This window comes from Megalobrama amblycephala, linkage group LG2, assembly GCF_018812025.1.
Source record: "Megalobrama amblycephala isolate DHTTF-2021 linkage group LG2, ASM1881202v1, whole genome shotgun sequence".
In the NCBI taxonomy this organism is placed as follows: Eukaryota; Metazoa; Chordata; class Actinopteri; order Cypriniformes; family Xenocyprididae; genus Megalobrama; species Megalobrama amblycephala.
Genome location: NC_063045.1, coordinates 54977561 through 55049405, shown reverse-complemented (window position 1 = coordinate 55049405; position 71845 = coordinate 54977561). Strand labels below are relative to the sequence as shown.

Below are 71845 nucleotides of genomic sequence, written 5' to 3'. Positions count from 1 at the left end.
TCAAATATACAGAGATGATCACAACACAAGGAAATAGGAATAAAAAGGTCAAATCAGTGAATGTCCAAGCAAGACTATTCATGACAATACACTGACCATAACACGTTTTGTGTGAGATATTAAAATATCCGATACTGATTACATACCCAATATTGTAAACAGAACAGCAAAACCAACACAGACAGATGCTCACTGAAGTTTTAGTTGTGGTTATTTTCAGTGGGTACATTAAAGGGTGACACACAGCCACGTAACGATCAACAGCAATTAAAACTAAGTTACTAAGAGATAAAGAAAGAAGCAACCTAACAGTAATTGCAAACAGTCCACAATAAGTGTCTCCAAAGTACCAACACATCTCAATTTGTTTGATGCCCTCTATGGGTATCACAATAAGTCCAACAAGCAGGTCAGCCACAGCCAGAGAGAGAATGAGCAGGTTTGTTGGAGTGTGAAGCTTCTTGAAGTGAGAGATGGAGATGATCACCAGCAGGTTCAGAAACACAGTCCATGCTGACAGCAATGATATGAACAGGTAAATTATATTGTATTCATATCTGGAGCGTTTTCCCTTGAAACATGATGAGTTGATGGCAGGAAAGCAGTATTGAGTCTCATGATCCTCTGTCTCATAGGCCATGAGTGAGTCTCCTCCTGTTAGGAGTTTGTTCTGCTCTCCTTACTGTCCTTTCATTTATACAGTGTCTGACTCAGACAGAAAAACCCTTCTACCACCCACTCTGATGACATAAGGGCATAATTATTTTCTGAAGGGGGTTTGTAGTCCTTATTTGTGTGTATGCTAAGTGTATTTTTTAATTATTTTGTATCCATTAACTAAAGGTGTACTCCAACCAAACATGAACATTTCTTACATCGTTTTACTCACCTTCATGATGCCCCAGATGTATATTCTGGGAACGTACAGTTTTGAAAGTTCAGAAATGCTTAATTGTGCTTATTTTTTTAATATTGTCATGGAAAATGCTTGATATTTGATAGTATGTGCTGTGTGATTAAAGTTCCAAGTTGTGGAACATTTGTGCATCACTTTTTATTAAATAAAAATAGCCAATATAAAATAATAGTTATAGCTTTGTTTTACTGTAGTCAATGCGGTAATGCATAGGGCCCTATCATACACTTTCCGCAATGTAACGCCAGCCGCGAGACATGTGTTTTTTGCTAGTTTCAGCCCGACGCAGTTATCATTTTCATGTCCAGCACCCACGTTGTTTAAATAGCAAGTGCACTCACGCCCATCTGTTCGCCCATAGGAGTGTTGGTCTGAAAACGAGATGTGTTCAGGCGCATTGTTGGCGTGTTGCTATTTTAAGGCAACTGAAAACGACTGTGCCATTGACCAACAAAAACCTGGTCTAAAGTCAATGGTGCAGTTTTTTTGTTGTTATTTAAAGTGCGTGTTAGTAATATGCGCCTATAGGGGGTGCACAATGCGCATACACTTATTCACTTGTGTTATATAGTCTTAAAGAGATGGACTATTTTTCTAAATATGTTTGTGTTCTACAGAAGAAGGAAAGTCATATCCATCTGGAATGGCATAATGGTGAGTAAATGTTGAGAGAATTTTCATCTTTGGGTTGAGTATCCCATAAGTAATTGTTGTCCTTAGATTTCTAGCAATCTCATCTATTCTCTACACAGTAGCCACAAAATATAGCAAATTATGCTTGAGCTTTTATCAGTAATAACTTCTCTTTTCTACAATGAACAGTTCACCCAAAAATGAACATTCTGCATGATTAACATTTATCTTTAAGTTGTTTCAAACCTGTAAGGCAACATGGTCTATGTATGCAAGTATGATGACAATTTTTAGTTCTGGTTGAACTAACCCTTTAGAGCTGCTGATTTTAAGATTTATATCGCTGGTCAGTACGTCAGTGTTTTTAGTTGTGGAAAAAGCAAAGTTTTCAGTCATGTCTTTATTTTTGGCTCTGGTGCGCAGTAATTTGACTAAAATTACCAGAGTGGGCGGTAGATGGGTTGGTCAGTCTGATCCAGACACTATATAAATGAAAGGACAGTAAGGAGAGCAGAACAAACTCCTAACAGGAGGAGACTCACTCATGGCCTATGAGACAGAGGATCATGAGACTCAATACTGCTTTCCTGCCATCAACTCATCATGTATCAAGGGAAAACGTTCCAGATATGAATACAATATCATGTATGTGTTTTTTTCTTTGCTGTCAGCATGGACTGTGTTTCTGAACCTGCTGGTGATCATCTCCATCTCTCACTTCAAGAAGCTTCACACTCCAACAAACCTGATTATTCTCTCTCTGGCTGTGGCCGACATGCTTGTTGGACTTATTGTGATGCCTGTGGATGCCATAAAGCTGATTGAGACATGCTGGTACTTTGGAGACACTTTGTGTGACCTGTTTATGATAATCATGGGGCTGCTTATCTCAACATCTATTTGTAATTTAGTTTTAGTTGCTGTTGATCGTTATGTGGCTGTGTGTCACCCTTTACTGTACCCACAGAAAATAACGGCAACTAAAACTTTAATAAGTATCTGTCTCTGCTGGTTTTTCTCCTCTACCTACAACATTGGCTATTTAATAAGTGGCAGATATTTTGAAAGTTCCCAAAAACCAGACATGTGCTATGGAAAGTGCCATTTAGTAATAAGTTTTTCATGGACATTCACAGACCTGTTCTTTTCATTTGCGTTACCTTGTACCCTGATTATAACTTTATATTTGAGGATATTTTATGTTGCACATCAGCAAGTCAAACTTTTAAACTCCATGATGAAGGGTGGTAAATGTGTAATGGAAGGTTCAGTGAGGAGGAAATCTGAGAGAAAGGCTGCAATGACTTTAGGAATCATTGTGACAGCTTATCTGCTGTGCTATATTCCATACTATATATTGTCTGTAACAGGGACTACAGTAATCTCTTCTGCCACAATGACATTTCTAATATGGACTTTGTATGTTAACTCAAGTCTAAATCCTCTGATCTATGCTTTATTTTATCGCTGGTTTAAAATATCAGTTAAACACATCTTAACTCTTAAAATATTGGAGCCATCCTCCTCTCTCATGGATATTTTTACAGATTATGAATAATTAAATGTTGGGGTTGATTTTATTATTTTTTCCCCCACTGATAAAGCACAAACTTGAAGCATTTTTTGTTTGTTTGTTTGTTTTGTTTTGTTTTGTTTTGTTTTGTTTTTATGATCTCTTTTGCAGTTACGCTAACGCGACTTTGCAGTTCTTCATCATCACAAAAGTTTATTATCTGCCTATAAGATTTATTGCACTTAAACTGTCAAAAACACACAATGTTCACATAAATACTGTTGGTTATGTCTTAAGTGAACATAAACAACTAGGAAATAAACTGCATGTATATTGGATCTGTACATTTGATCTTAAAGCCTAATATACAGTACCTGATGCTGTCTATGTTGTTAATGTGAATCAAACAACAAAAGAAAAAGAGAAAATCACACACTGCTCATGACTGAATAACTTTTGTAGCTTTAATAAGAATCAGAGTATATTTAACTCATACATGGAATATGCAGTTTTATTTTTACATTTGTTTATTCAATTTCTTACTTGAAGACCTACTGTATCTGGAAATTTTTTAAAGCCATTTGTTTAATTTGTATCTTTTTTATGTTGTATTTGTCATATTGTTTTTTTCCCCCCTCTTTATTCATATTTTTAATGTATGAAATAATGAAAAAAAAAAAAAAAAAAAATGAAGTAAAATTTTGGTCATATCGCCCATCCTCACTTTGGACTAAAAGGTTAAATATTAGTTTGGCTGTACTGTTCAGTGAGTTGCAAAATAGTCTAAAAACCCAACTTAAAAATGTGCTAATTGTGATAAGATAGTAGATTGTGATCCTGTGAAAAAAAAAAAAAAAAAAAAGAAGATATGTGTGATATATTTCTTATCTGGATCCATTACAGTTAGAAGGCAGCTGTCTGATGTTACTAAAAATTACAATGTTTGTGTGTAAATGTACCTTAGATATGATTTAAACGTTGAGGACAGGTTGTAGGCCTTACATTCGTCATTGATATTAGTGGCAAGCGTCAAGTCCCCACTGTGTATTTTGTTCATGACCACTGATGCACTTATAGCAGATGTGACAAAATCAGTATTCTTTTACTTTCTACTGACACCTATTGGTGTGGATATAGCATTACATTTGATCAGAAAATGTTCTGCCAAAGTTGAGATGAAAGAAAATAATTAAAAGTAATTAATTGTCATTATGCAGCATCAGAGTGGGCGGTAGATGGGTTGGTCAGTCAGATTCAGACACTGTGTAAATGAAAGGACAGTAAGGAGAGCAGAACAAACTCCTAACAGGAGGAGACTCACTCATGGCCTATGAGACAGAGGATCATGAGACTAAATACTGCTTTCCTGCCATCAACTCATCATGTATCAAGGGAAAACGCTCCATATATGAATACAATATCATGTATGTGTTTTTTTTTTTCATTGCTGTCAGCATGGACTGTGTTTCTGAACCTGCTGGTGATCATCTCCATCTCTCACTTCAAGAAGCTTCACACTCCAACCAACCTGGGGTGCGTTTCCCGAAACCATTGTTAGTCAACTATGGTCGTAAGCAGGGTTGGGGAGTACAGAATACATGTAACTTAGTTATGTATTTAAAAACAAAATTTGAGTAACTGTATTTCATTACAGTTACATTTTAAATTGGTGGTAATCAAATTACAGTTTCATTTGAAAAGTATTTTAGATTACCAAAGTGATTTCTTTGAATTTCATTTAAACATTAATGTAAACTGTGATGGGTAATTAATGTAAAAAGCAATTACATTTACATTTACATTTACATTTACATTTACATTTACATTTAGTCATTTAGCAGACGCTTTTATCCAAAGCGACTTACAAATGAGAATAGTAGAATCAATCAAATCAACATGAGAACAACAGTACATAAGTGTTGAGTGAAGTCACAGTTATGACAGTAAAGTGCTCGTTTTTTTTTTTTTTTTTTTTTTTTTTTAAATCACAATGCACAAATAGATGGATGGAAAATAGAAATCAAGGTAAGTGCTACTATTACTGGGTCAAGTGCTGGCGAAAAAGATACATCTTTAGCATTTTTTTGAAAATGGCTAAAGATTCAGCTGCTCGGATAGAGCGTGGCAGGTCATTCCACCAGCCAGGAACAGACCCGGAGAAGGTCTGTGAGAGCGATTTTGTGCCCCTTTGTGATGGCACCACAAGGCGCCGTTCACTTGCAGAACGCAAGTTTCTGGAGGGCGCATAAGTCTGAAGTAGTGAGTTAAGATATAGCGGTGCAGAGCCAGCGGTCGTTCTGTAGGCAAACATCAGAGCCTTGAATTGGATGCGAGCAGCTACAGGCAGCCAATGCAGACTGATGAAGAGAGGAGTGACGTGCGCTCTCTTCGGTTCGTTAAAGACCAGTCTTGCTGCAGCATTCTGGATCAGTTGTAGAGGCTTGACAGTGCATGCTGGAAGGCCAGCCAAGAGAGCATTACAGTAGTCCAGTCTGGATAGAACAAGAGCTTGGACAAGAATTTGTGTGGAATGCTCCGATAGGAAGGGTCTAATCTTCCTGATGTTGTACAAGGCAAATCTGCAGGACCGGGCCGTTGTCGCAACATGATCTGTGAAGCTTAAAGAATCATCCATCACCACTCCAAGGTTCCTAGATGTCCTGGTGATTCTCTGACTCTGAGAGTCTGCAAAAGCATCAGTTACATTTCTGCTCATATCCCTTTCATTCCTCTTGCAGAATATGCAACATTTTAATCATTTTAACCAAATAAGACGGATCATAAAAATTGCAAGTTAATTTTATTTAGTACTGTCCTCAATAGCTATTTCACATAAAATATGCTTACATATATTCCGCAAGACAAAATGACTGAATTTATAAAAACTGCCCCATTCAGAAATGTATATATACCCTTGAATCTTAACTGTAACGTACTCTGGTTGTCCTGTCATTACCTGATTATCCACGACTGTTTTCATGTTTTGCGATAGTTGTTTGTGAGTCCCTTGTAACTGTAAAAAAAGGTAATTGCAACTTTTTATCTCACAATTCTGACGTTTTTCCTTGCAATTCTGAGAAAAAAAAGTCAAAATTGTGAGAAAAACTAGTAATTAGCTTTTTTTGTGTGTGTGTGTGTGTTACATACTTATTAGTATTCCAAAGTGTTCTAAAGTATTTAGATTAAGTTCCAAAAGTTGGGTAATCTAACGAAATACTGTGGTGACCAGGGCAGGCGAGAGCCGTGAGGGAACGGCGCGAGGCCGGTGGCGCGAGTGTTAATGAGCTTCACTTGGGAGGCGCACCGGCCTTGAGTCTCTCACGGAGGAGCTCCGGGAGCATAAAAGTAGGAGCGACGACCGTGAAGGACAAGAGAGGACTAGGCCTGGACTTTATTTTATGTTTTATTATGTTATGTTTCATTTTGTATTTGTTTATTTTGGTATTAAAGTTTTGTTGAATGTTCGCCGGTTCCCGCCTCCTTCTTCCCGTATATACGAACTGTGTTACATTGGTGCCGAAACCCGGAAGGAAGGAGAGACATGCTGTCGGAGAGCCCTCGCTGCTGAGGGGGATCGCGGTGCTGCGGAGTTCGAGCAGCGCGGGAGTGAAGACTGCGAGAGGCTGCCCGAGGTGGTGGTACTGGAGCCTTGTGAAAGGTGGGACGGAGACCCGGATGGCGTGCTCCTGAGCATCCAGTGCCACCGCATGGCACCGCGAGGAAGAGCCTCTCGGCAGGCTGAGGACCGAGCAGCAGTGTGTCTGGGAGCTGGACCCAGAATTTTTTTTCTCTTTTTCCTCTCTCCCCTCTCTCGTCCCGTCGCTCCCCTTGCTTCTGTCTCTTTTCTCTCGTCTCGTCTGTCCCTACCCCGAGGTGCTGCGGCTGCCGAGACAGGCCCCCGGGGGGGAGTAAGCGCAGTCGCGGGAGTACCCCCCGGCCTGCGAGGGGCGATGGGGGTATGTGGCGACCAGGGCAGGCGAGAGCCGTGAGGGAATGGCGCGAGGCCGGTGGCGCGAGTGTTAATGAGCTTCACCTGGGAGGTGCACCGGCCTTGAGTCTCTCACGGAGGAGCTCCGGGAGCATAAAAGGAGGAGCGACGACCGTGAAGGACGAGAGAGGACCAGGCCTGGACTTTATTTTATGTTTTATTATGTTTGTGTGGCCGGCAGACGTCCGCGAGGGTCTGCCGGCATTACTTTCGTTTTGTATTTGTTTATTTTGGTATTAAAGTTTTGTTCGCCAGTTCCCGCCTCCTTCTTCCCGTATATACGTACTGTGTTACAAATACATTACAAATTAGTTTTTAAAGCATGTATCTGTAGTGAAATACATTTTAAAAGTAACCTACCCAGCTCTGCTTTTACATCTATCACACACATTTCTTGTGCCTTGTTTGTTTGGACTAAGAGCATGCACGTTCTGCTTTTATAAGGCTATTTGCTCGCATTGTGAGTGTTTCCCTTTGGCAACCCCAGTTGCATGTTTCCTATCTGCACCCGCGTTTTATGTGTAAGCTGGTCCTGTCTGTATATGGCAGGACATATGCAGTGGCAGATTATGCTTTGCTCCAACTCTCTCTCCCCAAATCCCCCCTTTCAGGCTACCTCTCCTTTTGTGAGAGCCGTTATAAATTTAGTGACCTCAGCTCGCTGTAGAAAGGAATAAAGGGGATGTTTATTCTTTATATGTTAGATTACAAGAGTATATATATGTACTTCATGTATTTGGGCATTTAAACTGGGGCCTTGGAGCTCACATTATTAGGGAAGGTTATCATGGCACCCTTACTTTGTGCCTCCTCACTTTGTGAGGTCTTAATATAGCGGGTAGCATTAAGAACAAAATATCACATGTAGTGAATGGCATGGCCTCCTCTCGATCTGAGAGTCCGCTCATCTGAGCTTCAGATAGTTGATATGTCAGGTGCTCGGCCCTCCAGGGGCACCCTGATAATACTTCTGGGTTGAATGTGCTGGCTTCTTCTCGTTAAAGAGAGTAATTTTGCTGAAGCCAACCACTCTGCTGAGCTCCAGGTAATATCACAATTTGAGGTGTTTGGCCTTTGTTAGGCCCCCTTGATACTTTCCCTAGGTCAAATGAAGTGGTTTCCTCTCACTGAAAGAGTAGAAGGTGATATGCTGAAGCTTCCACTCCCCCGAGCTCCAGATAGATCATGACTGTAGGTGTTGGCCCTCTCTGGGCCACCTTGATATCACCCTGTGGTGAGTGAGCTGGCTTCCTCTCATTTGAGAGTCTCTATTCGAAGCTGCTGCTCCATTTGAGCTCTAGGTAGTTAATGTTTTTGATGTTGGCCTACTACAAGGGCACCCTGAAAATAACCTGATGATAAGTGTGTTGGCTTCCTCTCATCTAGAGAGTTTGTTTTGAAGCCTCTGCTCCACTGAGCTCCAGGTAGTTGATGTCCTCATGCTTTGGCCTGTTAAGGCCACCTTGATATTCCCTGTGGTGTGTGTGTGTTGGTTTCCACTCACTTAGAGTGTCTTTTTTGCTGAAGCCACTGCTCCTTTGAGCTCCAGGTGGTAAGCTCACCTGGGTGTTATGTGAGCTGGCCTCCTTTCTTTATAGGCTGAGGTCTCCACTCCATTGAGTTCCAGGAAGGTCATGAGTGTGTGTGCCAGCCCTTCTTTTATGATAAAGGTGTTTGAACACCTTATAAAAGTGTGTCCACAGTGTGTATAAACAACCAGTCTATAATGGTAAAAATCACACGGGGCGTCAGCTTTAAACTTCTCATTTACTTTAAATGTGTGACGTCATGCATTGCCGAACTGAATGCACCGTTTAAATGCAGAACTGAACACCTCGTGTGAATTCAGCATTATGAGGGCACTTGCAGCAGGCCTACATTTGAAATAATTAATTTACGCACGCAAAAGAAGCGATATGTGAACAGCCCCTTAATGTGTACGATCACACCTGTGTGATTAGAACGTTCAGTGCGTCACTGCAAAATTCAAACCTGCTTTCGCGCTGCTGCCGCTGAGCCAGAGATGGATGCGCTCAGTGCTTTTCATATTTCTGGTTGAAATATTAGTTTGGATGTACTGTTCAGTAACTTGCAGAAATAGTCTTAAAAACCAACTTTACAATGTGCTAATTGTGATAAGATTGTGGATTGTGATCCTGTGTGGAAGAAAAAAATTGTATATCAGATAATTGTATATCTGCATATCTAGATCCATTATAGTTAGAAGGCAGCTGTCTAACATTAAATAATCAGTATCAAAAGATCACATTGTTTTTGTGTAAATGTATTTCAGATATGATTTAAACATTTAGAATAGGTTGTTGGCCTTACACTTGTCATTGATGTTGGTGAAAAGTCCCCACTGTAGTATGTGTATTTTGTTCATGACCACTGATGCACTTACAGCAGATTTGACAATATTCTTTTACTTTCTACTGATACCTATTGGTGTGGATATAGCATTACGTAAAAACAGTTTCATGTCTCTCATTTGTCTCTTATGATCAGCAATTTTACTGTCAAAGTTGAAATGAAAGAAAATAATTGTCATTACACATCACCAGAGTGGGTGGTAGATGGGCTGGTCAGTCTGCCAGAATCTGTATAAATGAAAGGACAGAAAGAAGAGCAGAACAAACTCCTAACAGGAGGAGACTCACTCATGGCCTATGAGACAGAGAAACATGAGACTCAATACTGCTTTCCTGCCATCAACTCATCATGTATCATGGGAAAACGCTCAAGACATGAATACAATTTAATGTATGTGTTTTTTTCATTGCTGTCAGCATGGACTGTGTTTCTGAACCTGCTGGTGATCATCTCCATCTCTCACTTCAAGAAGCTTCACACTCCAACCAACCTGATTATTCTCTCTCTGGCTGTGGCCGACCTGCTTATTGGACTTATTGTGATGCCTGTGGATGCCATAAAGCTGATTGAGACATGCTGGTACTTTGGAGACACTTTGTGTGACCTTTTTATGATAATTATGGGAGTGCTAAGCTCAATATCTCTTAGTAATTTAGTTTTAATTGCTGTTGATCATTATGAGGCTGTGTGTCACCCTTTACTGTACCCACAGAAAATAACAATGACTAAAACTTTAGTAAGCATCTGTCTATGTTGATTCCCTTTCGTGGGAACTATCGACGCTGCGTGGTAACGCATTGGGAACCTTCTGCGTGATGTCGTCACTGAAGCACTCGTGTATCTAGCCAATCGCGTAGCGAGACGTCAGAGACGGGTGACGTCACGGACCAGGAACTATAAAGCACACTCGGATGCAGAGCACGCCAGCTTCTGTGTCTTCAGCAAGCGCTCTATGTTATCTTGTGTGTCTTATTTGGTGTTGTTTGTCCCGCTCTATTGCACAAAACGTTATCTCTACGTCTAAGGACAAGAGCTCTGCAGTACACCACACATATATATATATATATATATTGTGAAAAAAGACACAAGTTAAAATGGTGGAAGGCAGACAATTTGAGAAGTGTGTTCACCCATGCACACGTTACATTCCGGATGGGGACACCCATGAAATGTGTGTTGTCTGCCTGTGGGTTGAGCATGCACAGGCAGCTCTCGAGGGGGCTGTCTGTGTTCATTGCGAGAAGCTCACCCTCAGAGTTTTAAGATCACGCCGGGCACTCTTTAACAATAAAGAGGGTGCTCTGGTTGGCGTTCCCCGCGGATCGGGTCCCGCTGTTGCCGAGGCGCAGCGGCGGCTTCATTCGTGGGGTTCGCAAATGGAGCTGGCAGAGGGGGTTGAGACGGGCCCAGCCTTATCTCGCCCTTTACCTGCCAGCCCCAGTGCCTCTTCTCAGGCGGCGGAAGCACGCGTAGCGGTTTCTTCCCCCCAGAGAGACACCCGCGCTTCATCTCTCTTCCTCTGAGGAGGTTGATGTGATGAGCGTGGGGGAAGAGGAACCGCCATCCTCTTCCCCAGCACATGAGGAGCTCCTGGAGGTAGTGACCAGGGCTGTGGCCAAACTAAAAATCGACTGGCGAACAGAGCGGGCAGATACAAAACCGAAAAGTAAGCTGGATGAGCGCTTTCTGCCCGCTCGGTTTGCCTTTCTTTCCTGACCTCCACACCGAGGTCTCGAGGTCATGGAAAAAGCCGGCATCATATCGCGTGTTCAGCCCCCAGACCTCAATGTACAGTAACATCGTGGGGCTGAAACAGCAAGGCTATGCGGCGATGCCTCGGGTGGAAGAGACGCTTGCGGGCTATCTCTCCCCTGAGTCTGCATTGTCGCTGAAAACCCCGACGTTGCCCACCAAGCCACTAAAGACCACATCAAGCTTGGTGGGCAAGGCTTACTCGGCAGCAGGTCAGGCGGCGGCATGCTTACACACCATGTCGCTCCTACAAGCATATCAAGCTGACCTGCTGGGGAAGTGGAGAATAGCGGGGAGGCCACATATGAGTGCATCCAGGAAATCAGGATGGCAACTGACCTAGCTCTCCGTGCCACCAAAGAGACGGCAAAAGAAATCGGCCGCTCTATGGCAGCATTGGTGGCTACAGAGAGGCACTTGTGGCTGAACCTCTCGGACATAAGGGAGCGTGACAAAGCCTCCCTTATGGACGCGCCGCTGTCTCCTGCGGGCCTCTTCTGCGACGCTGTTACAACAGTCGTCGAGAGGTTCCAGGAGGCTACGAAACAGTCTGCGGCGTTCCAGAGGTTCATCCCCCGCAAACCGAGAATCCCTCCCCCCGAGGCTGATAAGCGGGAGCAGCCTCGGCCGTCGACAAGCTCCTCAGCGCACCACAGAGCGCAACAAAAGATCAGCGTGGCCGCCCGTGCTCCCCCGCAGAGAGCTTGGGGATCGGGTCAGCCCGCTCAGCCTTCTAGGGGCAGAACGGACCTGCGCGCCGTTATCCTGGCCCGGAAGGCTTCGAAGCGGTCCTGATGTCTGTGGGTCAGGAACCGATGAGGGCGGCCCCCTCCGAAGGGAGCCGGCGAAAAATACATCTAACAGCCGCTCCCCTTCGGCGCCCTCAGGGGATCGTTATGCCAACCCTGCCACCCAGTGTGCGTCAGGGCGCAGCGATCTCCACCGACCCTCCGAGGAGGGCCGGCCACTTGATTCGATTGTTCTCTGCCAGTGTGCCGCTTCAGAGCGTCGAATCAGGTGCTCAAAAAACACCAGAGGCCAGTCTCGAGAGACTGGTTCCCTTAGTAGATTTTCTGGTAGAATGGAAACTTCTCCCGAATATATCAAAATGGGTGCTGCTCACTATAAAAGAGGGTTACAAGATTCAGTTCGGGTCTCGCCCGCCCAGATTCAACGGGGTTCTTCCCACAGTGGTAACCCCCGAGCAGTCTCTGGTTATGGAACAAGAGGTTATGACACTCTTGTGAAAAGGAGCTATAGAAAGGGTTCTTCCTCCCAGCAAGCTGTCAGGCTTCTACAGCCGCTACTTCATTGTTCCAAAGAAGGATGGAGGTCTACGACCTATCATAGATTTACGTGTGCTAAATCGCTCAATACAAAAGCTCAAGTTCAAGATGCTGACACTCAAACAGATCATACCACAGATCAGGTCTGAGGACTGGTTTGTGGCAATAGACCTGAAAGATGCGTACTTTCATGTGTCCATCCATCCTTCTCACAGGAAGTTCCTCAGGTTTGCTTTCGGGGGCGAAGCTTACCAGTACAGGGTTCTTCCGTTTGGCCTATCATTATCACCCCGCACATTCACGAAATGCGTGGACGCAGCTCTGGCTCCGTTGAGGATCCAGGGCATTCGCATACTGAAGTATATTGACGATTGGTTGATTCTAGCTCAGTCAGAGCAATTAGCAGTTCAGCATCAAGATGCTGTTCTGTCCCATATGAAGAGGCTTGGGCTGAGGCTCAATGCCAAGAAGAGTGTGCTAGTTCCAGCTCAATCCACCAACTATCTGGGTTTAGTGTGGGACTCCACCACGATGCAGGCACATTTGTCTCCTGCTCGGGTGAGTGCCATTCTTATGGCTATGAAAGGGGTGAAGTTAGGCCAGTCACTCACTGTAAAACAGTTCCAGAAACTGCTGGGTCTGATGGCAGCTGCGTCCAACGTAATACCTTTTGGCCTTCTGCACATGAGACCCCTACAGTGGTGGCCAGTGTAAAACTGGTAGCTCCATTCTGGCCAACCAGGATATGGTTCTCAGACCTAGTGTCATTACTCAACGGCTCCCCCATGGAGCTTCCTCTCAGACAGGACCTCCTGTCTCAAGCGGGCGGCATGATTATACATCCCCGCCCAGAACGACTGAAACTATGGGCTTGGCCTCTGAGGGGGCCAGACTCGTAGATGCTGGTCTCCCAACCGAGGTTGTGGAGACCATTCTTAATTCCAGAGCTCCCGCCACGAGGAAGTTGTATGCTTACAAATGGAATTTGTTTTCTACCTGGTGTAGACACAATAATACGGACCCTGTCCTTTCTTCCATTAGCTGTGTGCTAAAATTCCTCCAGGAAAAATTCTCGGAGGGTCTATCTCACTCAACCTTAAAGGTTTATGTTGCAGCAATCTCAGCATATCATGCTCCTCTTGAGGGGAATATCTCGGTAGGTCGAGTCCCCCTCGTCACATGCTTCCTCCGTGGCACACTGAGGTCCACAGAGTCTGCCCTGTGGCGTAAGTCAGATCAATTGTTTGTCTGTTATGGGTCCCCTAAAAAAGGGGGCCCAGCATCAAAACAAAGAATGAGCAAGTGGGTGGTCGAGGCCATCTCACTTGCATATGAAGCAGCCAGACAGCCCTCTCCTTTGAATGTTCGTGCCCATTCGACTAGGGGTATGGCGGCATCAAAAGCTTTGATGTCAGGTGTCTCCATGAGTGATATATGTGATGCAGCTGGATGGTCATGCCAGCACACATTTATTAAATATTATAACCTTGATATCGGCTCCACTCCGGGGTCCTCTGTCCTGTCAAGATAACTTTGACAAGTGTTTGAGCTACGGCTCAGTTGGGATTGCGTTCCCAATGCGTTACCACGCAGCGTCGATAGTTCCCACGAAAGGGAACATCTCAGGTTACAGATGTAACCCTGGTTCCCTGAGTAGGGAACGAGACGCTGCGTCTCTTGCCGTACCCCTGCACACTTGCGAGTGCTTGCTTCAGACTTACTTAGAAGCTGGCGTGCTCTGCATCCGAGTGTGCTTTATAGTTCCTGGTCCGTGACGTCACCCGTCTCTGACGTCTCGCTACGCGATTGGCTAGATACATGAGTGCTTCAGTGACGACATCACGCAGAAGGTTCCCAATGCGTTACCACGCAGCGTCTCGTTCCCTACTCAGGGAACCAGGGTTACATCTGTAACCTGAGACGTTTTTCTCCTCAGCCTACAACACTGTCATTGTAATCAACAACAAATATGTTGACCCTTCAAACAGAAAAGATGAGTGTTATGGAGAGTGTACTTTTACAGTTAGTTTTACCTTTACAGTCATTGATGCAATATATTCCTTCCTGTTGCCTTGTAGTGTGATGATTACTGCATATTTAAGAATATTTTATGTTGTTAATCAACAGGTGAAGGTTATAAACTCCATGATAAAGAGTGGTAAATGTGTAAAGGAAGGTTCAGTGAGAAGGAAATCTGAGAGAAAAGCTGCTCTGACATTAGGAATCATTGTGACAGTTTATCTGCTGTGCCTTATTCCATACTATATCTTGTCTTTAACGGGGACCACAGTAATCTCTTTTACCATAATGACATTTTTATTTTGGACTTTTTATATTAACTCAGGTCTGAATCCTCTTATCTATGCTTTATTTTACAGCTGGTTTAAAATATCAGTTAAACACATCTTAACTCTTAAAATATTGAAGCCAGAATCCTCTCTCATGGATATTTTTACAGGCTGATTTAAGTTTATTGATTTTATTTATTATTATTTATCATATTGAACTGATAAAGACAAACTAAAGTATGGTTTAAAGTAAAGTTTAAAGTATTGTCTCAGTTTGTAAACTGGATATAAGCACAATGGTTATCAGATGTCTTTATTATTTAATTGCAATTAGCTAAATTAATGTGAGGTATTTTAAAGATGTTAATAATCAATAATAATAATAATAATTTAATCTGTAATGGCATAAATAAAACCAGTATTAACCATGACTGTTTCTTTAATCACTTCTCTGGATTAGTTTTAAGATAAGCCACATTAAATTGAAGGCAAAAAAGCAGTAAAACATTTTACCTTGTTTTGTTTGTTGACTATATTTTATAAGTGTAGATGTGATTAGATGCCTTCATTGGTGACAGCCAGGTAACAATTGACCCCCAATTCAGATCCCCTTAAATTTTTCACTCTTTGTTATATTGCAGCCATTTGCTAAAATCATTTAAGTTCATTTTTTTTCCCTCATTAATGAACACACAGCACCTCATATTGACAGAAAAACACAGAATTGTTGACATTTTTGCAGATTTACTAAAAAAGAAAAACTGAAATATCACATGGTCCTAAGTATTCAGACCCTTTGCTCAGTATTTAGTAGAAGCACCCTTTTGATCTAATACAGCCATGAGTCTTTTTGGGAAAGATGCAACAAGTTTTTCACACCTGGATTTGGGGATCCTCTGCCATTCCTCCTTGCAGATCCTCTCTAGTTCTGTCAGGTTGGATGGTAAACGTTGGTGGACAGCCATTTTTAGGTCTCTCCAGAGATGCTCAATTGGGTTTAAGTCAGGGCTCTGGCTGGGCCATTCAGAACAGTCACAGAGTTGTTGTGAAGCCACTCCTTCGTTATTTTAGCTGTGTGCTTAGGGTCATTGTCTTGTTGGAAGGTAAACCTTCAGCCCAGTCTGAGGTCCTGAGCACTCTGGAGGTTTTAGTCCAGGATATCCCTGTAGTTGGCTGCATTCATCTTTCCCTCAATTGCAACCAGTCGTCCTGTCCCTGCAGCTGAAAACATCCCCACAGCATGATGCTGCCACCACCATGCTTCACTGTTGGGACTGTATTGGACAGGTGATGAGCAGTGCCTGGTTTTCTCCACACATACCGCTTAGAATTAAGGCCAAAAAGTTCTATCTTGGTCTCATCAGACCAGAGAATCTTATTTCTCACCATCTTGGCAAAACTCCAAGCAGGCTTTCATGTGTCTTGCACTGAGGAGAGGCTTCCGTCGGGCCACTCTGCCATAAAGCCCCGACTGGTGGAGGGCTGCAGTGACGGTTGACTTTCTACAACTTTCTCCCATCTCCCGACTGCATCTCTGGAGCTCAGCCACAGTGATCTTTGGGTTCTTCTTTACCTCTCTCACCAAGGCTCTTCTCCCCCGATAGCTCAGTTTGGCCGGACTGCCAGCTCTAGGAAGGGTTCTGGTTGTCCCAAACATCTTCCATTTAAGGATTATGGAGGCCACTGTGCTCTTAGGAACCTTAAGTGCAGCAGAAATTTTTTTGTAACCGTGGCCAGATCTATGCCTTGCCACAATTCTGTCTCTGAGCTCTTCAGGCAGTTCCTTTGACCTTATGATTCTCATTTGCTCTGACATGCACTGTGAGCTGTAAGGTCTTATATAGACAGCTGTGTGGCTTTCCTAATCAAGTCCAATCAGTATAATCAATCACAACTGGACTCAAATGAAGGTGTAGAACCATCTCAAGGATGATCAGAAGAAATGGACAGCACATATTAAATATATGAGTGTCACAGCAAAGGGTCTGAATACTTAGGACCATGTGATATATCAGTTTTTCTTTTTTAATAAATCTGCAAAAATGTCAACAATTCTGTGTTTTTCTGTCAACATGGGGTGCTATGTGTACATTAATGAGGGGAAAAAAATGAACTTAAATGATTTTAGCAAATGGCTGCAATATAACAAAGAGTGAAACATTTAAGGGGGTCTAAATACTTTCCGTACCCACTGTACATTGTGGCATACTTCTGGGACTTTGCTAGGCCTATTTTAGGGAGGCTTTCAACTTTTAGCAGTTCATCTAAATAGAAATGTGACAAATTAAAGGTGCCCTAGAACCCTTTTTCACAAGATGTAATATAAGTCTAAGGTGTCCCCTGAATGTGTCTGTGAAGTTTCAGCTCAAAATACCCTGTAGATTTTTTATTATTACATTTTCTTAACTGCCTATTTGGGGGCATAATTAAATATGTGCCAATTCAGCGTGCTGCCCTTTAAATGCTTGCTCTCCCCGCCCCCGAGCTCGCAACTCTATAATACATTGCATAAACAAAGTTTACACAGCTAATATAACCCTCAAAATGGATCTTTACAAGGTGTTCGTCATGCAGCATATCCGATTATGTGAGTATAGTATTTATTTGGATGTTTACATTTCATTCTGAATGATGTTTGATAGTAGCCTATGCTCGGGCTAACGGGCTAAAGCTAACATTACACACTGTTGGAGAGATTTATAAAGAATGAAGTTGTGTTTAGGAATTATACAGACTGCGAGTGTTTAATAATGAAAATAACGACATGGCTCTAGTCTCTGTGAATACAGTAAGAAACAATGGTAACTTTAACCACATTTGTGACCCGTCACGGAAACCAGGGCCACAAGTCGGCAGCACAACCATTGAGCACACTGAGAAAGAAGCGTTTTTTTTTTTCAAAATTGGTGATTTGCGTTTTTTTGCAGAATCTGTTAGTTGAGATCGTGAAGAAGCATCTCCGTGTTTTAGATAGCAGTATTGGTTTATTTAAAAGCGTACATTTTGAGGTTGAAACCAGCTTGTTTTTCAGAGATTCTAGCACGCAGTAGGGGCGTGTCATTGTCTGTTTGTATTTCCATACTGAAATCGGATACGCCGGCTTTTGTTTCTTTTGTTATTGCCGCCGCCCTCCAAGGGAAGCGTGGCTACTTAGTATGCAGCGCTCTGGCCGGCTCTAGCTGATATCAAAATTTAATGAAGATGGACGCCGCAACATACGGCTGGATTCTTTAGCTGCGGAAAAAGAGTGGCAGGACATGCGAATTATTGGACATTTAGAGGCAAACAGATGCATAGTGCAAACTTCGGAGATGGTTACATCCACAAAGAAGACCCCGACAAAGAGAAAGTGTGCCCGAACAACTTATTTCATTGGAGGCAACAAGATCTTTTCTGTTTCTTATGGGGTGAGTTTCCATAAACATCAAAGTTTGTCGTTTTGTGTTCATTCTAAGAACACGTAGGCTACACGTTATCTCATGTGTCTATTGTTATTAGCTAGCTCAGGACTGTCGTTTTAATTGTAATCGTTAGCATCGTATCACTTGCCAAAAACCCCCATTACTATAATGCGCTTTTAGATGGTAATGTCAGCATGTTAATTTGAATAACGCTTCAACTGCTTGAATTGACTGGTGTGAATGACTTAGCTCATGTAAACCTTACTATTCTTGAATTGAATGTGACGCTAATAATTTTAGCCAGTTACTACTTCTTAACAAGGATTTACTAATGTAATAGTAAATGTATCAGATTAAATTCCTACATAAGTAAAAGTATAAAGTATCCGTAGCCGTAAAATGTGCGTTATAAGTCAAAAGTAAAAGTATTGAAGAGTTTAATGTACAGGATTTTTTTAATCCTTTGACTCAAACCAGGTCTAACCACTAACTGAGGTCTAAATCAGGACTATACGGTTATCACAGAATCCTGTTCAAAAAGTTCTAATGTCAAAAAAGATAAATTACTGACATTTACAATGCACATTATCCTTTATTATTAATAGTATGCGGTCAGATTTTTCCCGTTGCGTCTGTCGTTGCTATGCCACCATGCAGCTTTACAGGGGGTATGGCTTATCTAAATGAGATGTAAATGAGCCCTATTGTCACTCCCAGCAGGTGAGAACAGGCGAGAACTGCAAAATCTTTAGGTCATTTTCTGCCCTTTGAGCTTTTTTGAGTGCCTACCTTCAAATGGCCACAACTTCTCCAAATATTATCAGATTTCCATGTGTTACACATCGTTGGAAAGCTTGGAGACTACACTTTCAGAATCTGCGAATAACTAAAAATGCCCCAGAACCGACTTGTGTCCCTACTTTCAGTGACTGGTCACATTTAACAGTACATTAGCAACATGCTAACGAAACATTTAGAAAGACAATTTACAAATATCACAAAAAATATCATGATATCATGGATCATGTCAGTTATTATTGCTCCATCTGCCATTTTTCGCTATTGTCCTTGCTTGCTTACCTGCATAAAGTCTGTGTGCTGCTCCTGACGTTAATACTGCCTTGTTTAATGCCTTGAACATGTTTGAGACTCACTGTATGTCATTTCCATGTACAGATCTCCAGTTATTTAACTATGCCGAGGTAAATTCAATTTTCAATTCTAGGGCACCTTTAATGTGTGAATGCATCTCAAATATAATGATTTAAACATTGAAATTAATGTTGTTGTCCTTATACCATATCATTGCTGCTGGTGATAATTGTCATCAGTGTTCAAGGTCCTTCTGCTGTGTATTATGGACCTGCTGTGTAAATACATATGCAAATATACTGTGACAAAATCTGGCCTTGTTCAAGCACACTACACAGGAAATCATTGACTTTTGTTAACAATAATTCTCCAATAAATTGGTTGAAAAATTATGTGAGGTATTTTAAAGAGGACCTTTTATGCTAGATTCACTTTTATAAGATGTGTTTGAACACAGCTGTGTGTCTACAGTGTGTATAAACAACTAGCTTATTGTCACGAGATGAAGGCTGAATCACAATAAACCAAGTTTAATGAAGCAGGCGGAAGTGTAACAGCGTGTAACACACAAATGTAGGCATACACAAACAATAACCGACAGGGAATGAACTGAACAAGGAGAATGTATACACAGGAGTAAATGAGGGAACTAAATAGGAACAGCTGGGCAAGGATTAGCATAATCAGACTCCATGGCAACTGATGAGAACATGACAGACAACAGAACAAACGTGACATTAGCCCCCCCTCCAGAAGGCGCGACCTTGCGCCGTAACAGAAAAAGGTTCACAAGGAAAGAGGGCAGAGGCCTTAGTGGAGGGCGTGGAGCTGGGGACGGACTGAACCCAGGAGACCTTGGCCACAGGCACCATGATGGCACTGAGGGATGGAGGATCTAGGGTGGAGCCTTGACTGACGGGCTTGGCGGCCACCGGGAGCCGATCGACGGCAGCGGAACCATTGTGAGTGGTGGAGGAACCAGCGGAACAGAGTGGCTGATGGACCATGGCTACATCGCAGTCCTGGAAGATGGGAGCTGAGCCGCTGACTCGGGGGGGCTGAGGTGATGAATGGATGATGTGGTGAGAGAGGCCAACGGGGAGATCAGAGGAAGGGAGGAGTCCAGTGATGCCAAAGGGGTGCAGGGTGAGGACGCAGCCCTAATCCCGGAAGTCCATGGCTGCAGCTGGGCATCGACCGGCGAAGGCCGACCTGGAGTGTTGAGCGATCCCAGCGAAGCCTCCGGGCAGACAGACCATGGAGGCGATGAAGGAGTGGTTGGTCGAGGTGAAGGCGACAGCCTGGCAGGTTGAGGTGGAGGTGTGGGCCTGGAGGCCCGAGGAGCGGCCGGAGCCTCTAGCCGAGCTGGTGGTAGAGAAGCCCGAGGCGCGGAGTGAGCGGCGGTCGCAGAGCCGAGGAGCTACACAACCCCAGTGGTGCCAGTGATGGAGACGGGAAAAGGATAACAGGCAGGGATACGGGCTGAAGATGATAATGTGAGGGTGGGAAAAAGATCCGTGGACCACAGGTCTATCAGGTCCAGGTCCGTTCCTGGCTCTGCTGGCTGTGAGGGAGAGGCCGCCATTCTGGAGCATCCAGGCCAGGTACCCCAGATACGGCCTGCTCTCAGGGAGAAGGAGAAGCCACAATACTGGTGAGTCCATACTATTTTCTTATCTCGTTTTGAGAGGTCGGTTATTCTGTCATGAGATGAATGCAGATGAAGGCTGAATCATGATGAACCAAGTTTAATAATATAAGCAGGCGGAAGCACAACAGCGTGTAACACACAAACGTAGGCATACACAAACAATAACCGACAGGGACGGAATAGAACAAGGAGAATATATACACAGGAGTAAATGAGGGAACTAAATGGGAACAGCTGGACAAGAAGTCGCCATTCTGGAGCATCCAGGCCAGGTACCCCAGATACGGCCTGCTCTCAGGGAGAAGGAGAAGCCACAATACTGGTGAGTCCATACTATTTTCTTATCTTGTTTTGAGAGGTTGTTTATTTTGTCATGAGATGAATGCAGATGAAGGCTGAATCGTGATAAACCAAGTATTACAAATATTTGTAGAAGCAGTCTGCATGCCTAGGTGCTTGATTTTATACACCTGTGGCCATGGAAGTGATTGGAACACCTGAATTCAGTGATTTGGAGGGTGTCTTGTCACGGTTCATGGGTTCACTGACTCATTCTCGCTCTGTCTGCATGTGATGTGTTTGGGTGCTGTCAGTGTCAGTTAGTCATTAGCGTCGCTGTGGTGACTAACTGCGCTGATCAGTCACAGGTGCGTCTCGTTATCTGTTCTACTGTATATGTAGTTGTGTGTTTGATGTGTTTCTTTGTCAGATTGTTCTTGTGCTCATGTTTTGGTCTCGTTGTTCCCAGTAGTTCTCTTTTGTCTCCTGTTTCCTGTGAGTTGTGTTTCTGTTCAAGTGGGGATTTTTTACCCAGCCGTGTTTCTCTGGATTACCTTCTGCCTGTTGGATCCCAGCCTGCTGCAGTCTTCTTGCCAGCAAAGCTGGACGTGTTGCATGTTCTGATCATCTTGCCTTGATTGTTTTTCCATTGTGGATTAATAAACCGTTTACACTCACTACTGGATCTTGTGTTATTGTCCGTGACAGTGTCCCAATACTTTTGGCAATATAGTGTATTTCGGGAAAAAATTGATGAATTTACGTGATGTAAACCCGACAGATCTGACTAAAATGATGATTATAAAGGTGCTTAAACAACAAAACACATTCACTTCCACATATTTGTCAATCGGAATATATCATATAATTCATGATATAGTTAACAAGTTTGTGAATATTTTGAATAAAAAAGGAAAAACTAAATAAACGCAATACCTGTCAAAGTGTGGCTGCATGATGCGTCACTAAGGAATTTAAAATAATATTCTAAAACTCATGCTTGGGGCTCAACTATAATATAGAGCCTCTAGAATATAGATATCCTCCCCCCACCCCGGCTGGCCACCTCCAAAATTATGAATGGCCACCCCCTCCCCCTCAGTTCGTGTGTCCTGGCACTGGCTCTGTCGCCCATCCTCACTTTGGCTTAAATGGTTAAAATATTAGTTTGGATGTACTGTTCAGTAACTTGACCAAAAATGGTCTTAAAACCCAACTTTACTGTGTGCTAATTGTGATAGATTGTGGATTGTGATCCTGTCTGGAAAAAACAAAAAAAAACAAAATTGTGATATGTTATTTCATATCTGGATCCATTATAGTTAGAAGGCAGCTGTCTAATGTTACATAATCAGTATCTGAAATTCACAATGTTTGTGTGTAAATGTATTTCATATATGATTTAAACATTTAGAATAGGTTGTTGGCCTTGCATTCGTCATTGCTATCAGTGTCAAGCATCAGAAGTCCCCTTTTGTTCATGACCACTGATGCACTTACAGCAGATTTGACGATATTCTTTTACTTTCTGCTGACACCTATCTGTGTGGAAGTAGCATCACGTACAAACAGTTTCATGTCTCTCATTTGTCTCTCATGATCAGCAATTTTACTGTCAAAGTTGAAATTAAAGAAAATAATTGTCATTACACATCACCAGAGTGGGCGGTAGATGGGTTGTATGTCAGTATGATCCAGAAACTGTATAAATGAAAAGACAGTAAGGAGAGCAGAACAACACTTACAGGAGGAGACTCACTCATGGCCTATGAGACAGAGAAACATGAGACTCAATACTGCTTTCCTGCCATCAACTCATCATGTATCAAGGGAAAACGCTCCAGACATGAATACAATATCATGTATGTGTTTTTTTCATTGCTGTCAGCATGTACTGTGTTTCTGAACCTGCTGGTGATCATCTCCATCTCTCACTTCAAGAAGCTTCACACTCCAACAAACCTGATTATTCTCTCTCTGGCTGTGGCCGACCTGCTTATTGGACTTATTGTGATGCCTGTGGATGCCATAAAGCTGATTGAGACATGCTGGTACTTTGGAGACACTTTCTGTGGACTGTTTATGATAATTATGGGAGTGCTAAGCTCAATATCTCTTAGCAATTTAGTTTTAATTGCTGTTGATCGTTATGTGGCTGTGTGTCACCCTTTACTGTACCCACAGAAAATAACAATGACTAAAACTTTAGTAAGTATCTGTCTGTGTTGGTTTTTCTCCTCAGCCTACAACACTGTCATTGTAATCAGCAACAAATATTTTGACCCTTCAAACAGAACAGATGAGTGTTACGGAGCGTGTACCTTAACAGTTAGTTTTACCTGCAGAGTCATTGATGCAATATATTCCTTCCTGTTGCCTTGTAGTGTGATGATCACTGCATATTTGAGAATATTTTATGTTGTTAATCAACAGGTGAAGGTTATAAACTCCATGATGAAGAGTGGTAAATGTGTAAAGGAAGGTTCAGTGAGAAGGAAATCTGAGAGAAAAGCTGCTCTGACATTAGGAATCATTGTGACAGTTTATCTGCTGTGCCTTATTCCATACTATATCTTGTCTTTAACGGGGACCACAGTAAACTCTTTCACCACAATCACATTTTTATTATGGACTTTGTATATTAACTCAGGTCTGAATCCTCTTATCTATGCTTTATTTTACAGCTGGTTTAAAATATCAGTTAAACACATCTTAACTCTTAAAATATTGAAGCCAGAATCCTCTCTCATGGATATTTTTACAGGCTGATTTAGGTTTATTTATTTTTTTATTTATCGTATTGAACTGAAAAAGAGAAAATAGTATAGTTTAAACTATTGTCTCAGTTTGTAAAGTGGATGTAAACACAGTGGTTATCAGATGTCTTTATTATTTAAATTGCAATTAGCTATATTAATGTGAAGTATTTTAAAGATGTTTATAATCAATCATAATAATTTATTATGTAATGGCATAAATAAAACCAGTATTAAACATGAATACTCCTGTTTCCTTGATGACTTCTCTTTCCTCCTATTTTGTTCTGGATATGCCACACTAAATTGAAGGCTAAAAAAAGCAGTAAAACATTTAACCTTGTTTTGATATTTTATAAGTGTGTGTAGATGTGATTAGATGCATTCATTAGTGACAGCCAGGTAATGATGTTTTTGCCCTAAACTTTGGCAGTGTTTGTCAATATCAAGCAATATCTGCTTTCTTAAATGTCAGCATGATTGAAAAATGTGATATTTATTTTATAAAACAGTTCAATAAACAATACGTGGGTTATATGAATTGAGCATTTTTAGACACAATATTGTCAATCTTGACTGTTTTTGCTCTATTTTGCCAATGAAAAGAGTTACAAACAAAGTAGAAAATTTGTGCCTTGTCTTTACAGTATTTCACACCTTTAATGAACGGTTCAGTGGAGGATCATCTCTGCAGCAATAATACATGCAGAACATAAATTAAGAAAAATTGTAATTTGTCCTCTGACTTTCCACATCATTAATGTTTTTCTGACATCAGTAAGAGTAAACAAATTTAACTAAGAAGTCACTGTATGACAGATCAACCCATGTGACTACCTTGAGAGAGGCCCACACACAGTGTAATTTGCAAAACCCATTGTATTTTACTTCAAAGTATCAAAACTATATGCTTATTCTATTGAATATCTGTTTCCTCTATTAAGGTGGTCTGAGCTTCTGTAACATTATTTGTGCTCACCACTGTAGACCTTTTCTCAGTACAGATGTAGCACATGAATACTGACTGCTGTGTTAGCTGAGGAATGCTTGTCATGTGGTTAATGTCATAGTCTTCACAAAAAATCCACTGAACTGCTTTTACATTGTGGCATACTTTGCTATGACTTTCAACTTTTAGCAGTTCATCTAAATAGTAATGTGACAAATTAATGTGTGAATGCATCTCAAATATAATGATTTAAACATTTAAATTAATGTTGTTGTCCTTATACCATATCATTGCTGCTGGTAATAGTTGTCATCAGTGTTCAAGGTTCTTCTGCTGTGTATTATGGACCTGCTGTGTAAATACATATGCAAATATACTGTGGCAAAATCTGGCCTTGTTCAAGCACACTACACAGGAAATCATTGACCTTTGTTAACAATAATTCTCCAATAAATTGGTTGAAAAATGATGTGAGGTATTTTAAAGAGGACCTTTTATGCTTAATTCACTTTTATAAGATGTGTTTGAACACAGATGTTTGTCCACAGTGTGTATAAACAACTAGCTTATTGTCACAAGATGAATGCAGATGAAGGCTGAATCTCAATAAACCAAGTTTAATGATATAAGCAGGCAGAAGCGTAAGAGCATACACAAACAATAACCGACAGGGACTGAACTGAACAAGGAGAATATATACACAGGAGTAAATAAGGGAACTAAATAGGAACAGCTGGGCAAGGATTAGCATAATCAGACACCATGGCAACTGATGAGAACATGATAGACAACAGAACAAACATGACATTAAGCTCCCCCTCCAGAAGGTGTGACGTAACAGAAAAGGGTTCACAAGAAAAGAGGGCAGAGGCCTTAGTGGATGGCATGGAGCTGGAGACGGACTGAACCCTGGAGATGTTGGCCACAGGCACCATGGTGGCGCTGAGGGAGGGAGGATCCAGGGTGGAGCCTTGACTGACGGGCTTGCCGGCAACTGGGAGCCGATCGACGGCAGCGGAACCATGGTGAGTGGTGGAGGAACCAGCGGAACAGAGTGGCTGATGGACCATGGCTACATCGCAGACCTGGAAGATGGGCGCTGAGCCGCTGACTCGAGGGACTGAGGCGATGACGTGGTGATGGATGACTGGGGTGACAATGTGGTGAGGGAGGCTGACAGGGAGGTCAGAGGAAGGGAGAAGTCCAGTGATGCCAAAGGGGCGCAGGGTGAGGACGCAGCCCGAATCCCAGAAGTCCGTGGCTGCAGGTCGTGGGCATCGACCGCTGAAGGAGCTACACAACCCCGGTAGTGCCGATGGATTCAGGGGGCTGGTCGTGACCAGTGATGGAGACTGCAAAAAGGACAACAGGCAGGGATACGGGCTGAAGATTTCCAGACGGGACCGGCGAAGAAGATGATGATGTGAGGGTGGGGACTTGAGTGGGAGGGTAGGTCCACTCCTGGCTCTGCGGTCGACTGACCTGCTTGCGTCATTTCCAGGGCTTTGATGTTGTCTGGCCCCTGTTTGGGAATGACTATGGTGGGCACCTCATGCTCGCTGGCTGTGAGGGAGAGGTTGCCATTCTGGAGCATCCAGGCCAGGTACCCCAGATACGGCCTGCTCTCAGGGAGAAAGAGAAGCCACAATACTGGTGAGTCCATACTATTTTCTTATCTCGTTTTGAGAGGTTGTTTATTTTGTCATGAGATGAATGCAGATGAAGGCTGAATCATGATAAACCAAGTTTAATAATATAAGCAGGCGGAAGCACAATAGCGTGTAACACACAAACGTAAGCATACACAAACAATAACCAACAGGGACGGAATAGAACAAGGAGAATATATACACAGGAGTAAATGAGGGAACTAAATGGGAACAGCTGGACAAGTATTAGTAAATCAGACACCATGGCAACTAATGAGAACAGGACAGACAACAGAACACATGTGACACTTATAATAATAAAAATCCACCCACTCCTTTTATATAATCCCTATTATTCATGAGCTACGGGTACTCAACAGGCTGTCCGCGGGCCGTATCCGGGTCGTCAGCATTAAATTCGAGCACCTGTATTTGCGCACGCTATCTGTGTTAAAAATGAAGTAACTTTATTTTTGCGTCATTTAATGTGGTTAACAACAATAATAATAAAACCTTTGTAAAGCAACCCTGAGTATAAATAGGCACTATAAAAAGTATTAAAAAGGTGCAACTGAGTATAAAAGGCTGATCGCTTGGTTCTTGTCACATGACCTGTGGTGCACTTGCAGCATTCTGAAAAGTTGAGATGTTTTCATCTCGCCGTGGCATAGGCACACCTGGAAAAAATGAGCGTGCCACACCGCATATTATGCATAATGACCATGTCGCTTCTATTATGAGGGCGCTTGCTGTGTGCCTACATTTGAAATAACGAATTTGTGTGTGCAAAAGACGCAATATGTGAACAGCCCCTTACGGCCCACTTACGTTTATGTACACTATATTGCCAAAAGTTTTGGGAAGCCTGCCTTTATGTGCACATGAACTTTAATGAAATCCCATTCTTAATCCGTAGGGTTTAATGTTACTTAAGCCATATGCACGGGCGGACTGGCCATCTGGCATACCGGGCACTTTCCTGGTGGGCCGATGTGCTTTTTGGGGCCGACGGTCGCCGACCGCAAAAAAAAAAAAAAAAAAAAATATCTCGGCCCATTAAAGTTTTCAATTGACACTGGGCTGCTGGCCCAAAAATATCACATAGGCTAGTTTTTTTTTTTCTTTCTGACAGACGCGGTTCATGAAACATGTAGCTCAGCGGCCCATTGGATGTTTTCTTGATTGACACTGGACTGGCCCAATCATATCTTTGAACTGCACCATCTATAGGATTTCTGTCTGCACGCAGTTTCAGTGTGATCATGGAGAAGAAATGCAAAGGAGGTGCAGAGAAGCTGTGTGAGAGAAAAAAAAACGCTGCCAAATGTGTCAAATTGACAAATGTTTTCGGCAGTAGCAGCAGGGGCGTAAATCGAGGGGGGGGGGGGACCCCCCCCCCCCCCCCCCCCTATCTGAGTGCTGTCCCCCCCAAAAAAATATAATTAATAACCACTAAGTATTGTGCATAAATTATATAAACTTAAAATAATTATGTAAGTAGTAAAGCAATACAAACCCAAACGGGCGTTTTAAGTTTAGAAACAATTTGAGTCACCCCTCCCTTGCCTCACAGTGGTTTGGTCCACCGTGCACATCACACTCGCTTGTGTGTAGATTCTGTAGAAGTCCGGTGGCGCCGGCGGGAGAGAACAGTTCTACAGACAGATGAGTTCCAGTAAGTCGGCTGTCAAGGCTATTTTATTCAAAAACATCGGATGAAGTGATTATTTTCTCTTTAATGCTGACGGTGCTGAGTAATTAGTCATAACAACAACAACAAAAAAGATGATAACTGATGATTATTTTCCCTGTGAGTCCGCTATTTAAGCGATTATAATGTTACCTAGCTTGTTTACCATAGCTTGTTGGATATAAGTCACCCACACCAACAACAATTAACACTGTGAAAAGAATATGTAAACTGATACTAAAACTAACTCAAACTAATAGATTTACTGTTGTGTGTTGGGTTATGCTCCGTGTATATTCATCGTATTTTGGTGACTTGGTTGTAAACAACTTAAAAAAATAAATAAATAAATAAATTATATATATATATATATATATATATATATATATATATATAAGAAATTATATAATTAGTAATATATAACTATATAGTCATGAAATTATATATATATATATCATGAAATTATATAATTAGTAATATATAATTATATAGTCATGAAATTACATTACAAAATAGATGCAAAGTGAAAGCAATTCGTCATTAACGCGTGCGCACAGAGAATAGCGTGTAAACTGACAGGACCTAAACATGTGCAACTTCGGTTTAAACTATGCTATCATGGCGCCATGACTTGTGGATGCGCACATCGCGACAAATATCTAAAGTGATTATATTGTGCTGCATACTACACATCGAACATCAGAGTCACTGTGGCCCGTAGGCTACTCTGCACCCGCCTGGTCATAAGCATTTCACTTATGCTCATTGTGCCCCTTCTTCTGTGCAGGGCACTCCCGAGTACCTCTTATCTCTTTACTAAGGTATTGGAGAACGATGCTCGTAGTGTTATACTTTTGCAAAGGTTTGCTAGCTTCAGCCAGGTTCAGCCAGCTAAGGTTAGCTAGTAGAGCATTATCAAGTAAAGTGCTTCCCTTTTGCAAGGGCATTGTATGACAAGGTTTCTCAATCTTTATCTGCCCCATGCTTTAAGTATTCTTGTACTTATGTCATGCTGATGTGGTTAATTTCTTTGGGGGTTCTGACTGCTTAGTTCTATGTAGCTGTGAGCGGGAGTCACGCCCAAGCAAATTGAACGAGTCTTTCCTTACCTTTTCATTATTTACTTAAAATAACTCAAATTCTCATTCACTCATAGTATTAATCAAGTTACGTTGATTATTGTTTGCTAGCTACTAGCGGTGGTGTCATTGTTTCCTACTTTATCTTCAGCTTCGGTCTTCACAAATACGTACCTTTATATCATTGGCTTATCGTGACCTTTCATCGGTATTCATAATGGGCCTTTCGTGGCCTTTACTTGTAACAGCCTAATCGTGGTTTTCGCGTAACATGGCATATTGTTGCATGTTGCAGGCCCCCTTGACCTTTGCATTACATAGAATATATCACACTATCACACTAAGTTGCCTATCGTTGCCTTTGCTTTAGATAGCTTATCATGACTCTTAGTATTATAGGCATATCGTTGCTATCGGGCTTACTGTTGACATCTCATCAAATCGCCTATCATTGCTTTGCATTAAATGGCCTCTTGTTGCATTCACATTAGATGGCCATCGTAACTTTTAGCTTTACATGGAATATGTTGCCATAACATTAATGGCTTATAGTTGTCATCACATATAAGGGCCATCATGACTCTCAGCTTTACCGGGCATATCTTCGCCATCGGGCATATCGTTGCCATCGGGCATATCGTTGTCATTGGGCATTTTGTTGCCATAAATGGCTTATTACCTCACATTAAATGGTTTTCATTTTTGCATCAAATTGTGGCTCTACACATTGGCCTGTCTCAGCTCTTCATATAATTAAAACCTGTCATGGCCACCAGGTAAGTCTGTTTTATGTAACTCCAAGGTCTTCACAAATTGGCCTATATTGACTTTTCAAGGTACATGACCTTCGTGGTCTTTCCGTGTTAATCAGATTAACGTAGCCTCTCACTCCATATCTTTATCAGTCAATGTTTATTAATTATGTATGCCATTTATTTGTCATAATTTACAAACCCGATTCCAAAAAAGTTGGGACACTGTACAAATTGTGAATAAAAAAGGAATGCAATAATTTACAAATCTCATAAACTTATATTTTATTCACAATAGAATATAGATAACATATCAAATGTTGAAAGTGAGACATTTTGAAATGTCATGCCAAATATTCGCTCATTTTGGATTTCATGAGAGCTACACATTCCAAAAAAGTTGGGACAGGTAGCAATAAGAGGCCGGAAAAGTTAAATGTACATATAAGGAACAGCTGGAGGACCATTTTGCAACTTATTAGGTCAATTGGCAACATGATTCGGTATAAAAAGAGCCTCTCAGAGTGGCAGTGTCTCTCAGAAGTCAAGATGGGCAGAGGATCACCAATTCCCCCAATGCTGTGGCGAAAAATAGTGGAGCAATGTCAGAAAGGAGTTTCTCAGAGAAAAATTGCAAAGAGTTTGAAGTTATCATCATCTACAGTGCATAATATCATCCAAAGAGTCAGAGAATCTGGAACAATCTCTGTGCGTAATAGTGTTAATTTCGTCACCTATTTTTAATTTAGTCTTAGTCTTAGTCTTGTGGCAAATGTCCTTGTTAGTTTTAGTCATATTTAGTCATTCACATATCTTTTTTTGTTAGTCAAGTTTTAGTCGACTAAACGTCTCGTCATTTTAGTCTAGTTTTAGTCAAAAGAAAACTCAAGGTATCTTAATCAAGTTTTAGTCGACTAAAAGTCTTTTAATTTTAGTCTAGTTTTAGTCAAAAATTTTTAGTCTTTTTTTAAAATAACACATTATTACTGAGATTATTACTGATAAACATTTCAGTAAAAAAAGTGTTTCACATATCTCAAACATTGGTTAAATGTCATAATTACCTGACAAAATACACTTGTTGAAAGATTTTTGTTGAATGCAAATGTTAAATGTGTCTGGTTTTCAATTTCTGATTTAGGAGACACATTCACAAATGATTAACCTGTGCTGAAGAGTATTTTATTTTAACCAACACAATTCAAAAGCTGGGGCCCAACAGACTCCGACTGACAACTTAAGTTACAAAGGTTTTTAGTCGGACATAGATGGCCTCTCCTCTTTCCTGGCTGGTTGCTTGACCACATCTAGAAGCTATTGTAAGAATAAATACAACAAGGCCTCATTAAATGCAATAATATCAGGAACACACGTGTTATAGTGAAAATAAATATGACTTAATGAAACTTAATGAAAAGCCTAAGATCAAAACTATATATATATATATATATATATATATATATATATATATATATATATATATAAGTATAAAGTAAATTACCAACTTAATGCAAGTTATACATGGTATTGCACACACCATTATTGATATTTGGAGCAATATTACATGTAATTGTTAAACTTGATTCCCTTACATATACATTTGCTTTTAAGCCTAATTATTAATTTTGATTATGATGTGATTGTGACAGGGGCGTGGGAAGAGGTTTCAGGTTGGGGGTGCTTAGTTTTTTCTGTCACCACTTTTGAATAAGAAACAATATCAAGGCTATAAAACTTGTCAAAACTCCGCGAATCACAAAAGTATCAGTGAGAAGTTGAGAACACTCGTTTAAACAGTGCATACACTCGAACTTGACTGCACATCACATTTTTTTTACTTTATTGATACTGCTTTTAATCGTAATGCAAAGACCGGTCATCGGGACATAAGCTTTCATGTACAATAAAAGAGCCTGCGCAGCGACAGGAAATATAATTTAACACAAAAAGCCTGCCTAGACGGTGGACTTGCGCTTTTTTTTTTTTTTTTTTTTTGAGCGGTGTGTGGACGAATTCTTTCTACGCACACACTATTTTATTTCTTGATAACAGACCGCTGCTAACTATAACACACCGTTGCCATGAAAAACAGAGCGTTGCCATGGACACAGGATTCTAACCGTAGAGCCGGAGCGCACTATTTTGTTTAGCGGAAGCAATACAATCGTTTTTAAATCAATAAACTACTTTTTAAATCATCATTTTGTGTCAAATTATTGATTTATTTGGTAGGTAGTCAGCCTAATCAGCCTGTTGGGGTTGTATTAGCTACAACAACCGCCTCGCTCTGCATTATCCCTTACATAATTTAACATAAACATAAAACTTTTTAAATAGCCAACTCAGAGTGTTTATTACAAATAAATGTTAATGAACAAACATGCATTTACAGCACCCCCACTTTCCGCGCCCGTGATGTGAAGACCCACACATGCATGTGGCAAAATAAGTAAGTTAACATAAAATATATATAACCTGCTTAATGTGAATTCTTTGTCCGCAGTGTTTCCCGTCAGTTATGATGACACACTCGGACTTTTTGTCAGTATCAAAGCCGCGAACTCGTTCTGAACAGCTGATGAAAAAGCAGAGACGATTGTAGACGAAAATGAAGAGAGATTTTATCTTACTTTTTATTTTATACAAAACATTTTCGTCTCGTCTTTTTTCGTCAACAATAATGCATGTTAATTTAGTCTTAGTCAGCGTTTTTGGACAGTGGTGCAGTCTTGTCATCGTCTCGTCTTAGTCATGAAAAAAAAAGGTCGTTGACGAACATATTTCGTCTCGTCTCGTCTGACGAAATTAACACTAGTGCGTAAGGGTCAAGGCCGGAAAACCATACTGGATGCCTGTGATCTTCGGGCCCTTAGACGGCACTGCATCACATACAGGAATGCTACTGTAATGGAAATCACAACATGGGCTCAGGAATACTTTGTCGGTGAACACAATCCACCGTGCCATTTGCCGTTGCCGGCTAAAACTCTATAGGTCAAAAAAGAAGCCATATCTAAACATGATCCAGAAGCGCAGGCATTTTCTCTGGGCCAAGGCTCATTTAAAAATGGACTGTGGCAAAGTGGAAAACTGTTCTGTGGTCAGGCGAATCAAAATTTGAAGTTCTTTTTGGAAAACTGGGACACCATGTCATCCGGACTAAAGAGGACAAGGACAACCCAAGTTGTTATCAGCGCTCAGTTCAGAAGCCTGCATCTCTGATGGTATGGGGTTGCATGAGTGCGTGTGGCATGGGCAGCTTACACATCTGGAAAGGCACCATCAATGCTGAAAGGTATATCTAAGTTCTAGAACAACATATGCTCCCATCCAGATGTCGTCTCTTTTCCAACATGACAATGCCAGACCATATACTGCATCAATTATAACATCATAGCTGCGTAGAAGAAGGATCCGGGTACTGAAATGGCCAGCCTGCAGTGCAGATTTTTCACCCATAGAAAACATTTGGCGTATCATAAAAAGGAAGATGCGACAAAGAAGACCTAAGACAGTTGAGCAACTAGAAGCCTGTATTAGACAAGAATGGGACAACATTCCTATTCCTAAACTTGAGCAACTCCTTGTCTCCTCAGTCCCCAGATGTTTACAGACTGTTATAAAAAGAAGAGGGGATGCCACACAGTGGTAAACATGGCCTTGTCCCAACTTTTTTGAGATGTGTTGATGCCATGAAATTTAAAATCAACTTATTTTTTCCTTAAAATGATACATTTTCTCAGTTTAAACATTTGATATGTCATCTATGTTGTATTCTGAATAAAATATTGAAATTTGAAACTTCCACATCATTGCATTCTGTTTTTATTTACAATTTGTACAGTGTCCCAACTTTTTTGGAGTCGGGTTTGTAATATTAGTACGTTACTAACGCAAACTACTGGTGGTGGTGTTTTCGTGCGATTCAATATCACTCGTTTTGATTTCCCTACTCACTCGGGGTCAAGCGAACACTAACTCTATGGATCATGGTCCTCATATGCAGTCTTCTAGTATCACAGACTAACGTGTCTTTCTGACCATTAGCATCAAATCACGATTCACATCACTGGTATTCTTTTGTGTTTTTATCTAGGATTACCAAGGCTATGTTTATAACAAGCATTAGGTAAGGTTACAGCATATCATAAAATCCTATATTTAAATCTTCTGTGGTAAGTATATTATTGAGACAAACTACCTGTAACGGTGTCAGTTTCTATTCCTACTATTTACATCTATATGGCTTGCTTTATTCGGCTTATCTGGGTATCTCCTTCATCCACTCTGTCTTCTCCTCACTATGGCATATCGTGGCATCATACATGATCTACATGGCATGTTTATTCGCTGGCCTATCAGCCTACTTGGCTTTCATGATCCACCTAATGTGGCAATGTTAAGGCCTATGCAGCATTCTTCACATCCTTAAAGCTATGGCAAAACAAAAAGCTATTGCATAATGATTCTTCCTGTTAATGGTTTAACATGTCTGTGCATTCATTATCTCTTTCTCTTTGGTAATATTTAGGAACGCATTCAAAGAATCCTCCAACTGGTGCGTATTTTCTTTACATTCACAGTCTTTTGGGTTAGGCTCAGCGCCTGCCTTCATCTTAAGGCAGGATCTGCAAACGTCTACTACCCTCCGGATTCTACTATGGACAGGGCCTACGCCAAAGAACTTTATCATTTATCTTTGATATTTACATACAAACTGTTGAATAAATCGTATTCAAATGTTTCTTTGCTTCCCGCTTCTTTCTGGTAGAACTAAGGGGCTAAGCCCAACCCCTGAAAAACAACCCCACACCATAATCCCCCTCCACCAAACTTTACTCTTGGCACAATGCAGTCAGGCAAGTACCGTTCTCCTGGCAACTGCCAAACCCAGACTTGTCCATCAGATTGCCAGACAGAGAAGCGTGATTCGTCACTCCAGAGAACACGTCTCCACTGCTCTAGAGTCCAGTGGTGGTGTGCTTTACATCACTGCATCCGACGCATTGAAATGCACTTGGTGATGTAAGGCTTGGATGCAGCTGCTCGGCCATGGAAACCCATTCCACGAAGCTCTCTACGCACTGTTCTTGAGCTAAGCTGAAGGCCACACAAAGTTTGGAGGTCTGTAGCTATACTGCAGAAAGTTGTCAACTTCTGCGCACTGTGCACCTCAGCATGCACTGACCCCACTCTGTGATTTTACGTGGTCTATCACTTTGTGGCTGAGTTGCTGTTGTTCCCAATTGCTTCCACTTTGTTATGATGCCACTAACAGTTGACCGTGGAATATTTAGTAGTGAGGAAATTTCAGGAATGAACTTATTGCACAGATGGCAACCTATCACGGTACCATGCTTGAATTCACTGAGCTCCTGAGAGCAACCCATTATTTCACAAATGTTTGTAGAAGCAGTCTGCATTCTTAGGTGCTTGACTTTATACACCTATGGCCATGGAAGTGATATGAACACCTGAATTCAATGATTTGGAGGGGTGTCCAAATACTTTTGCCAATATATTGTATTTCGGGAAAAAATGGATGAATTTACATGATGTAAATCTGACAGATTTATCGACTAATATGATCATTATAAAGGTGCTTAAACAACAAAACACATTCACTTCCACATATTTGACAATCGGAATATATCATATAATTCATGATATAGTTACAAAATGTGAATATTTTGAATAAAAAAGGGAAAATTAAATAAACCTGATACCTTTCAAAGTGTGGCTGCATGATGCATCACTAAGGAATTTAAAATAATGTTCTAAAACTCACGCTTTGGGTTCACCTATAATATAGAGCCCCTAGAATATAGATATCCTCCCCCCCACCCCCCTGGTTGGCCACCTCCAGAATGGCAACCCCCTAGTTCATGTGTCCTGGCACTGGCTCTGTCGCCCATCCTCATTTTGGCCTAAATGGTTAAAATATTAGTTTGGCTGTACTGTTCAGTAACTTTCAAAAATAGTCTTAAAAAACAACTTTACAATGTGCTAACTGTGATAAGATTGTGGTTTGTGAACCTGTCTGGAAAAAAAATTGTGATATGATATTTCATATCTGGATCTATTATAGTTAGAAGGCAGCTGGTTGTTGGCCTTGCATTCATCATTGATATTAGTAACAGGCATCAGAAGTCCCCACTGTAATATGTGTATTTTGTTCATGACCACTGATGCACTTACAGCAGATTTGACAATATTCTTTTACTTTCTACTGATACCTTTCAGTTTCATGTCTCTCATTTGTCTCTTATGATCAACAATTTTACTGCCAAAGTTGAAATGAAAGAAAATAATTGTCATTACACATCACCAGAGTGGGCGGTAGATGGGTTGGCCAGTCTGATCCATACACTGTATAAATGAAAGGACAGTAAGGAGAGCAGAACAAACTCCTAACAGGAGGAGACTCACTCATGGCCTATGAGACAGAGGATCATGAGATTCAATACTGCTTTCCTGCCATCAACTCATCATGTTTCAAGGGAAAACGCTCCAGACATGTATACAAAATCATGTATGTGTTTTTTTCATTGCTGTCAACATGGACTGTGTTTCTGAACCTGCTGGTGATCATTTCCATCTCTCACTTCAAGAAGCTTCACACTCCAACAAACCTGATCATTCTCTCTCTGGCTGTGGCTGACCTGCTTATGGGACTTATTGTGATGCCTGTGGATGCCATAAAGCTGATTGAGACATGCTGGTACTTTGGAGACACTTTCTGTGGACTGTTTACGATAATCATGGGGCTGCTCGGCTCAACATCCCTTAGTAATTTAGTTTTAATTGCTGTTGATCGTTATGTGGCTGTGTGTCACCCTTTACTGTACCCACAGAAAATAACAATGACTTAAACTTTAGTAAGCATCTGTCTCTGTTGGTTTTTCTCTTCAACCTACAACACTGTCATTGTAATCAGCAACAAATATTTTGACCATTCAAACAGAACAGAGTGTTACGGAGCGTGTACCTTAACAGTTAGTTTTACCTGCAGAGTCATTGATGTGATATATTCCTTCCTGTTGCCTTGTAGTGTGATGATCACTGCATATTTGAGAATATTTTATGTTGTTAATCAACAGGTGAAAATTATAAACTCTCTGATGAAAGGTGGTAAATGTGTAAAGGAAGGTTCATTGAGGAGGAAATCTGAGAGTAAAGCTGCTCTGACATTAGGAATCATTGTGACAGCTTATCTGCTGTGCCTTATTCCATACTATATCTTGTCTTTAACAGAGACCACTGTAATCTCTTCTACCACAATTACATTTTTATTATGGACTTTGTATATTAACTCAAGTCTGAATCCTCTTATCTATGCTTTATTTTACAGTTGGTTTAAAATATCAGTTAAACACATCTTAACTCTTAAAATATTGAAACCAGAATCCTCTCTCATGGACATTCTTACAGGCTGATTTAAGTTTGATTTTTTTTTTATTTATAGTATTGAACTGAAACTAAAGTAGATGTAAACACAACGGTTAACATTTAACCGTGTTTTGATATTTTATAAGTGTGTGTAGATGTGATTAGATGCATTCATTAGTGACAGGTAACAACATGTTTGCCCTAACCTTTGGCGCTGTTAGTCACCGATGTGAAATGAAACCATGATTAAAACATGTGAATACAGGCATAAAATAGCATTGTGCAAGGTTGGAAATACCACCAAAATGAAAGAAGAAAAAAAATCAAGATATGAATTGCCCTTGTATTTTGTTTTTATAACATAATATAATTAAGCAATATCTACTTTCTTGAATGTCAGCATAATTGCAAAATGTGATATTCATTTTATATAACAGTTCAATATACAATACGTGGGTTATATTAATTGACCTATTTTAGACACACAACATTGTCAATCTTGACTGTTTTTTCTCTATTTTGATAATAAAAACAGTTACAAACAAAGCAGAAAATTTGTGTCTTGTCTTTACAGTATTTCACACCTTTAATGAACAGTTCAGTGGAGGATCATCTCTGCAGCAATAATACATGCAGAACATATATCAAAAAAATGTAATTGGTCCTCTGAGTTTTCACATCATTAATGTTTTCTGTCATCAGTAAGAGTAAACAAACTTAACATAGACAAGTCACTGTGTATGACAGATCTACCCATGTGACTTCCTTGAGAAAGGCACCCACAGTGTCATTTGCAAAAGCCATTGTATTTTACTTCAAAGTATCAAAATTATATGCTTATTCTATTTAATATTAATTTACTCTATTAAGGTGTTCTGACCTTCTGTAACATTATTTGTGCTGGACTCACCACTGTAGAACCTTCACTCAGTACAGTTGTAGCACATGAATACTGACTGCTCTCTTAGCTGAGGAATGCTGGTCATGTGGTTAATGTCATAGTCTTCATTAAATCAACTGAACTGCTTTTACATTGTGGCATTCTTCTGGTCAGGCCTATTTTAGGGAGGCTTTAGCCCCTCAGTGTACAACTATGTGAAGTACACGTTTAGTCAACGTTGACTAAAAATACCCTTATTTAGATTTAAAGTACATGATATGCACAAGTGATTGTTGACATCTCATTAGAGCCTTGTTGAAATATTAGGGGTTTATTAGAAGAACAAAAGTCTTGTGGTCAGGAAAACCTGTATATTTTAATATTTTAGGTGTCATGACTGGTCACTATCACCTTTCAGCTTTTAGCAGTTCATCTAAATAGTAATGTGACAAATGAATGTCTGAATGTATCTCAAATATAATAATTTAAACATTGAAATGAACATTGTTGTTCTTGCACCATATCATTACTGCTGGTAAAGTGTCACAGTGTAGTATCAGTGTTCAAGGTCCTTCTGCTGTGAATTATAGAACTGCTGTGTAAATACATATGCAAATATATTGTGGCAAAATATGGCTTCATTCAAGCACACTACACAGGAAATCATTGACTTTTGTTAGTAATAATCCTCCAATAAATTGATTGAAAAAATTATATGAGGTATTTTAAAGAGGACCTATATGCAAAATTCACTTTTATAAGGTGTTTGAACACAGATGTGTGAGCCGCAGTGGTCTGCCATTTCTGTTACCTCACAGGAAATATACAATGTCTGCAAAAAAAAAAATAAAAAAATACAAATGTTCTGTAATTGGATGTACTGACGAACATAAACGTCTCCATAGACTCCCAGCATCTGAGCCACTGAGGACACAGTGGTTGAATTTCATTTATGAAGAAAATGTGCATTCTGCATACGGTCGTCCGCCGAAAGCTAGTTATTTGAATTTAAATAACAAAAACAAAAACATATCGCTTCACTTCAGAAGGCCTTTATTAACACACTGGAGTTGTATGGGTTACTGTTTTTTATGGATGGATGCATTATTTTTGAGTTCAAAACATGGCCCACACATGCAACCATTATAAACCTTGGAGGACTAAGGATATTTTTAAATATATCTCTGATTGTGTTCATTTGAAAGAAGATAGTCATGTACACCTAGGATGGCTTGAGGGTGAGTAAATCATGGGATAATTTTCATTTTTGGGTGAACTATCCCTTTAAGTTCCCTGTATCCAATACAAGGTACATTCAATACAAGATGGACGCTGTCCTAGTCACTCTACTTAGACTGTGCTTCTATAAAGCTCGCTCGCTACTGGCTTTTGGTAAATCAGATCACATAGTACTACTATAAAGACTTTCTCTAATCAGATACCGTGGACGGACAAAACTATTTGAGCAGCAGTGAATGCGCGGACAGCTGCATATAATGTGGCTCTCTTGTCTGGGAACATGAGAGATTACAAGGTATCGTGCTGTGTTCTCTGACGTACAGTAAAAGCCGCTAAACTTAGATACAGAGAACTAACCGCGTGAGCGCTATTCTGCCAATCAGTGCGTCAGAACGAAGCAGGCATGTCAGTGATGACTGTGTGATCACTGTCACTGAGGATGAGGTTCAGAAGACTCTAAGGGCCGTTTCATAGTCAACGCATCTGTACGCATACGCGTCCCCGAGGCTACGCATCGTTACGCTTCGGCCGCCATTATGCGTCGGTGCGTAGCCAAATGTGTTGTCCTAGTTTTTGATACGTGACGCGCCGATGCACGCAATACTATGCGTTGTCGGTGGGGGCGACATTGCAAGTATTGTACATTAATTCAAGTATATTGTGTTTACAGAAGAAGAAGGTTTGAATACAATGGCGGGCGAAGAGGAAAAATTATGCGAACTTATACGTATTCATCCACATTTATACGATAGTTCATCGTCTCTCTCCTCTCTGGTCTCTCCTCGTCCAGGCTTCGCATGGGAAGCACCAGAGACACAAACTCCCCATCCTGATCTCTTTTTTGATTTAAAGGGCGAACATACCACAATCTATCTCTGCGTTGCCTTTGTTGCCGCCGATGTAAAATCAGCAACAGAATACACTCCTCTTCATTTGCCATTTTGATCTGAATATCACGTGAGCCGACTCTACTAATATCACCCGACTCTAGGCCTACTACCCCCAAAGTATATGTTCTACTTGGTTTGCTTTAATTAATCAACTTTATTTAACATAACAGATATGCACAAATGAGATCTGAGACATAAATTCCTGATATAGTTAATTTATGCAGCTTGTTTCTAAACAATTGAGACGAACTCATTGAGTCACGTAGTGTAATTCGTCATGTCCTGCCCCAATAAAGACGTAACTTTACATTAATTAAATAAAACAGACATGAATGAGTGCATGTTGAAAATAAAAGCGCTGAATTTAATTCTCTATCTGTTGTATTTGCTCACCATTAGTCTAGAAGAAAAAGTTCGTTCATATTGCTTAGCAACTGACGGATGATCAGGCGGCTTAAAGGGATAGTTCACCCAAAAATGAAAATTTGATGTTTATCTGCTTACCTCCAGCGCATCCAAGATGTAGGTGACTTTGTTTCTTCAGTAGAACACAAATGATGATTTTTAACTTGAACCGCTGCCGTCTGTCAGTTAAATAATTGCAGTAGATGGGAACTTCATCTATAAGAGTAAATAAAGCTTGCTTAGACAAATCCAAATTAAACCCTGCGGCTCGTGACGACACATTGATGTCCTAAGCAGTGGCGTAGCGTCTGGGCATGCAAGGTATGCACGTGCATATGGGCCCGGGCGGATTGGGGGCCCGATACGGCCTACCCCAATGTAGACTATACTTAAGGCGTCCGCGCACCGTCCGCATCGTGATATTTTCGTCATTAGAAGTGTTCGCGGACGACCGCACTACCCATCCACGTTCAGCCCAATTTTTGTGATGGCACGGACAATGTGTGTGTACTGTACAACAGCCCATGCTGTATAACAGAGTGAATTGAGTGCTTGAAAACAAGTCCACTAGATAATGCGCAGCGCACACGCCGAACGCATCTTTCTGCAGCTAAATGCTTTCAAAGGCTCGCACGCGCGTCTGTGCGCGCGACAGAACCCGTGTATACATGTTCAGAAAAATGAAGTATATTAGAAATAATGTTGTCAATAACTTTCTATAGTCTATGTTAAATATACTGAAAATCATTAAGAATCTTAATAAATGGACCATAAAATGGTCAATGCCATGTCTTAGCGATGATCTACTGTATTCGACCAGTTTGCTTTCTGAAAACTTATGCATGCAGTAATGTAGGCTATGTAGTACAAAAATTTAAATTAGTCATAGTTTTCTGAAAAAACATCTACGTCTGCACATTTTAAGATACTGCACAAGATGTGAATAAATGTAACTCGTACACTCGTTGGGATGGATACTCTTTATTCAACGAAATAAAATGCACATAAAACGTGATGGAAAAATATTTAGAGAAGAAACTTATAGTAAATTTATTAGGAATAAAACGTGCATTAAAAAAAGACAGAATAATTAATTCATAACTGGAATAATCTTCGGGGAAAAAAAAAAAAAAAAAAAAAAACGAAGGGGGGCCCGTTAAAAATTTGCATATGGGCCCAGGGCTGACTTGCTACGCCACTGGTCCTAAGACACGAAACGATCGGTTTGTGTGAGAAACCGAACAGTATTTATATCATTTTTTACCTCTAATACACCACTATGTCCAACTCCGTTCATGACTCTTTTAGTGATGTCTGATCGCGCTCTGACAGCGGCAGTGATGTCTGACACTCATTGAAGTATATGCGCGAGACATCACTTCCGTTGTCAGAGCGCGATCAGACATCACTAAAGGAGTCATGAACGGAGTTGGACATAGTGATGTTTTAGAGGTAAAAAATGATATAAATACTGTTCGGTTTCTCACACAAACCGATCGTTTCGTGTCTTAGGACATTAATGTGTCGTCACGAGCCGCAGGGTTTAATTTGGATTTGTCTAAACAAGCTTTATTTACTCTTATAGATGAAGTTCCCATCTACTGCAATTATTTGACTGACAGACGGCAACGGTTCAAGTTAAAAATCATCATTTGTGTTCTACTGAAGAAACAAAGACACCTACATCTTGGATGCGCTGGGGGTAAGCAGATAAACATCAAATTTTCATTTTTGGGTGAACTATCCCTTTAAGCACGGCCACTGAATGAAACTTTTGACAAGATTATCTTGTTTAAACACCCTAGATTATATTATCATTTACTACATAACAATTATTTCGCTAATACACAGATAAATATAGCCTACCGCTTTGTGGAAATTAATTATTTATTATCTCCATGCGTGATCGCGGTTGATTAAGTTATAGTCAGACAGCACTTTGTCAGTTGGCATTTCATGATTTAACGTTAGATTAAATTTAGATCATAAAATGCCAACTGACAAGTAAGGAGGGAGTGATTGTTATAAATAAAATGGTTTGTTCAGCTCATTTGTGTTGTAATAATTGTCAAAAACAGAAGTATAACAGTAAATAAATATCGGTTCTGCATATCGGTTATCAGGTACATAAACATGCAAATAATCGGTATCGGTTATAAAAAAATCAATATCGGTCGATCACTAGTCTCAATAGAGCTACTGAGGATGCTATCTGTCATGTTCTACATTCTTCTCTTACCCACATCAACAGTAGCCATGGAAACTGTTTTGTTGGCAATAGGCGCCTAAATGCATATAATGTAGGCTAAACAATACAAACTAATGAATTCATAAATTCATTATTCATCATTCACTATATGCTATATTCATTATAGAGATTCAAAAGTTATCCATGGATAATGCAACGGTTTATTGTGTGTGTTTAAATAAATTTGTTTTGCTGATAGCTTTGATAGCTTGCAGACAATCGCTATGCAAAAGCTGTGCATGCTCTTCATTCTTTAGCTCTGCTCACACGACATGCCTCCAGGTGCTCGGCTGTTTTCGGAAAGACTTGGTACAGCGTATGTATCTTTAATAAATATGATAACCCCCTATTTTTTTTTTTTTAAATAGGAGATAAAACATAAAAGCAATAGAGCTAAGCGCAGAGCAGTAAGCAAGAGCATCCAAATAGTAGCTAAGCAGGAAGTAGGAAGGATCCACTGAGACATTTTTATTTTATTTTCAAATAAAATTAAACTTTTATTCACCTATGGCACACATGGCAATATATCACTGGCACGTGACAATAGTTAAAGAGGTATATGTATTTAAATAAAGTCCTGCAAACTTGAGTATGAGTATACATTTTGAGGTAATCATTCCTCAAAGCCACACAGCCTGTTTTATTAAGATAGAGCTATAAATACTGTTAAACTGTAAGATTATTATAACCTACACTAGTGTGTTCTATAGAATGCATTAAATTGATCAGAAAGAATGCTTATGCAGCATAAGACTGTTGATTGTGCTTGTTCCACAGAGAATTTTACTGCCAAGGATGGAACTATTAAAAGAAAAATATTGTCATTATGCAGCATCAGAGTGGGCGGTAGATGGGGTGGTCACTCTGATCCAGAAACTATATAAATGAAAGGACAGTAAGGAGAGCAGAACAAACTCCTTACAGGAGCTTCACTCATGGCCTACGAGACAGAGGATCATGAGACTCAATACTGCTTTCCTGCCATCAACTCATCATGTATCAAGGGAAAACGCTCCAGACATGAATACAATATCATGTATGTGTTTTTTTCATTGCTGTCAGCATGGACTGTGTTTCTGAACCTGCTGGTGATCATCTCCATCTCTCACTTCAAGAAGCTTCACACTCCAACAAACCTGATTATTCTCTCTCTGGCTGTGGCTGACCTGCTTACTGGATTTATTGTGATGCCTGTGGATGCCATAAAGTTGATTGAGACATGCTGGTACTTTGGAGACGCTTTATGCGCAATGTTGATGGCAGTTATGGCGGTGCTTCTCTCAGCATCTCTCAGTAATTTAGTTTTAATTGCGATTGATCGTTATGTGGCTGTGTGTCACCCTTTACTGTACCCACAGAAAATAACCACAACTAAAGCCTTAATGACCATCTGTCTTTGTTGGTTTTGCTCTTCAGCTTATATCACTGCCCTGTCAAGCAGCAACGGACGTTTTGACACATCACACAAAACAGATGCATGTTATGGAGAGTGTTATTTCATGATGAGTTTTACATGGATAGTCACTGATCTGTTCATGTCCTTGATGTTTCCCTGCACCCTGATCATAACTTTATATTTGAAGATATTTTATGTTGTACATCAGCAAGTGAAAGTTATAAACGCTCTGATGAAGGGTGGTAAATGTGTAATGGAAGGTTCAGTGAGGAGGAAATCTGAGAGCAAAGCTGCTCTGACATTAGGAATCATTGTGGCAATTCATATTCTCTGTTGGTTACCTCTCTATATTTTTTCTCTAACAGGGAATACAGTAATGTCCTCTGTAATTATGAATTTTCTAACATGGATCTACTATATTAACTCAGGCCTGAATCCTCTTATCTATGCTTTATTTTACCCTTGGTTTAGAAGGTCATTTAAACACATCCTATCACTTAAGATATTTCAGTCAGCGTCCTCTTTGGTGGACATTTTTATAAATGATCATTCATAACTGCTGAATTTCACAATGTATTTGTTTTTCAGCTTTCAAAATGGTAAAGCTCACTTTCAAGCTGCACCCTCTGATATAATGCATCATAACCAATATTACATGTTACATTTTATGTAGGTAAGAACTGTAAATTTAATCATTTTTAACAATGTGTACGGACAATTTTTGGTCTCTCTTTCAACAGCTGTGCTGATGTAGGTGTGCATGGCACAGATTAAAAAAAAAAAAAAAAACATGAAGTGAAAGAATGGTAACAACTGAGCTGCATTTTTTTCCCCTAAGGTATACTCAAAATGTGCAATTTTATATTTCAGCCTGAAGACAATAACATTTCAAAATAATCAAAACAGCACTCCAATGCAACTTCTGATGAAAGGCCAGATTAATTGTTTGTTATATATATACCTAAACCAGACCCTCCAAACAAATCATATTGAATAATAAGAATAACACATACTTTTTTATTCAATAAAATAAACAATCACAGTTATTTGAATCAGAGATTCATTAGTGAATAATTCTCATGAGTCAGATCAGTGAATGAGTTAATTCAACAACAAAGCTTGACACCAGTGCTAAAACTAGAAACTTTTGTGACTGGAAGATTACTACAAAAATTTTCACTCAAAATTACTAGTAAATTGAACAGAACATGTTTTCAAGTAAAGGGTAAACAATTCTTGTTGGCTTGAATTAGAAATGTATGTGTAATTTTAATACCAATAATGAGTTTAATAAAACTGTCTAAATGTTACATTAGCATACAACATTTTAAATCAGCTAGTTAAAGGTCCCGTTCTTCGTGATCCCATGTTTCAAACTTTAGTTAGTGTGTAATGTTGTTGTTAGAGTATAAATAAAATCTGTAAAATTTTAAAGCTCAAAGTTCAATGCCAAGCGAGATATTTTATTTAACAGAAGTCGCCTACATCGAACGGCCAGTTTGGACTACATCCCTCTACTTCCTTCTTTAATGACGTCACTAAAACAGTTTTTTGACTAACCTCCGCCCACAGGAATACACAAGAGTTGCGTTTGTAGAGTGTGTTTGTCGCCATGTCGTCGAAACGCTGTTATTTTCATCCCGCAGTCCAATCACCGGGTCTGATTCCGGCTCAGATTGATAGGGTAAAATTAAAGACATGTTTACAATAACACTGAGCACGTGCATCTCCACGTTATGGTAAGAGGCGTGACCTTTCCGGGCATGGTGCGCCCAGAGCTGTCGAATCACAACACAGGAACCGCTGGCACAATCAGAACTCGTTACGTATTTCTGAAGGAGGGACTTCATAGAACAAGGAAGTCATCAGCCCGTTTTTATGACAGTGGAAACAGCGGTATACAGATAAGTAAATTATGTGAAAAATACTGTGTTTTTTTACACGCAAAACATGAACACATGTTATATTGCACACTATAAACACAATCAAAGCTTCAAAAAAACACGAAAAACGGGAACTTTAATAAAGAAGAATGAAAATATCTAAATGTAGCCACTTTATTCACAGAAAAACACTGGCAAGAATAGAATCAGCTACAGCTAAACATGACGACAGCGGACAAAGAACTGAAATGAACACAGAGCTTAAATACACTGAAACAAACCAATGAACTAAATAAGCATTACTAGCAAACTCATGAGTCACCATAGAAACTAATGAACACAGACAAAGGAAACTGATCTAGAAACTCAAGCAACCCCAAACAAAAAAACAACCCTGACACTCCCATTCTCTTTTACTCTGCAAAAAAAGAAAAGAAAAAAAGAGCAACGTTAGTTAAGGTAACATTTCCATCACACATACTGGAAAGTTAAATAGTAAAGGTTGTATAGGTAACAGCACCCTCATGGGTACATTTACTCAATAACAAACTATAACAATCATTGGTCTTCAGAGTTTACTGTAAATAATTTCTTAGAAGATTTAATATTTGAAATAAATAAGACACTTGTCACAGTTTGTATGAAAAAAAATAAAAATAAACAATGTGACTTTTGTGAGTGTAACCGAACGGGACTCAGGCAGAGATCCATTTGCAAGCTTTATTAAAGCAGAGGTGGTCGAACAGGCAGGGTCAAAGCAGGGGCAAACAGGAACATCAAGGGACAGGCAGAATCGTGGTCAGGAGGATACAGACAAAGGTCAGGACAGGCAGATATCATTCACAGGTCAGGAAACAATACACAGTCCAATGGCAGGCAGCAGAGGGTCATAAACTAAAGGCAAACAGGATCAGAAACAGGCAGGGAATCAACACAGGGAAACGCTCAGAATTGTACACAAGGTGAAACAAGACTTCGCCATGAGGTGGTCTGTGAGTGAGTCTTAAATAGTCCAGATAATGAGTTTCAGCTGTATGTGGCAATTGGTGATTGGTGTGGAGTGTGTGCATGTGACTGGCAGGGATGATTATGGGAACTGGAGTCCAGGATCTGACGGTGATCGTGACAGTGAGAAGCCCTCACCATAATTTATAAAGTACACTAAACCAAGTCAAAATTAAAAGTATGCGACCAAAATAGTCACTCAGGACAAACAGCTTAACAGCTGCTGCTACATTATCAAAGTAACAATCTGATTCAAAATAAAAAATTATGGAAGTTATTGATTTTTGTTTTGTGACAGATTTCTGCTTGAAACAGCTTTTTGAATGTAAAAAAAAAAAAAAAAAAGTTTTGGTTACGTATGTAACTCTCGTTCCCTGAAGGAGGGAACGGAGACGTACGTCAGTAGTGACCAACGAATTGGGATATTGCCAGAGAGTCCTATTAGCTTTGAGTGAAACTAAAACAAGCCAATGGAATTGGCGTGCGATATTTGCATAATGCACAATATCGCACCTGCTCATGCACCCTCCAGGTGGGTATAAATAGGGAAGCGGATTCAATCGCACTCTGTTTTTCGCTGAGGAGACAACCTTGAGTCTGCACTACAGCAAGGGCACAGGAACTGTGATGACGGGACGTACGTCTCCATTCCCTCCTTCAGGGAACGAGGGTTACATACGTAACCGAAACATTCCCTTTCAGTAGGTCACATTCGATGTACATCAGTAGTGACTGACGAATTGGGATCCCAAATAAAACTCCACAGTTACTGACCCCTTCCAGCGTCCAGCGTGAGCTCCAGCCACCTGGCGCACCTGGGGGGCGGAGGAAGAGGCAAGCTTATACTGAGAGAGTCTACTGATCCGCAAGACCCACTACAGTAAGACTTAGACAACAGTGGGGAAGCAAACCCATAGGGGACGCGGCGGAGGCCACAACCTACCCTGCAGGGGAGGAATTACATGGGAATACACATGGGCTGGCCATGGGCAGTACGCATATGGAGACCTTGAGATGGCTCCAGCCTAGAGATAGGGGGAGACTCATCTGACAGGTGACAGCAGAGCTGACTCTGCTTAGGGAAATACACAGGCTCACCGTAGGGAGTTTAACCGTGGACAATACACATATGGGGCCACTCACATGGAGGGGTTACAACATATGGCACCCAGCCAAACATTAACGTCAGTGACGGACGTTTGGCCTAGCATCAGACACTCCGCAATGTCTGAGTTCAAGGGGTGGCGGAGGAACTTGACAGGGTTCGCCAAGCGGGGAGCTCGACTGGAGCAAATGGATGTATATATATCCGGCCCAGGGGGTGGGAGCGGCATAGCAAGCCGACACTAGAACGGGTTCTTCACGTTACTGGCTACTGGAAGTGAGTACACGGGAAGATACCGGTTCCACAGCCTTTCCCTTCTGCTGGCCTCCGTAACAGACAAAGCTGATCTGAGGTCCTAAAGCTTCACGTTCTAGCCACGTACAGGCGCATAGCGCGGAGGGGACAGAGCAAAGCCAGGGCTGGGTCTGCCTCCTTGAGAAAGGCCCACCATAGTGTAATTTGCAAAGCCCATTGAATTTTAGTTCAAAGTATCAAAATTATATGCTTATTCTATTTAATATTAATTTCCTCTATTAAGGTGGTCTGACCTACTGTAACATTATTTGTGCTCACCACTGTAGACTTTCACTCAGTACAGTTGTAGCACATGAATACTGACTGCTGTCTTAGCTGAGGAATGCTGGTCATGTGGTTAATGTCATAGTCTTCACCAAATCAACTGAACTGCTTTTACATTGTGGCATACTTTGCTAGGCCTATGTTAGGGAGGCTTTAGAGATTGTTCTCCAATAATCTTTATTTGCTGAGTGCAACAGTTCATGACATGCACATTTCTCCGTCTTGTGGACAGTCACTTTTGTGGCATCCACCATTCGCTGATAGATGCCACTTTGCACTTTTTTTTTTATTACTGTGTGTGTTTGTTGCCACAGCAATTTCACTGCCAATGTTGGAACTATCAAAAGAAAAATATTATGTCATTATGCAGCATCAGAGTGGGCGGTAGATGGGTTGGTCAGTCTGATCCAGACAGCAAAGACAGTAAGGAGAGCAGAACAAACACCTAACAGGAGGAGACTCACTCATGGCCTATGAGACAGAGGATCATGAGACTCAATCCTGCTTTCCTGCCATCAACTCATCATGTATCAGGGAAAACGCTCCAGACATGAATATAATGTCATGTATGTGTTTTTTTTTCATTGCTGTCAGCATGGACTGTGTTTCTGAACCTGCTGGTGATCATCTCCATCTCTCACTTCAAGAAGCTTCACACTCCAACCAACCTGATCATTCTCTCTCTGGCTGTGGCCGACCTGCTTGTTGGACTTATTGTGATACCCATAGAGGGCATCAAACTAACTGAGACATGCTGGTACTTTGGAACTGCTTTCTGCGGTCTGTTTATAATTATCCTTGGACTGCTTCTCTCAGCATCTCTAAGTAATTTAATGTTTATTGCTGTTGACCGTTATGTGGCTGTGACTCACCCTCTAATGTATCCACAGAAAGTGACAATGACTAAAAGTTCAGTAAGCATTTTTCTCAGCTGGTTTTGCTCCTTCTTCTATAACACTATCATTGTAATTGGTAATGGATATTTTCACACTTCAAACAGAACAGATGTGTGTTATGGAGAGTGCAGCTTCACAATAGATTTTGCCTGGAGAGTTGCTGACCTCTTTTTTAATTTCCTGTTTCCTTGTATCTGGATCATAACTGTATATTTGAGGATATTCTGTGTTGCACAACGACAAGTGAAAGCTATAAATTCTCAGATGAAGGGTGGAAAGCCTGTATTGGAAGGCTCAGTGAGGAGGAAATCTGAGAACAAAGCTGCTGTAACATTGGGAATCATTGTGGCAGTACATCTTCTCTGCTATTTACCAATCTATATTTTTTCTCTAACAGGGAATTCAGTAATCCCTTCCACCACAAATTTTCTAACATGGACAATGTACATTAACTCAGGTCTAAATCCTCTTATTTATGCTTTATTTTACCCCTGGTTTAGAAAGTCACTTAAACATATACTAACTCTAAGAATATTTCAGGCAGTGTCCTCTCTGGTGGACATTTTTACAGATCATCATTCATAATTGGTAGAGTCTACCACTGTTTGATTCAGTAATATCAATTAGTGTGTTTTGCTTTTAGTTTTACAGTGATATGGTTAATGCCACACAAGTGACACACACTGATTCTTTTAGTGCTTTTTCTGCTTCTTACAAATACACCTATTAAGCATCAGCGTTAGTTCAGGCAGGCCTCGTAGTCAAGCTCTGCTATCAGCTGATTCTCAAATTCCAACCCCACCCATATCAGCTGATCCAATTTCTATGGACTCCATTGGCAACTCTAAAATAAGGCGCATTACTTAAACGCAGCTTCCGCCTCTCTGCCTGCTTGGCTGCTTCCACTGCAGGCTGCTTGTAACCCACCTCCTCCCCAGCTCCTCCTTAAACTTGTGTATAACTTAATCAGTGTCATTCTGTTGTCATTGATGCATGCTCTGTTCTCAATAGGGGGATTTTCTGCTGCTCTCCCAGTTGAAAAATGGGAGGTTGTCCCCAGAAGCTGCTGCTGTTCCCGGTCTTGGCTTTCATGGAGCTCATGAAAGGACATGGAATTTAGAGCAGAGCCATACCGCCAAATTGTAACTTTAGCAAAATATAACATAAAAACTTATAATAAACTATAAAACAATGAATAAACTACTTTTTATATCAATAAATACCTGCTCATTAGAAAAACGTACCTGTGTCAACGTTTTTGCAAAATACGTTGCATCGTACAGGACCGTTTCAGTGAAATGTCCTGTGAGTAGCACTAAAAGCGTGTTTTTATTTTTTCTGGAACAGATTAACGTGATTATGGCAGCGTTTTATTACATTGTGCCAAGGACTGAACTATTAAAAGAAAAATATGTCATTATGCAGCATCAGAGTGGGCGGTAGATGGGTTGGTCAGTCTGATCCAGACACTGTATAAATGAAAGGACAGTAAGGAGAGCAGAACAAACTCCTAACAGGAGGAGACTCACTCATGGCCTATGAGACAGAGGATCATGAGACTCAATACTGCTTTCCTGCCATCAACTCATCATGTATCAAGGGAAAACGCTCCAGTCATGAATACAATATCATGTATGTGTTTTTTTCATTGCTGTCAGCATGGACTGTGTTTCTGAACCTGCTGGTGATCATCTCCATCTCTCACTTCAAGAAGCTTCACACTCCAACCAACCTGATTATTCTCTCTCTGGCTGTGGCCGACCTGCTTGTTGGACTTATTGTGATGCCCATAGAAGCCATTATGCTGATTGAGAAGTGCTGGTACTTTGGCAAAACTGCCTGTGGACTGTTCACTATGACCCTTGGTGTCATTATCTCAGCATCTCTCAGTAATTCAGTATTAATTGCGGTTGATCGTTATGTGGCTGTGTGTCACCCTTTACAGTACCCACAGAAAATAACAACAACTAAAACCATAATGACCATCTGTCTTTGTTGGTTTTGCTCTTCAGGTTATAGCACTGCCCTGTCAAGCAGCAATGGACGTTTTGACACATCACACGAAACAGATGCATGTTATGGTGTGTGTTCTGTCATGATAAGTTTTACGTGGATAGTCATTGATCTGTTCATATCCTTGCTGTTTCCTTGTACCCTGATCATAACTTTATATTTGAGGATATTTTATGTTGTACATCAGCAAGTGAAAGTTATAAACGCTCTGATGAAGGGTGGTAAATGTGTAATGGAAGGCTCAGTGAGGAGGAAATCTGAGAGCAAAGCTGCTCTGACATTAGGAATCATTGTGGCAATTCATATTCTCTGCTGGTTACCTCTCTATATTTTTTCTCTTGCAGGGAATACAGTAATGTCCTCTGTAATAGTGAATGTTCTAACATGGGTCTTCTATATTAACTCAGGCCTGAATCCTCTTATCTATGCTTTATTTTACCCTTGGTTACTTTACTTGGTTAAAGCTCACTTTCAAGCTGCACCCTCTGATATAAGGCACCATAAACAATATTACACATTACATTTTATGTTGTGGTAAGAACTGTAAATTGTATAATTGTGGTTCATTTCTAACAATGTATATGGACACTTTGCAGTGTCTCTTTATAGAATGAGTTTTATAACATGAGAAACAACAGCTCTGCTGATGTGGATGTGCTTGGCACAAAGAAAAAAAAAACATCAAACAAAAGACAAATTATGTCAAGATGAGCAAAACAGCCCTCCTATGCAACTTCTGATGAAAGGACAGATTAATAGTTTGTTAATAAACCTTAACCCAGGCCCTCTAAACAAGGCATATTCAATAATAATAATAATAATACACCCAATAAAATGAACTATCACACAGTTATTTGAATAGAAGTTTCATTAGTAAATCATTATTTTGAGTTAGATCAGTGCATCAGTTGATGTAGAATCCTCTTTAATTGATATTTTTACAGATTATTCATGATTTTTGTCCAGGGTTGATTTTTTTTTTTTTTTTTTTTTTTCAGCTGATAAAGCACAAACTAAAGTGTATTTCTGTCATCTGAGTTTGTAAAGTGGATGTGAACACACTGAGTTTCAGATGTCTTTCTTTATTTTCCATAAACACATCAACAGAAAAAAAAGATATATTCAAAAAATGTTGTACATTTAAATTAGACTAAATAATTACATTTATTATGTTATGTACTATATTCATTATTTACTTGGTTGAGGTTATTTTTTATATCCACCAGGGGGTGCTCACCCTGTGGTCTTTGTGGGTCATAGTGCCCTTGTGTAGTGATGGGGATACTATTCTGTAACAACCTTCGGATGAGACGTTAAACCGAAGCCCTGACTCTCTGGTCATTAAAAGTCCTATGGCACTTCTCGTAAAAGAGTAAGGGTGTGACTCCAGTGTTATGGCCAAATTCCCTCCACTTGCCCTTATCAATCGTGGCCTCCTAATTATCCCCATCCACTGAATTGGCTCTATAACTCTCTCCATTGCATTGTGCATTGTGGTCTATATTTTTATCAGTTTTATTTTTTTAAACATGACACAATATGACATTAAAGGGATAGTTTGCCCAAAAATGAAAATTTGATGTTTATCTGCTTAACCCCAGGGCATCCAAGATGTAGGTGACTTTGTTTTTTTAGTAGAACACAAATAATGATTTTTAACTCCAACTGCTGCAGTCTGTCAGTCAATGGGAACTCCATCTATAACAGTCAAAAAAACATGCACAGACAAAGCCAAATTAAACCCTGCGGCTCATGACAACACATTGATGTCCCGAGACATGAAACGATCGGTTTGTGCGAGAAACCGAACAGTATTTATATCATTTTTTACCTCTAATACACCACTATGTCCAACTGCCTTGAGTGTACGCACAACATCTGGTGCGTGAGGTGTGTACGCGACTGGTGTAAGTTTCACAAGCACCGCACGTGTACGTCATTCATTGTTTACACAGAGCACAAACATTGTAGGTACAACGGCTAATCAAAATGGTACTTACTTGTGCTTATCTGGATTGTTCAAACCTACTTAAACTAAAAGATTACGCTCTCTCGTGGAACTCATTCGGGAGTGGAGAATTTCCACGTATTCCCAACTTCTGAGCCTACTCGCCTGCAGTTATGGTTGATTGCTCTTCGGCTGGATATCAACACACCCATTAACGTACTAAAGTTGTTGAGGGTCTGCAGCGATCATTTTGATGATTTTACATACCCAAGAGAGGATCACGTACGACTTAAACCTTCAGCTGTGCCTATGGTTTTTCCACATCCAACTGAGGTATGTGAACAAAGTCTTTGTATGTGTCTTTTTTATTTGTAAAGCTGCCCTTATGAAAACTAACAAAATAAAATGAAGCTTTGATGCAATAAAACCATGTTTTTTAGTGGTTTACTTCCATTTGTATAACAACTGTTGTACTACAGGCTCCATGTTTAAACTACGCCAGTCGCGTACACACCTCACGCTCCGGATGCTGTACACGCGCTCAAGGCAGTTGGACATAGTGGTGTATTAGAGGTAAAAAATGAAATAAATACTGTTTGGTTTCTCACACAAACCGATCGTTTTGTGTCTTAGGACATCATTGTGTTGTCACAAGCCGCAGGGTTTAATTTGGATTTGTCTGTGCATGTTTTTTTTGACTGTTATAGATGGAGTTCCCATTGTCATGCTTTTCCACTGTCAGGCCAAATGATTCCAGTTGTGTTTCCATTTGAGCCTGGTGCGGTACAGCACAATTACAAACCGTTCTTGGCCTGGAATTAGACAACCGCACTGAATCGTGCTGGTAGTGATGTCGCCACTCAGGATTTGTCACTTGTCTATTGCCTGGCTACCAGTTTCTCTGTAGCTAGCTAAGCGCTTTATTTGAGTGACGTAAACACAAATTAATAATAAAATTAAAAATAGATATATATATCTGATCATCCTCCATAACCCTGTTGTTATTTACATTTCATATCATCAGTAAACTGTTGTGTTACCAAGGCAATGACTAGTGCTTTTGTATTACATTCCAAAGAGTGGCCGTTATCATCCCCACAGTGGAAAATGAAACCATAACCATACCAGCTGGCCCGGATCGGCACAGAATGGAATGGTTACACAATGACAACCGTTCGCCCTGAAAGTGGAAAAGCGGCCATTGTCATCAACAAATCTGGCCAGTCATGAAACAGCTGCATGAGGTGTCATCGGAACTTGTGCAGCTGCTCTGGAGAAACTGTGCAGATAAGCCAGCCAGCTGTTCTCGCTGTACTTTGATGGCGTGACAGCAATTTTTTTACTGACAGCTTTTTGCACCAATTTACAGTCTGGACATACTAACATTAGTTGCCGAAAATCAGAGCCAGTCTGCAGATTTGAGTTGATCTGTTCAGATTTTAAAGGTCATGTAGTGTATTCTAGCCTTTATAAATGAGGAATACAACATCTTAAGTACAAGCTAGAATAATAAATAGTAGAATGAATAGTAAATGCGTAGAAGAATATTTTTCCCCAGCCGTTTTCAGCTGTTTCTTGAATATTGTCAGGGTTTCGGCTGTCCGGATTGTTTATTAATTAATTGTTTATTAATTCTAAGAAATGTTCATTTCTGGGTTATGGGAAATAGCATTCTTACTGAACAGTACTACTCAGAGTATGTAGTCAAAATCTGCATGATTAGGAACTCCATTATATGAGCATGAAACACGGAAAAAGTTACGTGTGACATGAACAAGACTTTATTAAAGGTGCCCTAGAATTAAAAATTGAATTTATCTTGGCATAGTTAAATAACCAGAGTTCAGTACATGGAAATGACATACAGTGAGTCTCAAACTCCATTGTTTCCTCCTTGTGTAAATCTCATTTGTTTAAAAAACCTCAGAAGAACAGGCGAATCTCAACATAACACCGACTGTTACGTAACAGTTAGGGTGTACGCCCCCAATATTTGCATATGCCAGCCCATGTTCCAGGCATTAGACAAGGGCAGCCAGTATTAACGTCTGGATCTGCACAGCTGAATCATCAGACTAGGTAAGCAAGCAAGGAAAACAGCAAAAAATGGCAGATGGAGCAATAATAACTGACATGATCCATGATAACATGATATTTTTAGTGATATTTGTAAATTGTCTTTCTAAATGTTTCGTTAGCATGTTGCTAATGTATTGTTAAATGTGGTTAAAGTTACAATCGTTTCTTACTGTATTCACGGAGACAAGAACCGTCGCTATTTTCATTTTTAAACACTTGCAGTCTGTATAATTCATAAACACAACTTCATTCTTTATAAATCTCTCCAACAGTGTGTAATGTTAGCTTTAGCCACGGAGCACTATCAAACTCGTTCAGAATCAAATGTAAACATTCAAATACTGTACTGTGTACTGTACTGTACTTACGTGATTAGACATGTTGCATGACGAACACTTTGTAAAGATCCATTTTGAGGGTTATATTAGCTGTGTGAACTTTATGCTGTTTAAGGCAAGCGTGAGCTCCGTGGGTAGGGAGCGCAAGATTTAAAGGGGCTGCAGCATGAATCGGTACATAGTTAATGATGCCCCAAAATAGGCAGTTAAAAAAAATAATTAAAAAAAATCTATGGGGTATTTTGAGCTGAAACTTCACAGACACATTCAGTGGACACCTTAGATTTATATTACATCTTGTAAAAAAACGTTCGATGGCACCTTTAACTAGACTAAAACTACTCAAATACACTCTACTCATACACACATACAGTTTACCAAGGGAAAAAGATCTGAAGCAGAATACAGAAAAGCAAGAAGTTACAGCATTGTTTGAAATTCAGCAGATAGCCTTGAGCAAACCATCAGTTTAGTTCTAACATGCCCTTCTTTATAAGGGGTAAGGATACTTGATGTATCAAATAATGAGACTAAGTGTGATACTTGTATATCTTGCCTATTTGAATTAAATTGAATTAAACTGTCCTGATGCAATTTGTTGGCTCCAGTTGATCTTTGCTGATGTTGGAGTTTGCAGGACCAGTTGGAGTCAGAGGACCTTTGGTAAATGGAAAGACAAGGCTGCAGTCTGGCACAAGCTTGGGGGTCTTCAGAAGTCTTTTACCTCAGTATCATCTTCACATCAGAGTTTTCTTAGTAAAGGAACTGCTGTGATCTTGTGATCAGTGATTTTTAAAGTGTGAAGATGTCACACCCTCTAGAGGTAACTGAGCCAGTAAGGAGTTGTTCCTTCGGAGGGAACTTTTACAAGTCTTTGTTCTCTAGCAGGATATTAGCATAAGACATGGATTGGATGTTTGAGAGAAGAACCTTCTAGATTCGTATAATACAACTGTGTCACAGAGTTAGCAAAATATAATGTAAATTAACAAACCGAGAACAAAGATTGGAGTCCATAGAGACCAAACATGCTACCCATGTGATTTTAGTTAGCCATAGTATGCAATTCTGAAACATGAATACAAAAGAGTTCAAAATAGAGAATTAATACATAGACCAAACCCCATAAAAGATAAATCATGAGAGGGGAAAATTGGATACATGTTTATACATTTCTCAAGTGGTTATATATAGAATATATAGGATTAAAAGGGTTTATTTGTCCTTCTCAACAAGAATTAAGTGAGAGCCACAACTTAACTGATAAATTCCTTATGGTCATAAAACTTATAAATTCTCATGTGTCCTGTAACCAGAGACCTAGTGTTAGCTGCATTTGGGAGTTATTTGCAGTTTTGGGGGATGGTTCTCAGAGAGGGATGGTTCTCCCAAGTGAGTGGGAGAGTGAGTTTCTGGATTATTCATTAAATATAATGAATAATTTGGGTGTCGATTGGTCCAGATGCTACACTAGTGATGGACATTCCTTTAGAACTAATCTTATAAATTGAAGTGAATTTAGACATATACTGTATACCCTTCTAAGTGTGTAGGGTACTTGCAATTCTTTTTTTTTTTAATTCATCCCAGAATCAGAAGATGATGGAGATACCGGGGGAAAGACCTCTCCCCAAAAATCAATAAGGTCTTCTTGAAGAAGCTAAAGAGTGACGAGCTGTCACAAGCACGCGCAGCTTTTGCATAGTGATCGTCTGCAAGCTATATCAATGGTAAGCAAAACTGAATTTAAACACACAATACACCATTGCATTATCCATGGATAACTTTTGAATCACTATAATGAATATAGCATATAGTGAATAATGAATAATGAATTTATGAATTCACTACGTTCGTGTTTTTTACATTATACGCACTTAGGCGCCTATTGCCAACAAAACAGACATTTGAAGCAGTTTTACTCTCCACCTGTGGTTCAGACTCAACTGGGATCATTCTTGCTGTGACCGCTCCATCTTGCAGTTTCAAACAATCTGTAAATCCAGCGTAGAACTGGGCCTTGTTTGTGAAACTATAAGCACTGATCCTAGGGCCTCGAGCAGCCACGGGAAAACACAAGATATTCTCCATTAATTTTAACCAATAAAAAAGTGATTGCAACTATCAGTTTCTATGGTTATTTTAGTAACAAATATCGAGAGGACATCAATGCGTGAGCACAAATCTCTCAGCTCCACTAAACACTGGGTTGTTTAAGTAGCAAAGTTATCTTTCCCTCACAAACAAAAACACACTTCTTTGGTGACATTGTTGATTTTGTGATCTAAAAACAAAGTGATAAATCTTTCTCGAGCAAGTCCTGTACAGGGCTGCCAACAACTTCCGTAAAGCCAAACTTCTCTCGCTCTGGTCGACGTGTGTGTGCGCTCTTCCGGGAGAAGTGCCTGTACAAGGAATTCCGACCTTTCTGATGTCACACAGGCACATACTCGAAAAAAAAAGACGTCAAAATTTAAGGGGATTTGAAAGAGGATTATAGCATTATACCACCCCCTCCCCCAATGCATACATTGACGAGATTGGACAAAGACTGAGGGAGAACACAAAGTATAAATACACAGGGGCTAACTAGATAACAGATGAGATGACAGGTGAACTACATGACTAATCAGACAGATGGGAGCAAACTAGGTGATGGGAGCAAACTAGGTAATGGGAATAAACCAAAAACACAATGAAGGAGGGAGACACCGACTAGACAGCATGTAACAGCATGTTTGGAGGGGTTGCCAGGAGAAAACCTTTTCTCCCTGAAAAGAATATGGCAGCACAGCTTAGGTCTGCATCTGAACAAACCACAAGGCTACTGGAATAATATCCTTTGGTAAGACGAGTCCAAAATGAAGATGTTTGGCCATAATGCACAGCGCCATGTTAGGCGAAAACAAAATGTCTCAGGTTACAGATGTAACCCTGGTTCCCTGAGTAGGGAACGAGACGCTGCGTGATAACGCATTGGGAACCTTCTGCGTGATGTCGTCACTGAAGCACTCATGTATCTAGCCAAACGCGTAGCGAGACGTCAGAGATGGGTGACGTCACGGACCAGGAAATTATAAAGCACACACGGATGCAGAGCACGCTAGCTTCTAAGTAAGTCTGAAGCAAGCACTCGCAAGTGTGCAGGGGTACGGCAAGAGACGCAGCGTCTCGTTCCCTACTCAGGGAACCAGGGTTACATCTGTAACCTGAGACGTTCCCTTTCGTGGGAACTATCGACGCTGCGTGATAATGCATTGGGAACACAATCCCAACTGAGCTGTAGCTCAAACACTTGTCAAAGTTATCTTGACAAAACAGAGGACCCCGGAGTGGAGCCGATATCAAGGTTATAATACTTAATAAATGTTTGCTGGCATGACCATCCAGCTGCATTACATATATCACCCATGGAAACTCCTGACATCAAAGCTTTTGATGCCGCCATACCCCTAGTCGAATGGGCGCGAACATTCAAAGGAGAAGGCTGTCCGGCCGCTTCATAGGCAAGTGAGATGGCCTCGACCACCCACTTGCTCATTCTCTGTTTTGATGGGGACCCATAACAGACAAACAATTGATCTGACTTACGCCACAGGGCAGCTCTGTGGACATAAGCATTATGTCTACAACAGGTAGAAAACAAATTCCATGTGTAGGCATACAACTTCCTCATATCGGGAGCTCTGGAATTAAGAATGGTCTCCACAACTTCGGCTGGGAGACCAGCATCTACGAACCTGGCCCCCTCAGAGGCCAAGCCCATAGTTTCAGTCGTTCTGGGCGGGGATGTATAATCATGCCGCCCGCTTGAGACAGGAGGTCCTGTCTGAGAGGAAGCTCCATTGGGGAGCCTTTGAGTAATGACACTAGGTCTGAAAACCATATCCTGGTTGGCCAGAATGGAGCTACCAGTATTAGATTGGCCCCTTCTCGGCGTACTTTTTCCAGAACTCCCGGGAGCAGGGCGATCGGGGGAAATGCGTACAGGCGCAGCCTTGGCCACGTCTGTACCATAGCATCCAGACCCAGAGGTGCTGGATGTGTTAGGGAGTACCAGAGCGGACACTGGGTTGACTCTCCCGAAGCAAACAGGTCGACTTCCGCTCGACCAAAATTTTTCCATAGCAGATCCACCACTTCTGGGTGGAGTCTCCACTCCCCGGGCCTTGGCCCCTGCCTCGACAGGGCATCTGCTCCCACATTTTGATGTCTCAGCGAGAGCAGCTTCCCTTGAGACCACAGGAGGATCTGACGGGCCAAGTAATATAGTCGGCGAGACCGCAGACCCCCTGATGATTTATATATGCAACCAATGCAGTTTTGTCCATACGAACCAACACATGGTAACCTCTCAGGTCTAGGAGAAAGTGTTTTAGAGCTAGGAACACTGCCATCATCTCTAGCCGATTTATGTGACAATAGAGCTGATGGTCTTCCCATAGACCCTGAGCTGAGCGACCACTCATGATCGCTCCCCAGCCCGTGAGGGAGGCGTCTGTCGTAAGCATTACGTGACGAACAGTGGCCCCCAACACGGGTCCCTGGGACAGGAACCGGGGGTCTTTCCACATGGTCAGAGAACGAAGACATCGTTTTGAGACTTTGATCATGCGGAAGGGATTTCCCCTCGGGGAGAACCCCCTGGTCCTGAGCCACCACTGTAGGGGTCTCATGTGCAGAAGGCCAAAAGGTATTACATTGGACGCAGCTGCCTTCAGACCCAGCAGTTTCTGGAACTGTTTTACAGTGAGTGACTGGCCTAACTTCACCCCTTTCATAGCCATAAGAATGGCACTCACCCGAGCGGGAGACAAATGTGCCCGCATCATGGTGTAGTCCCACACTACACCCAGATAATTGGTGGATTGAGCTGGAACTAGCACACTCTTTTTGGCATTGAGCCTCAGCCCAAGCTTCTTCATATGGGACAGAATAACATCTCGATGTTGAACTGCTAGTTGCTCTGACTGAGCTAGAATCAACCAATCGTCGATATAATTCAGTATGCGAATGCCCTGGATCCTCAATGGAGCCAGAGCTGCGTCCACACATTTCGGGAATGTGCGGGGTGATAAAGATAGGCCAAACGGAAGAACCCTGTACTGGTAAGCTTCACCCCCGAAAGCAAACCTGAGGAACTTCCTGTGAGAAGGATGGATGGACACATGAAAGTACGCATCTTTCAGGTCTATTGCCACAAACCAGTCCTCGGATCTGATCTGTGGTATAATCTGTTTGAGTGTCAGCATCTTGAACTTGAGCTTTTGTATTGAGCGATTTAGCACACGTAAATCTATGATAGGTCGTAGACCTCCATCCTTCTTTGGAACAATGAAATAACGGCTGTAAAATCCTGACTGATTGCTGGGAGGAGGGACCCTTTCTATAGCTCCTTTTTGCAAAAGTGTCGTAACTTCTTGTTCCATAACCAGAGACTGCTCAGGGGTTACCACTGTGGGAAGAACCCCATTGAATCTGGGCGGGTGAGACCCGAATTGAATCTTGTAACCCTCTTTTATAGTGAGCAGCACCCATTTCGATATATTCAGGAGAAGTTTCCATTCTGCCAGAAAATCTACTAAGGGAACCAGTCTCTCGAGACTGGCCTCTGGTGTTTCTTGAGCACTCGATTCGACGCTCTGAAGCGGCGCACCGGCAGAGGACAATCCTCGGAGGGTCAGTGGAGACCGCTGCGCCCTGACGCACACTGGGTGGCAGGGTTGGCATAACGATCCCCTGAGGGCGCCGAAGGGGAGCGGCTGTTAAATATATTTTCCGCCGGCTCCCTTCGGAGGGGGCCGCCCTCATCGGTTCCTGACCCACAGACTTCAGGACCGCTTCGAAGCCTTCCGGGCCAGGATAACGGCGCGCAGGTCCGTTCTGCCCCCAAAAGGCTTCGGTTGAGCGGGCCGACCCGATCCCCAAGCTCTCTGTGGGGGAGCACGGGCGGCCACGCTGATCTTTTGTTGCGCTCTGTGGTGCGCTGAGGAGCTCGTCGACGGCTGAGGCTGCTCCCACTCAACAGCCTCGGGGGGAGGGTTTCTAGGTTTGCGGGGGATGAACCTCTGGAACTCCTGGAAAAGCCTCCTGGAACCTCTCGACAACTGTTGTAACAGCGTCGCCAAAGAGGCCCGCAGGAGACAGCGGCGCGTCCATAAGGGAGGCTTTGTCATGCTCCCTTATGTCCGAGTGGTTCAGCCACAAGTGCCTCTCCGTAGCCACCAATGCTGCCATAGAGCGGCCGATATCTTTTGCCGTCTCTTTGGTGGCATGGAGAGCCAGGTCAGTTGCCATCCTGATTTCCTGGATGCACTCATACGTGGCCTCCCTGCTATTTTCCACTTCCCCCAGCAGGTCAGCTTGCAGGAGCGACATGGTGTGTAAACATGCCGCCGCCTGACCTGCTGCCGCGTAAGCCTTGCCCACCAAGCTTGATGTGGTCTTTAGTGGCTTGGTGGGCAACGTCGGGGTTTTCAGCGACGATGCGGGGAGAGATAGCCCGCAAGCGTCTCTTCCACCCGAGGCATCGCCGCATAGCCTTGTTGTTTCAGCCCCACAATGTTACTGTACAGTGAGGTCTGGGGGCTGAACACACGATACGATGCAGGCTTTTTCCATGACCTCGACACCTCAGTGTGGAGGTCAGGAAAGAAAGGCAAACCCTGACGCTGGGGTAGTGACCGAGCGGGCAGAAAGCGCTCATCCAGCTTGCTTTTAGGTTTTGTATCTGCCCGCTCTGCTGGCCAGTCGATTTTTAGTTTGGCCACAGCCCTGGTCACTGCCTCCAGGAGCTCCTCATGTGCTGGGGAAGAGGATGGCGGTTCCTCTTCCCCCACGCTCATCACATCAACCTCCTCGGAGGAAGAGAGGTGAAGCGCAGGTGCCTCTCTCTGGGGGGAAGAAACCGCTACGCGTGCTTCCGCCTCCTGAGAAGAGGCACTGGGGCTGGCAGGTAAAGGGTGAGATAAGGCTGGGCCTGTCTCAACCCCCTCTGCCAGCTCCATTTGCGAACCCCACGAATGAAGCCGCCCCTGCGCCTCGGCAACAGCGGGACCCGATCCACGGGGAATGCCAACCGGAGCACCCTCTTTATTGTTAAAGAGTGCCCGGCGTGATCTTAAAACTCTGAGGGTGAGCTTTTCGCAATGGACACAGACAGCCCCCTCGAGAGCTGCCTGTGCATGCTCAACCCCCAGGCAGACAACACACATCTCATGGGTGTCCCCATCTGGAATGTAGCATGTGCATGGATGAACACACTGCTTGAAATGTCTGCCTTCCACAATTTTAATTTGTGTCTTTTTGTTCACAATATATATATATATATATATATGTGTGGTGTAACTGCAATACTCTTGTCCTCAGACGAAGAGATAATGTTTGTGGCAATGATAGCGAGACAAACAACACCAAATAAGACACACAAGATAACATAGAGTGCTTGCTGAAGACACAGAAGCTAGCGTGCTCTGCATCCGCGTGTGCTTTATAATTTCCTGGTCCGTGACGTCACCCGTCTCTGACGTCTCGCTACGCGATTGGCTAGATACATGAGTGCTTCAGTGACGACATCACGCAGAAGGTTCCCAATGCGTTATCACGCAGCGTCAATAGTTCCCACGAAAGGGAACCCAGCATATCAGCACAAACACCCCATACTAACTGTCCATCATGCTGGTGGAGGGGTGAAGATTTGCGCTTGTTTTGTAGCCACAGGACCTGGCCACCTTATAGTCATTAAGTCGACCATGAACTCCTCTGCATACCAGAGTATTTTAAAGTAAAATGTGAGACCATCTGTCTGACAACTCAAGCTTGGCTGAAATGAGGTCATGCAACAGGACAATGATCCCAAGAACACCAAAATTCTTCCAGAAAGATGTGAGAGACTGATAGAGCTATAAAGAAAAGATAATTTTCATCTAAGTAATTACAAACTTCGTGAGGCAGACAAGGACATTCGGTGATCAAATACAATTAACTTGTTAACACGCTCCACAGCGCCACCCAGTGCATTTAATTACAACTGTTTAACATTTAGTTTTAGTTGCATGCTTGGGATTTATCATGGATTCACTTCACTGCGTTTACGGCCAGCAAGTAACATTATTTTTTGTATAATAAATATCAATTATCGAATATTCGACTGTTTGTGCACACCCCTAATATCGAGTTTGGTCTTTTAATATTACTGTCTTAGTGCTTTAGTACTTAGTGCAAAGTCTTAAATGATTGGTAATTTGCCCCAGTAATCATAATTTTTGTGAGCAGGGATAAAAGTTGTGATTTTACTACCACTAGTGGTCATTTCAACTGGAACTGCAATGAATTGAATGCATAGGTGTGTTTTTGGGCTTTGCAGAGGTTCATTTGCAAGGTTGCAAAGATAACAACAAAAGTTTCAGATGTTTAATGAGATGAAGCATGGAGCTATTGGGAAAAAGAGGGGAAAAAAACGTAATTGCAGCATCAGAGTGGGTGGTAGATGGGTTGGTCAGTCTGATCCAGACGCTGTATAAATGAAAGACCAATAGGGAGAGCAGAACAAACTCCTAACAGGAGGAGACTCACTCATGGCCTATGAGACAGAGGATCATGAGACTCAATACTGCTTTCCTGCCATCAACTCATCATGTTTCAAAGGAAAACGCTCCAGACATGAATACAATATCATGTATGTGTTTGTATCATTGCTGTCAGCATGGACTGTGTTTCTGAACCTGCTGGTGATCATCTCCATCTCTCACTTTAAGAAGCTTCACACTCCAACCAACCTGATTATTCTCTCTCTGGCTGTGGCCGACCTGTTTACTGGACTTATTGTGATGCCTGTGGATGCCATAAATTTGATTGAGACGTGTTGGTACTTTGGAGACACTTTATGTGCACTGTTTATGGAAATTATGGGAGTGATTATCTCAGCATCTCTCAGTAATTTAGTTTTAATTGCGATTGATCGTTATGTGGCTGTGTGTCACCCTTTACTGTACCCACAGAAAATAACCACAACTAAAGCCTTAATGACCATCTGTCTTTTTTGGTTTTGCTCTTCAGCTTATATTACTGGTCTGTTAAGCAGCAATGGACGTTTTGACACATCACACAAAACAGATGCATGTTATGGAGAGTGTTATTTCATGTTAAGTTTTACATGGAAAGTCACTGATCTGTTCATGTCCTTGCTGTTTCCTTGTACCCTGATCATAACTTTATATTTGAGGATATTTTATGTTGTACATCAGCAAGTGAAAGTAATAAACTCTCTGATGAAGGGTGGTAAATGTGTAATGGAAGGTTCAGTGAGGAGGAAATCTGAGAGCAAAGCTGCTCTGACATTAGGAATCATTGTGGCAATTCATATTCTCTGTTGGTTACCTCTCTATATTTTTTCTCTTGCAGGGAATACAGTAATGTCCACTGTAGTTATGAATTTTTTAACATGGGTCTTCTATATTAACTCAGGCCTGAATCCTCTTATCTATGCTTTATTTTACCCTTGGTTTAGAAGGTCATTTAAACACATCCTATCACTTAAGATATTTCAGTCAACATCATCTTTGGTGGATATTCTTATAATTGATCATTCATTAGTACTGTATTTCACAATGAAGTTGTGTTTCAGCTTTCAAAATGGCAAAGCCCACTTTCAAGCCGCACCCTCTGATATAATGCAGCATAAACAATATTACACATTACATTTTATGTTGTTGTAAAAAATGTAAATTTACAGACACAAATAAGTCACTTGTCACAGCTTGTATGAAAAAAAAAAACAACCTATGTGACCTTAATGAGAAGCCCACACAAAAATTTGCAAAGTTACCTAAACCAAGTCCAATTTAAAAATCTGCAACCAAAAAAGTCACGCAGGACAGCTTAACAGCTGCTACATTATCAAAGTAACAATTTGAAGTTATGGCCGACTTGATTTCTGTATTGTGACATATTTCTGCTTGAAACAGCTTTTTGAATAAAAAAAAAAATCTATAGGGTGGGACTTGACTTATCTATTGATGTAAATTTATGAATTCAAGGCAGGGGTGGTAATTGGGGTAGCTTGGGACCCAAAGAGAAGAAAATGCAGTGGTAAGGGGACACGGGAGTGGACAGACCTAGTCTGTACAATGGCATGCATTGTATATAAAGGCCATACATGTAATTTCCATAACTCAGAGCCAACTCAAAACCATTTCATTTTTGAATACATTATGATGATGTACATAATCATTTATTGTATGGATCTATATTTTCAAGCTGATGACTATTTTGGTAGGGCTTTGCCCTGCCTGCCTACATACAGAAGCCACACCTGCATAAACTGTATATTTCACCAGAGTAAAAAGCTGTAGTAATAATTAGTGTAATAAACACTAGGGGCCAGATGTACTAAACTGGGCAAATTAGCATAAGAGCACAATTCCACAAATGCTCCAATGGGAGTGCCAAGTTTTGTGCGTGATCTACTGCTGACGTGCAATTAAAGAACACAGACACAGTCAAATCATTTACATAATGACCAACGCAATCTACCAAGAACTACCAAGTGCAAATAGGGTATATGTCGAACGAATGTCACATGACCAAACTGGAAAACTGGTTTCATCACATCCGCTGGTCAGAGAAAGTGTCAATAGCAGTATGAACTGATGGCATATCTATACATTTTTAAGGTAATCAGCGAAACTACCTAGTTCACATAGGTGTTTTATTCTATTAAATATCTAAACGTTAGTGTGAAGGAGAACAATTTAAAAAGCTTTTAAATATCAATCTGCATATGCAGGGGAAATCAGTTATGCTCATCTTTGCTCAGTCCTTTTAAGTTATCTTGAATAAAACAGCTAATTTTTTTCATGAAGCACATACAAAAGACCTAAACCGTAAGCAATCTGATCTGTTTTACAGAATACGGATTGTGCATAACCCCTATTAGCGTTGGGTCACAAGCTGATGCTCATCAGTTGCGGGTTTACACAGGCGCAACTTGTTACATGTAATCTGACAGACACTTACACGTATATAGGCCAACATGGCTTGTCAAACGATATGTTCGGACACCGTCTTCCTCTTGCATTCCAAACAAATTAATACAAGTGGAAAATATTTTATCCCTTCTACCACGTGCTCTCTGTTCTCTGCGGTGTCTCCTCCTATAGCAGCGACAATTTAGTCATGTAGCAAAATGGGCATTTTTGGGGACATCAGTTCAGCCACAAAAATCAACTTTTCAGAGATAATTTTGCATTACGTGTATTTAGTAAATGCTGACAGTAGTTTCTTAATGCCAAAAGAGGGTTTCCCAAGGGATTTTTTTTGGTTGCTGTTGTTTTTGACATTTGACCCATGTAAACTACTGATTAAAAAAAAATGTTAGAAACATCCTTTTCCTTTGAAATAGAAGCTGCGACTCAGTCAAGAGCTGTGAATTATTCTCTTTTTTCTTTTGTTGTTTGATTACCATTAATCAGGTTTATTAGGCTGTTGTTCTACTTATCTAATGCACTTAAATGCACTGTTGTTCTACTTATCTAGTTCACTTAAAACATAACTGACTTTGTTTACATGAATACTCATTGAGAGGGGCATTTTTTGACAAATTCGTGTCTATTTAAATTGTGCGTTTGCACTCACTTATAGGCGATTTCTGTGAACGTGTGTGCACAGAAACTCTTAGACAGCTTGCAAGTATCAAATTGATTGTATAAACAGGCAAGACTTAAAAACACATGTGACTGATTGACTTTTGTGACAAGCAGTACTGACCTGATCTTGCCAGTGACAATTCCATCAACTGTATTTCACCAAATCCCTGGACATAGGAACATTTGTTGGAGTACCTCAACTCTAGTCATAACACAACCATTCAGACTTCCTCTTGAAATAGTAGTACAGAACACAATTCACTTATGAGCACATCAATATCTTAACAAATATTAAACATATTAAGTAAAATGTCACTGGTTCATTCAGCCCGCTGTAATTTAAGAACACCAATTAGAGAGTATTTGTCTCGAATACATCAGGCCATTTTAAATATTTAATTCGATATTTCATTCTTCTCTGTGGTGTGAATGATCATTGTGCTGAAATATGAAGAGACATCTGCATATTTCTAATTAAGCAGATTACCATACTTAAAAATATATACCAAACTTTGACAAACAATAGTTAGATTATGTCTAAAATATGCAAAGGTTTATTGCATAACATCTACAAATCTTGTAATGCTGGTGGATGCATGGAACACTTCAGCCATCTACTGGCAATTATTGTCATAACATGATTTTGATCTGACATGAAGTCATGCTGTTTTTATTTATTTATTATTATTTTATTATTATTATTATTATTATTTTATTTTTTTATTTATTTATTTATTTTTTTTACCAGATGGCAGCAATCTTTAGCAAAATTTTGAAGTTCTTGCCCAGTGGGCATGCGTGTCAAACAAATGGTGTGCATAAGAGAAATGAAGTGCAATAATTCTGGCTAAAATATAATTTTGCTAATTGTTTTGCCATTTAAAGTTACATTTAGATCTAAAATTCTATTTGTAACACAAGTAATAGTATTTTTATGAAAACGGTAACTGTAATTAGATGAACATGTAATTCAGAATGGTGAAAGCATGTGTTACTGCAGTTCATTCTACCTCTTTCCAGTTAGCACATAGTTTGTGCTTTTGTTTTTATTATAATTATTAATTTAGTGATTTAGTGGGCGGTAGATGGGTTGGTCAATCTTATTCAGAAACTGTATAAATGAAAGGACAGTAAGGAGAGCAGAACAAACTCCTAACAGGAGGAGACTCACTCATGGCCTATGAGACAGAGGATCATGAGACTCAATACTGCTTTCCTGCCATCAACTCATCATGCATCAAGGGAAAACGCTCCAGTCATGAATACAATATAATGTATGTGTTTTTTTCATTGCTGTCAGCATGGACTGTGTTTGTGAACCTGCTGGTGATCATCTCCATCTCTCACTTCAAGAAGCTTCACACTCCAACCAACCTGATTATTCTCTCTCTGGCTTTGGTTGACCTGCTTACTGGACTTATTGTGATGCCTGTGGATGCCATAAAGCTGATTGAGACATGCTGGTACTTTGGAGACACTTTCTGTGGACTGTTTATGGCAATTTTGGGGGTGCTTCTCTCAGCATCTCTCAGTAATTTAGTTTTAGTTGCGATTGATCGTTATGTGGCTGTGTGTCACCCTTTACAGTACCCACAGAAAATAACCATAACTAGAACCATAAGGACCATCTGTCTTTGTTGGATTTGCTCTTCAGCTTATATCACTGCCCTGTCAAGCAGCAATGGTCATTTTAACACATCAAACAAAACAGATGCATGTTATGGAGAGTGTTATTTCATGTTAAGTTTTACATGGACAGTCATTGATCTGTTCATGTCCTTGCTGTTTCCTTGTATTCTGATCATAACTTTATATTTGAGGATATTTTATGTTGTACATCAGCAAGTGAAAGTTATAAACGCTCTGATGAAGGGTGGTAAATGTGTAATGGAAGGTTCAGTGAGGAGGAAATCTGAGAGCAAAGCTGCTCTGACATTAGGAATCATTGTGGCAATTCATATTCTCTGTTGGTTACCTATCTATATTTTTTTTCTCACACGGAATACAGTAATGTCCTCTGTAATTATGAATTGGTGGGTCTACTATATTAACTCAGGCCTGAATCCTCTTATCTATGCTTTATTTTACCCTTGGTTTAGAAGGTCATTTAAACACATCCTATCACTTAAGATATTTCAATCAGCATCCTCTTTGGTGGATATTTTTACAAATTATCATTCATGAGTGCTGTATTACACAATGTATTTGTGTTTCAGCTTTCAAAATGGTAAAGCTCACTTTCAAGCTGCATATAATGCATCATAAGCAATATTACACACATTACATTTTATGTTGTGGTAAAAACTGTAAATAAATTGTGGTTAATTTTTAACAATGTGTACGGACACTTTGTTGTCTCTCTTTAAACAGCTGTGCTGATGTGCTTGGCACAGAGAAAAAAAAGAATGGTAACAACTGAGCTGCATTTTTTCCTAAGGTGTACTCAAAATATGCAGTTTTATATTTCAGCCTCGAGAAAAAAAGAATTCAAAATGATCAAAGCAGCAAACCTATGCAACTGATGAAAGGACAGCATAATAAACCTAAACCAAGGCCCTCCAGACAAGTCATATTCAATAAAATAATAAGAATAATACAAACTTTTATCCAATAAAATAAACCATCACACAGTTATTTGAATCAGAGATTCATTTGTGAATCATTCTTATGAGTCAGATCAGTAAATCAGTTGATTTAACGACAAACCTTGGTACTGACCATAAATTAGAAACATTTGTGACTGGAGGATTACTACAAAAAAGGGGGATTTTTTTCAAAATGTTTTGAAAATTTGTATAATTATTTAAAATGTATTTTAAAATCACACAAAAATTGGAGTAAGATTTACTTGAAAATGCTAGGATACAATTTTCACTCAAAAATTGCTAGTAAATTGAACAGATCATGTTTTTGAGTAAAGGGTAAACACAATTCTTGTTGGCTTGAATTAGAGATTTATATGTGTATTTTTAATAACAATTATGAGTTTAATAAAATTGTCTGAATATTACATTATTCATGAGTTGTCATAGAAACTAATGAACACAGACAAAGGAAACTGATCTACAAAACAGTGAAAACCAAAGTCAAACTCAAGCAACCCCAAACACACAAAAAAAGACACAATCCTGACAATCCCGTTCTCTTTTACACTGCAAAAAAAGAATAGAAAAAAAGAGCAACGTTAGATAGGGTAACATTGCCATTGTCACACAGCCTGTTTTATTAAGATAGGAGCTATAAAACCTATTAAACTGTTATAACCTGCACTAGTGTGCTCATCCGACAAACCATATGATTATCCCTCTGTGTGCCATAGGTTACCAACCCCTGACCTATAGGATGCATTAACCCTCAGGGGTCTGAGGATTTTTGGGGCCCTGGAGAAGTTTTGACATGCCCTGACATTTGTGTTTTTTTCAGTTGTTCATTAACATATTAATGGAAAAAGTGTCATTACACTGTATTCAGTACAAACTAGGCTACAATAATATGTGAGGAACATGTATGTACATGTTTGTGTTTTTGAAGGAATAACATTATGCTTAATAAAAATAAAAAATTATGCTGCCTGCTTGTTCATATAAAACAATAGAGAGATTTAAATTTTCTAAAACATCTTTGGTCAAGAAACACAGGATGCGTGGAGGCATGAATAATCATGAATAATGGGTGATTCTCACCTGAGAAGACAAAAGAATTGCATAAAGAGCTCTAATGACCTGCATAAATAATGAGCTCTTTCAGTCAGGTAAGCTGTGACAAAAACCCCTCTGTTGATCATGTCTCAAATCTCATCATGGTGTAAATCAAACATACAGAAAAAACAGCAATACTGTGAAATATTATTACAATTTAAA

General features: G+C 40.7%; 9 protein-coding genes and 1 pseudogene across 9 annotated transcripts in view; 9 read left to right on the top strand and 1 right to left on the bottom strand.

Annotated features, from left to right (window-relative positions):
* The window catches only part of LOC125262959 (trace amine-associated receptor 13c-like), a 1672-nt gene extending 823 nt beyond the window's left edge, over nt 1-849 (bottom strand). The window contains exon 1 of the mRNA XM_048181800.1: nt 1-849. This exon is cut by the window's left edge and continues 823 nt beyond it. Within this exon, the coding sequence (XP_048037757.1) occupies nt 1-640 (640 nt within the window). The 5' untranslated portion in view covers nt 641-849.
* A 646-nt stretch (nt 850-1495) lies between these two features.
* LOC125262958 (trace amine-associated receptor 13c-like) lies at nt 1496-3690 on the top strand. The gene has a single exon (XM_048181799.1). It carries the CDS (start codon nt 2094-2096, stop codon nt 3105-3107), a length of 1014 nt encoding a protein of 337 aa, XP_048037756.1. The 5' UTR covers nt 1496-2093; the 3' UTR covers nt 3108-3690.
* A 5950-nt stretch (nt 3691-9640) lies between these two features.
* LOC125262957 (trace amine-associated receptor 13c-like) lies at nt 9641-14972 on the top strand. The gene is made up of 2 exons (XM_048181798.1): nt 9641-10179; nt 14384-14972. Exons 1-2 carry the CDS (start codon nt 9659-9661, stop codon nt 14922-14924), a joined length of 1062 nt encoding a protein of 353 aa, XP_048037755.1. The 5' UTR covers nt 9641-9658; the 3' UTR covers nt 14925-14972.
* A 7918-nt stretch (nt 14973-22890) lies between these two features.
* Nucleotides 22891-24143, top strand: LOC125262956 (trace amine-associated receptor 13c-like). The gene has a single exon (XM_048181797.1). It carries the CDS (start codon nt 22934-22936, stop codon nt 23939-23941), a length of 1008 nt encoding a protein of 335 aa, XP_048037754.1. The 5' UTR covers nt 22891-22933; the 3' UTR covers nt 23942-24143.
* An 11580-nt stretch (nt 24144-35723) lies between these two features.
* On the top strand, nt 35724-37977 carry LOC125262955 (annotated as a pseudogene).
* A 4535-nt stretch (nt 37978-42512) lies between these two features.
* LOC125262954 (trace amine-associated receptor 13c-like) lies at nt 42513-45896 on the top strand. Its single transcript, XM_048181796.1, has 2 exons — nt 42513-42552; nt 43876-45896. Exon 2 carries the CDS (start codon nt 44034-44036, stop codon nt 45048-45050), a length of 1017 nt encoding a protein of 338 aa, XP_048037753.1. The 5' UTR covers nt 42513-42552; nt 43876-44033; the 3' UTR covers nt 45051-45896.
* Nucleotides 45897-49650: 3754 nt separating this feature from the next.
* Nucleotides 49651-50547, top strand: LOC125262700 (trace amine-associated receptor 13c-like; the record flags this gene model as incomplete). Its single annotated transcript, XM_048181515.1, has 1 exon — nt 49651-50547. A coding segment is annotated over one exon (897 nt), but the record flags the coding sequence as incomplete, so codon positions are not given.
* Nucleotides 50548-51426: 879 nt separating this feature from the next.
* LOC125262953 (trace amine-associated receptor 13c-like) lies at nt 51427-52937 on the top strand. Its single transcript, XM_048181795.1, has one exon. The coding sequence runs from the start codon at nt 51494-51496 to the stop codon at nt 52511-52513; it is 1020 nt and encodes a 339-aa protein (XP_048037752.1). The 5' UTR covers nt 51427-51493; the 3' UTR covers nt 52514-52937.
* Nucleotides 52938-64708: 11771 nt separating this feature from the next.
* Nucleotides 64709-66146, top strand: LOC125262952 (trace amine-associated receptor 13c-like). Its single transcript, XM_048181794.1, has one exon. The coding sequence runs from the start codon at nt 64917-64919 to the stop codon at nt 66054-66056; it is 1140 nt and encodes a 379-aa protein (XP_048037751.1). The 5' UTR covers nt 64709-64916; the 3' UTR covers nt 66057-66146.
* Nucleotides 66147-69090: 2944 nt separating this feature from the next.
* Nucleotides 69091-71283, top strand: LOC125262951 (trace amine-associated receptor 13c-like). The gene has a single exon (XM_048181793.1). The coding sequence runs from the start codon at nt 69159-69161 to the stop codon at nt 70167-70169; it is 1011 nt and encodes a 336-aa protein (XP_048037750.1). The 5' UTR covers nt 69091-69158; the 3' UTR covers nt 70170-71283.
* Nucleotides 71284-71845: the final 562 nt, after the last annotated feature.

Coding starts and splice junctions, on each gene's coding strand:
- LOC125262957 (XM_048181798.1), top strand. CDS start 9,659: ATGAAAGGACAGAAAGAAGAGCAGAACAAACTCCTAACAGGAGGAGAC. Junction 10,180..14,383: donor GTAAGCATCTGTCTATGTTG/ATTCCCTTTCGT, acceptor GTAACCTGAGAC/GTTTTTCTCCTCAGCCTACA.
- LOC125262956 (XM_048181797.1), top strand. CDS start 22,934: ATGGCCTATGAGACAGAGAAACATGAGACTCAATACTGCTTTCCTGCC.
- LOC125262958 (XM_048181799.1), top strand. CDS start 2,094: ATGGCCTATGAGACAGAGGATCATGAGACTCAATACTGCTTTCCTGCC.
- LOC125262951 (XM_048181793.1), top strand. CDS start 69,159: ATGGCCTATGAGACAGAGGATCATGAGACTCAATACTGCTTTCCTGCC.
- LOC125262954 (XM_048181796.1), top strand. CDS start 44,034: ATGGCCTACGAGACAGAGGATCATGAGACTCAATACTGCTTTCCTGCC.
- LOC125262952 (XM_048181794.1), top strand. CDS start 64,917: ATGGCCTATGAGACAGAGGATCATGAGACTCAATACTGCTTTCCTGCC.
- LOC125262953 (XM_048181795.1), top strand. CDS start 51,494: ATGGCCTATGAGACAGAGGATCATGAGACTCAATACTGCTTTCCTGCC.